Below are 71,435 nucleotides of genomic sequence, written 5' to 3'. Positions count from 1 at the left end.
GGTATCAAGGTGGGGGGAGGAGGATCACTCAAAATGACACAGGGGGGATCAGAGGCAGGAATCAAAATGGCACAGGAGAATCAGAGGGAGGATTACCATTTTAGTAACCCCTTTTGATCCTCCTGTGTCATTTTGATTGCCCCCTCTGATCCTCCTGTGTCATTTTAAGTGATTCCCCCTCCCCCCACCCCTGTGCCACTGAACACCTTCACCAGACATCCCCCCTACCCCTTTATCAGACATTTACCCCCTGGGGCCTGCCTGGGGACTGTCACTGGGCTTGCTGGGGCCTGGATTTGGGCTGGAGCAGGGTCTGCCACTGACTGAGAACCTTCAGTCATCATGAAGGCAGCCGCGAGCATCAGGTAGTGTCACCAGAGACAGACCAGCACTCACCACCTTCGCCACGTCCCATCCGCTCTAATCCTCCTGTTCTTCTACACGCATCTGTGTAAGTCTCCTCCTCTCTCCCGCCCCGCGCTCACCGCTCACTCCAACCTCCGCTCCGCCTCCACACAGCAGTGACGTCAGGACTCCGCGGAACGTCACTGGTTGCTAGACGCCAGTCAGGGCGGCCCTAGCGAGCAGTTTACGGTAAATTAATTTTCATTCTGAGACAGAGCCTGGGCCTTATTTTCGGGGGATGCCTTATATTTCACTCAGAAGGAAACCTGTAAGTAGGTCTTATTTTTGGAGGATGTATTATTTTCGGGGAAACACGGTAGTCTCAGAAGGGCTCGTGTTCCCTCCCAACACTGAGCTTGTGTGGAGCTGGCCAGTAGGAGGTCATCTACATACTGGAGTAGAACACACCCCAAGTCCTGTCCTGGGAACTTAGACAGATTAGATGCTAGTGCTCCACTGAAAAGAGTAGGGGAGTTCTTAAACCCTTGTGGCAGTCTGGTCCAGGTGAACTGCTCCTTGGCTCCTGTAGTTGGATTTTCCCATTCAAAAGCAAAGAGAGGCTGACTGGAAGGCACTAATCGGAGACAGAAAAAGGCATCTTTCATATCTAGGCATGTAAGCCATTCTGCTTCTAACAGAATGAGACCCAGGAGGGTGTATGGATTCGGCAGTACCAAATGCAGGTTTATAACAGCCTTATTAACAGCCTGTAGGTATTGTACTGGGAGGTAATCATTGGTCCCAGGCTTCTTGACAGGTAAGACAGGGGTGTTCCATGGAGACTGACACCGCTTAAGAAGTCCCCATTGAAGCAGTCGTTCTAGGCAGCCTTGAATACCTAGGCGTGCGTTCCTTGGAATTGGATACTGGCGAAGTTTTACAGGCTGTGCCCCAGGTTCTTAGCCAGGCTCTGGGGATTTCCTTCTGCCCAGACCAGTGGGAATTCCTTCTATAGTTTAGACTCTAATGGTGAGTCCTTTGACTGGGAGGTATAAAGTCTCCATTCTTCCTCCCTAGGCACCGCTAATGACAAGATCATTAGAGAGGTCTCCTCACCTAAGTGCAGTTGTGCTGAGTCATCCGGGGCAAAGGTGATTTCTACTCCCATTTTGGCTGAAAGGTCTCTGCCCATTAGAGGGACCGGGCAATCTGGAAAGTACAGGAGTTCATGAACCATCTGGTGGCCACCTAACTGACATAGGCGGGGGTGGCAGAATGGTCTGAGGGTGTGGTCCTGATAGCTCTAATATGGTGACTTCCCATCCTGAGAAGGGAGCTACTTTCTGAGTAACTACCGAGTGCTCTGCCCCTGTATCAACCATAAAGTTCACAGTCTGGCCCCGATTTTCATTTTGACCATGGGCTCATGGGGGCCCAGTTAGAAAGAGCCCGGTCTATCTAGTTGGAGTCAGCTGCTGCCAGTCCAATGTGATCTGCCTCAGGTGGCTCTGGTCGATAGCGGCTGGGTGGTTTGGATGGCCTTGCCTGCTTCTTCTGGCGGCTCAGACATTCATTCTCCCAGTGTCCTAATTCTTTGCAATAGGCACACTGGTCCCATTTAAGATCCATCCTTCCTTTTCCTGACTTGGCTCCTTGCTGACTCCCTTTCCTTTTCTGGGAGCTAGCTTCTATAACAGCCACAGAAATCAGATTCACTTTCCTTCTTAGTTTCTCCTCAGCCTTCTGTTTAGCCGCATTTTTCGTAGTGAAAGGCTGGTAATAAAAGACTGATCCCCCTCTGTGGGGTCCCATTTTCTTCAATTATATAAGGACCCACATTTCTCGGAGAGGCATCTGGAAAGCCAGGAGTGGTTTTGGTCACCGATCAGCTGAGCACAAACGTCGTCCAACTGGCTCTGGAGAGTCCTTTGATAGGGAGATGGAAGGAGGTGGTGTATATAACTTCCCTGGCTAGGCAAGGGGCACTGGATACCGCTTGAGGCATGTATGGAGGTGGTAGAACTGGCAGGGCTTCCTCAGGGGATTCCTGCAGAATAGGAGGCTTATTCTCCTTCTGAGGGGCCTGCCCTTTTTACTTATATACACAAAACTGGATCCAAAGTGGCTTAAGCTCTGCTATTTCTAGCCACTGGTCAATATAAGGGAACTGGTCGGGATGACCTGGGTCTCATGTGATAATTCTGTGAACATTTCTGATCATGGAGACATCCAATGTGCCCTTTGCTGGCCATCCTACTCCAAAAGATGGCCAGTCTATTTCACACGTCTTTTTTTTTTTTTTTTTTTAACTCCCAGGGGACCAGTTTTACCCCATGGTCCCTGTTGTGGGGTGACCCGCAAGAGACGACCACCAGAGACTGAGATCAAAATTTATGAGCCTTTATTAAGCTGGCCAGCAACTACAGTTGCAGCACTTCACCGCGGTAAAGGCCCAACTGCAATGCAGTCCACAGGTGTTACAGCAAATTTATACTCAGGAACCACAAGAGGGAGTTAGGATAGTTACAATGACAACCCAAAGGTTACAAAAGCCATTTCAGCCTTTTCCAAGAAACTCAGGGCACAGGTGCAACGCCTGGGCACGCTTGGCCGGAGCATGAACCACTGCCTCCCTTCAAACTCTAACTGACCCATTGTTCGGTGACCTGCTCCCTCTCCCTCTGTATCCTGCCCCCAGGCAACGGAGGAGCTGTGCAATGTTTGCAGCCCAGAACATTCCCTATTGGTCTTTACAGTGAATCAAATCGTTGATTCAGATTCCTCCCCTCCTTCCCCGGGGATTTGCTGGTAATGGGTGTGGAGGACCATGAGCTTTACAGCCTGTATTCTACTGTGGATGAAGTTTATTAAGCATTTGGCAAAGCACGGGCCAAACAGCAAAATGAGGAGCAGGAGGACCAGAGGTCCGGCTATGGCTGACAAGAGGGTAGTTAGCCATGGTGACCAAGTGAACAGGTTTTCATACCTCATACCAATTTCCTTCGGCCCTTCTCCTTTCTTCCCGATCTAAGAGGCGTTTCCTAAGCTGGCTTAGACTCTCCCTGATGACGCCGGAGTGGTTTGTGTAAAAACAACAGGTATCTCCCAGCGCTAAGCATAAGCCTCCTTGTTTTAGGAACAATAAATCTAATCCCCTCCGGTTCTGCTGGACTACCTCGGCTAGGGAGCTTAAGGAGTCTTCTAGCTGTCCTACCGATTTTTCAAGGGTGCTAAGGTCCTGATCGACCTGTTGTCCTAGCTCTTTGTAGTTCTGATGTCCTGTTATTAGAGCGGCAGTTCCAATGGCGGTAGATCCAGCCAGGCCTAGCCCCACTAGGAGGGGGACCAGGACAGGTGCCCTCTTATACCTTCTAGGTTCTAATCTTAAGTGTTCCCTGCCTCCTTCCCCAGAGTAATAGTATACTTGTGGTAGGATATGAGTAAGGATACATATGCCAGGATCTGTTGGTGAAAGCAAAGAAGCGGGGAAGGCACAAGGTACTATCCTATTGCTGCAAGCCCACCAAGTTCCTTCTGGTGCTACAAAATACCTATTTAATGACTCATCATACTCTTGAGGCAATTCTATTACCTAAGTTCATGAGGAAGAGTATGGGGAGGACCCTAAGGGGTAGTTCACTGGGGCTATGCATGTTCCAGCCCCCTGTAGGTCCTCCAGAGTGAGGCGGGATTGATGTCCCCATACACAGAGGCCTTCTGGCAGACTTTGGACAGAATAATTACGGATCTCAGATACATTCTGCCCAAAGGAAATATTTGCCCCGATACCCACATAATATGGGGGTTCGGGATTTAGGCACAGCCAGCAGTCTTTGGTTATGTTGGGGGAGGTCTTATTGAGGAAGCAGAACATGGCCTCCAGTGTTCTTAACAGGCCTCGATGGGACGTCTCTGGTACGAGCCTAGGTTCTCCTGGTGCCTCGGTTGGTCCTGTAGCTGGTTTTGGCGTCTCCGTGTTGTTCCATCTGGGGGTTCTCGTCACCACGTGGGCCGGTGTCACCTTAGGGGGTCTTGGAGGTTCGGGTTGGAGAATGGGACGTAAGGGACCTACAGGGTTTCGGGTCCGGGGTAGGGTCCGTCTCTGGACAGAAAAAAGTGCTCCAGGGTCTCGGCCAGAGACATATAGCCAGATACCCCAGGTCTTACCTCCCTCCCAATAGCCTGCCCTCCAGTTTAAGGGTTGGATTATAATCGGGTTACAGTTCCCAATTGTGCAATTAGCGGTGGGGGCCCCTGGCCTTACTACCCGGGTGAGCCGGAGTATCGGGTCAACTGTCTTCCATAGGGCTAATGTCTCACATCCCCACGAGGCACAAAAATAGTCCTCTTCACCTCCACACCCGGGGGGTCCTTCTCGAGGACATATATAATGTTGGGTTCTCCAAAGTCCCCTCTCAAGGTCTAGCGTCCCGCACCCATAGGTTTTTGTAGCAACATACCCGGTATTTCCTCTAGACATCCCCGTACCCCTTACTGTAGGGGGGCGATTCCATCCTTCTCCGAATATCTTACATAGGTCAGCCCCAATTTTGGGGACTCCAGAGGTGGTTACCCTACCGATGGTTTTTCCATCTAGGGTGTGGGTGACTTCCCACGTATAAACTGAAGCTTGGTGGGGGTTTCCATTTGCTTGGGTATTCCCTGCACAGGCAAGGAGGCATAAAAGAAGGGTACTTATGTGGGATCCCACGTTAGTCTGACTTTGAGGGGGTTCTCGGTGCACCTTACTGTCCATCTTTCAGCAGTCTCGTCAGCTTTCTTGACCTGAGTCCAATGGATCCAACGCTTCTTTCCCCCAACCTTAACGGCAGTTGGGGTGCTCAGGATGACCTGGAATGGCCCTTCCCACCGTGGCTCAAGAGTACCTGGGTCGTGCCTCTTCACCCGGACTAGGTCGCCAGGAGCACACACAGGTGGGCTATCCAGGTCCGGTGGGTGGGCTTCCTGGTGTGCTGCCCTGACAATTCGCCTTGCAGCCGCTGTACTGCTCTGGAGCGCCTGCAAAGACCTGAGGAGATTTCTATTAGATAACACAGCTAGCTCTTCCTCCCTCAGCCGCGGGAGAAGAGGTGGCGGACGGCCAAACATGATTTCAAAAGGAGTCAGCCCTTTTACATATGGGGTGCAGCGAGCCCTGAGTAGGGCAAAGGGGAGGAGACTTACCCAGTTCTCGCCAGTCTCTAATTTTAGTTTAGTTAGGGTTTCCTTAAGTGTCCGATTCATTCTCTCTACCTGTCCAGAACTCTGAGGTCTATAAACACAATGTAATTTCCATGTGACCTTAAGGGCCTTAACTAAAGATTGGGTTACCTTAGCAATGAACGCTGGGCCGTTGTCTGACCCCATGAATAAAGGTAGGCCAAACCGGGGGAGAATTTCAGAGAGGAGTTTCTTAACTACTACCTGTGCTGTTTCAGCCCTGGTCGGGTTTGCCTCTGGCCAACCGGAGAAAGTGTCCACAAATACTAGGAGATATCGGTATCCTCCCAATCCACTGGGCAATTCAGTAAAGTCGACTTCCCAGTGTTCACCAGGGCTTGAACCTCGAAACCGGGTTCCTGGCAGAGTGGTTATCGGAGGTCCTGGGTTCACTTGTGCGCAGATCTGGCATCTCTTGGCTATATCCCGGGCCATTTTATGCAACCCAGGGATATAGTATTCTCTTCCTAAAAGCTCAGCTAACTTAGTTCTTCCCAGATGTGTGCTCCTGTGCGTTTGGGAGGCGATAGTCCGTCCAAGGGCTTCTGGGACTAATGGTCTCCCATCTGGTAACTGTAGCCACCCATTGGTGGCTTCCTTCGCCTGTAACCTCCTGGCTGTATCCTCTTCCTCAGGGGTGTACCTGGGGTTGGGCTCCAGATTCTGAGTAGGTATGGCTGCCAGTACTTCTAGGGGCCCTACTAGTCTATTTGCAGTCTCTTTAGCCGTTTTGTCGGCAAATTGGTTCCCCTTTGTCACAGGGGAATTGTCCTTTTGATGCCCTTTGCAGTGGATGACTGCAACTTCTTTAGGGCCCCAAATGGCTGAAAGAAGGTTCAGTATCTCTGGAGCATTTTTAATATCCTTCCCCCCTGAGGTAAGGAGGCCCCTCTCCTGATATAAGGCTCCATGTACATGCACTGTGGCAAAGGCATATCTACTGTCCGTGTAGATATTGATTCTCTTGTCCTTTCCCCAGCGTAAGGCCTGGGTGAGGGCTATGAGTTCTGCCTTCTGTGCTGAAGTCCCATGTCCTAAGTATTGTGCCCATATGACTCTTTCTTGTGTAACTACAGCTGCCCCGGCATACCTGACACCGTCCTCCACAAAGCTGCTCCCGTCAGTGAACAGGGTCTCCTCAGGGTTGGAGATGGGCCGGTCTGTCAGGTCGGCCCTCAAGGAGGTTAGGGTAGTCAGGGTCTCTTCACAGTCGTGGAGGGGAGTTTCAGCTCCCTCATCGGGGAGGAGAGTGGCTGGGTTTAGGGCTGTAGTCTTCAAGAAGCTTACCCTCGGGGGGTCAAGCAGGAGCACCTGGTACTGGGTAATACGAGCATTTGATAACCAGCGCTCAGGTGGGCTGTGCAGTAGGGTTTCTACTGCGTGGGGTGCAACCACTTGTAAGTCTTGGCCAAAAGTCAGTTTAGAGGCTTCTTTAACCAGTATGGCCGTGGCTGCTATAGCCTTCAGACAGCCCGGCCATCCTGCGGCCACTGGGTCCAACCTCTTAGACAAGTAGGCAACTGGCCTCTTCCAGGGCCCCAGAGTTTGTGTTAGTACCCCTCTGGCAACCCCCTGAGATTCTGCCACATAAAGCTGGAAGGGCTTGGTGAGGTCAGGCAGTGCCAGGGCTGGAGCACTCGCAAGGGCCTGCTTTAACTTTTGGAATGCCTTTTCCTCTACATCCATCCAGGGGAGGCTTGGGTTTTTACCCCCTGTAGCTGAATATAGGGGCTTGGCTATTTCAGCAAAACCCAGGATCCAAAGTCTGCAGTACCCTACGGCTCCCAGGAATTCCCGTACCTGCCGCTTCGTCTTTGGGGTGGGTATTGAGAGGATGGCCTGAACTCTACTATTTGAGAGGGTCCGCTTACCTTCTTCGATGTTGTATCCTAGGTACGTTACCTTGGTTGAGCAGAGCTGGGCCTTCTTGGCCGATACACGGTACCCAAGTTGATCCAGCGTCACCAGCAGGTCCCAAGTTGCCTGTTGACATTTCTCCCGGTTCCCAGTAGCAAGTAGGAGGTCATCAACATACTGGAGTAGGGTGACGCCCGGGTGACTATGACGGTACTCCTTTAAGTCCTGGTTAAGAGCCTCATCAAACAAGGTAGGGGAGTTCTTGAATCCCTGGGGAAGCCTTGTCCAGGTTAACTGTCCTGATTCCCCAAAGCAAAGATTGGCTGGCTCTGCGGCGCCAATGGGAGGGAGAAAAAGGCATCCTTTAAGTCTAAGACCGTATAATATCGGTGCTCAGGCCGGAGCAGGCTCAGGAGGGTGTACGGGTTGGGCACCGTTGGGTGGATAGTCTCTACTCTTTTATTAACTTCTCGTAAGTCCTGGACTGGCCTAAAGTCCTCTGTCCCAGGCTTCTGGACGGGGAGTAAAGGGGTGTTCCATGCCGACTGGCAGGGAATCAGGATCCCGGCCTCCCTCAATCTTAGGATGTGCTTTGCTATCCCTATTTTCGCCTTCTGGCTCACAAGGTACTGCCGCACTCTAACTGGGGTGGCTGTACTGGTTAGTTGGATCACTATCGGGGGTCTGTGAACTGCTAATCCAGGTGGGTTCCCTTCTGCCCAGACCTCCGGTATTTCCTCTCGGAGCCTCCCGAGGTAAGGATCCTGCAGAGGAGCCTCCGAAGGTGCTTCATGCAGCCTGTATTCCTCTTCTAGGGGACAAGTGAGGAGGAGGGACATTTTTTCCTGGTCTGCGGGTGCCCGAAGAAGCACCTGAGGCTCCCCTCCTTCAAAGGAAATTGTGGCCTGGAGTTTGCTGAGCAGATCCCTCCCTAAGAGGGGATAGGGACATTCAGGCATAACGAGGAAGGAATGGGTAACAGTCTTTTTCCCGAGGTTAGCAATCCGGGCTTGTGTCCAGGGGTAAGACTTTACTCGTCCTGTGGTCCCCTGGATGGGAGTTCTGTCCTTAGAAACTGGCCCGGCCGGGTGTTGCAGGACAGAGAAGGTGGCTCCGGTGTCTATCAAAAAATTTACTGGCTTGCCCCCCACATTTAGCGTTACCCGGGGATCCTGGGGGCTCACGGAGCCCTGACACCTTCAGTCCACTTCTTCACTAACACCGGGACTGCCTTATTCCCTGGCCGCTCAGGACACTCCCGTTTCCAGTGTCCTTCTTTCTTACAGTAGGCACACTGGTTTTTCCCCAGCCGGGTCTTTTGGTTCTGTCCTCTCTTCTCCCATTCTTTTCTTCCTGTCCCTCTTTGCTGTCCCCTCACTTCATTCATGGCTAGAAGGACCTTTGCCATTCTGGTATTTAGGTTAGCAGTCTGATCTTCTCGGTTGTTAAAGACCTTCTGGGCAACCTCGACCAGTTCTGAAAGTGACTTCCCCTCAAAGCCTTCTAACTTCTGTAATTTTTTTCTAATATCTGGGGCCGACTGGGACACAAACGCTATATTGATAGCCCGCCGATTCTCTGGGGCATCAGTGTCTATTGGGGTGTACACCCGATATGCCTCACAGAGCCTCTCGAGGAAGGTGGTGGGGCTCTCGTTTGGTCCCTGGACTATTTCTGTTACCTTGGAAAGGTTGGTGGGCTTCCGAGCTGCCGCTCGGATGCCCCTCAGGAGAGTCTGGCGATACCTGTCGAGAGCCTCCCTTCCCCGATCAGTGTTGTGATCCCATTGTGGCCTTCCAGATGGAAAAACAGCCTCGATCCTCCCTGGGTCTGTGGTGGGTTGGCCATCTGGCTCAAGGACTAACTTCCTTCCCCTCTCACTCTCTCTCTTCTGAGGTGAAAAGGGTCTGAAGAAGCTGCTGACAGTCATCCCAGGTCGGCTGGTGGGTGAAAAAGACCGACTCTAGGAGTGAAATCAAACCTTGGGGATTCTGGGAGAACGACGGGTTTTGGTTCTTCCAGTTGTATAGGTCACTGGTTGAAAATGGGACATAGACCATAAAAGGCTGACCATCAGGTCCTAAATCAGGGGGACTCGCCTGGCGTAGAGGGAACATAGGAGCAGGGCCACCGAGACCCGTTTCTCTCTCTCTCTTCTGCTGGTCATGTCCGGTGGGCCATAAGGGGTCCCGGTCCGGGTGAGGGGCGGACTGAAAGGGTTGTTTGCGGACAGAGTCTGAGTGGGAGGCCAATTGTCCGCCCCCCCCAGGGGCCATGGACTTGGGTCCAGATCTTTTCTCTCTCCGGGTGGAAGCGCCTGCGGGAGCGCAGGGTAGAGGGGTGCCGCCGGGGTCGGGTTCCCAGGGGCTCCTCCTGTCTGTATAGGAGGCATTTGTGAGGGTATTGGGGCCTCTCGTGAGGCTGAGGGGCCCACCTCCGGGTGGGGCTCCGGAGGGGAAACATAAGGGGGAGGCCGGCGGTCAAGGATCCTGTCCTCCGGATCATTTGGTAGGACCTTAGGGTCTACCTTCTTGTCTCCTTTTGGGGGACAAGCCAGTAAAACGGTCTGTCTCTGTCCCAATTTCCCTTCTTGGCCCTGGCAATTTTTCAACCACCGGGGCTTTTCAGTGAGAATGTCAATCCAAATTTGAATATAAGGGATTTGGTCAGGGTGGCCTGGACGGCCATAAACAATATGATGAACCTTATAAGCCGTTCCTAAGTCACAGGTCCCGGTGGACGGCCACCCAACCCCAAATGTGGGCCATTCTAATTCACACAATTTCTGCAAATCAAAACCATTAACCGACGTCCCGTAGTCCTCTCCATGCCGTTTGAAGTCCTGAAAATTCTTAAGAAAACATTGTAAGGGGGTAGACGTAGACGACTGGCCCTGACCCATTTTGACAAAGACAAGGACAACAAAGACAAGACAAACCAGACATGTGCACCCTAAGGTCACACGTAACAAGGACCCCAGACGTTGTCGCGCCCGGGTGTCCGGACTCGGAGGCTCCGCTGCGTCTAGCCCTCCTGCAGTCCACCAGGGGAATGTTCCACAAACAGAAACCAGGTGCTTACCTCCCCACTGGAGGTCCGGGTGGCTCTCACTTTCGGATTGCGAATTTTGGAGGAGACACTCCGCCTCCCTGGAACCCGGGACGGAGACTGGAGTGTCCTCACCTGGGGCGTCCACCGGCAATGTGGCCGGAGTGTATCTCGCTGGGGCCTCCAAATGTTGTGGGGCGACCCGCAAGAGACGACCACCAGAGACTGAGATCAAAATTTATGAGCCTTTATTAAGCTGGTCAGCAACTACAGTTGCAGCACTTCACCGCGGTAAAGGCCGAACTGCAGTGCAGTCCACAGGTATTACAGCAAATTTATACACGGGAACCACAAGAGGGAGTTAGGATAGTTACAATGACAACCCAAAGGTTACAAAAGCCATTTCAGCTGTTTCCAAGAAACTCAGGGCACAGGTGCAATGCCTGGGCACGCTTGGCCGGAGCATGAACCACTGCCTCCCTTCAAACTCTAACTGACCCATTGTTCGGTGACCTGCTCCCTCTCCCTCTGTATCCTGCCCCCAGGCAACGGAGGAGCTGTGCAATGTTTGCAGCCCAGAACAGTCCCCAATAAACCCCTTTTTTAAATTTCTTAACATACATTCTAAGACAGTAGAGTTAGTGGAAGAGCTATTACTCATGTTGCAGGGAGGGACCAAGTTTCCTCCCTTTAAAAAAATATCGGAATAAAAGAACTAATCAAAATAAGGCTTATTTTTCTAACTTCATTTGTCCTTGGGTGTGGACAGCAAATGACACTAATCAGATTTCTGCTATCAGTCTTCCTGAGTATATTGACATAAGCTATTTAACCTCTGTTTAGGGATGCAAAGTGCAAATCATTTACTCCCAAGTGTCCTTGGTTTAGGGAAGACAGGATTTATGGGATTAAGACAGGATTTACAAGATGCCTTAAGACAGGATTTAAGACAGGATTAAATAATTAACATTCCTCAGATTAGCAATACATTCATATTTTTTAAGAGACAAACAGAAATTTCACTAGTTAAACAATTTAAACAAACAACAAAGAGACATATTTAAACAATAAAGACAAATAACATTCTCCACTAAAAACTGAATCACCACAGAAATGTGGGAGAGGTGTAGAAGGGTTTAAAAAAAAATAAAACAGAAACAAACAAACATAAAAACACTTTTACACCAGTGGGTGCCACATTTATACCACAGAATACCCTTCATTCACAAAATCAGTTTCAACTGCACAGAGATAGAGAACAAGTCCCTGAACAGAGGCAGTAGAAACTGCCTGGGAACACTTCTCTTCTACCTTTTTAAAAGGCAGGCCAGACTCAGACCCTTAGCCAGTCTGACTTTTGACTTCCCTCCCAGGAAGTCCCAGAGACTGTGATACCATCTAGAAGCCATTCTTCCAGATGATCTGAGCTATCCTGAGGTAAATAATTACCTAGGTAGGGGCTAGATACCTCTTCTGTTCCATAGGACAGGCCAGAACTCGGACCCGTTTCCCCAGGGAAAAACTTACAGTTTCAGACGTCTGATTTTTACTTCCCTCCTGGGAAGTCCCAGAAAGGTGTTTCCTGCCTCGTCTGCCAGAGTGCGGAGTCGCCACAGTCCCTCTGGGCCCCAAGAGTTCAGGAACCAGGCAAATGTGCCAGTGGCACATCTTCCTTGGGTCCCAGAGCCCGAAGCGAGTGCCCTGAAGTCCTCTTTCATCAGCAGGGGCCAAAGAGCCAGCTCAACTGACGTTTCTCAGACAACGCACCAAATGTTGTGGCAGAATGCACGGGAGAATGATTAGCCAGCCAAAAGAGACAAGAAAAGCTGCAAATACCTTTAAATCTACCCCAGAATTCCAAAATTTCAACCTAACACAGCAAAATCACAGAGCAAACCAAAGCCCCTAGTACACAAACATAGACAGAAATTTTTATCAGCTATCCCTCCGTGATAGAGAGCAAACATTTCTGAGAAAACTAACTTAACAGTGCTGCTTGAGACTTTTGCAGACCATCACGGGTTCAGCCTTCAGTAAATCAAACGTTTTAACCAGATGAGCAAACAGAAAATCAAAGTAGCTTTCGCTTTCACACAGACCAGTTAATCAGCAGATAATTATGCCAAGACAGACAAACATCCGTACTCACACTTTCTCAGTAGACTAGCCCAGACTGGAGCTGAGCAGATAATGCCCAACTCCCCAGATGGACATGGGGGCACTCCTGGCACCCATGCCCCAGAACACAATTCTCGACCGATGTCTCGGTGAGAACCTACCGGAGGAGTTAAGACTGCGTCCAGCCCCCCTTCTCAGTAGCAAATTGGCTAGTCCCACACAAAAACAAACAGAAGAGTCACCCTTTTTGATTTTTTAAATTTAACAAGAATGTATGTTTTAAGATTTTTAAATTCAATGGAAAGGGCAGAATTCTATCAAGTCCCTTTAAATTGCTGTCAGGCATTAAAGGAATTAGCCTGCAGTCAGTTTCTTTTTGGGCCAACAGTTCTTTGAGTCCCAATTTCAATGTCCAATAGTTTTGAGTCCCAATTTCAATGTCCAACAGTTCCTTATGTGTACATGTGAGCAATGATATTTCAGTTCTGGATGGTGGACAAATGGTGGCAATGCATGTCCGACCCTCTCTGGTTTGGTCTTGGGCAACCTGCAGCGACGCACAGCTGCTGACTGCTAGCATGGCAAGGCATCTTCACCATCTTCATTTCTGGACTATTTCGCCTCTGTTCTTGAGGGCCACTGCTTATTCTGTGGCTGGAGCAGTCCTGTCAATTCCCCTCTGGGATCCGTTGTTGCAGGAATCCACAGGGGCTTGGAGTTTTCTGGAAATATATAAACATATTCTCGACCAAAGGTTAATAAAGGAATCTTTTCTATAAATTAGATTTGGGATCCTTTTTATTTTTGCCCAAACAATTTTCCTTTGGCTTATTTTGATACCATGTGTGTTTTCATGGGTGTCTTGCTATTAACATTACAAATGAAAAATAATTTTCAAAGTAAAAATTTTCTAGATGTAATTTACTTATAGGATATTATTCTTACAGGATATTTTTCCACTATCCCCCCTTTTTTGATTTAAATATTAGGAGGCTTTTGGAAATTTTATAATGCAGTCTTGATAACTTTTACTTTTAATTTTTTGCATAGAAATGACTGCTTTGGATTCATTGCATGTTAAGCAATTTTACTATGAGATGAACCATCAATAAAAATTTTTAGTTAATACTTCAGGAACAGTTTTTTGTCCAGTACAATTTTTTATGAATATTCACTTATTTCAATTAGCCAATTTAAATAAAAAAAAGAAATAAGGTTTATTTTTTAACTTCACTTGTCCTAGGCTATGGACAATAAATGACATAAATTAAATTTCTGCAATTAGTCTTTGAGTAACTTTTACATGAATTTTGTCAGAGAGGCAAAAACACAAATCATTTACTTCATTTTATGAGGCCAAATATATTGACTTTTAATTACAGTTCTTAAGATGTTTGAAGGAAACCTCTCTTAATTTCCTTCCAGAATAGTTTTCAGGCTACAGAGAGTTTCATTTAAAAATCCTTGTCTTTCTTTACACCAAGCAACCTACAGGGCTGCTGCTTGAAGTTGGCTAGTACAGCTGAATAGCTAATTATATTACAAGTAACTTTACATTAAGGTTGACTACTATTTGCTGTCAGATTTAATACTTTATTTTTTTTGTTGTTTTTTTTTAATAAATCTTTATTGTTCAGATTATTACAGGTGTTCCTCTTCCCCCCCCCCCCATAGCTCCCCTCCACCTGATTCCCCACCCCACCCCATGCCCTTACCCCCCGCCACTGTCCTCATCCATAGGTGTAAGATTTTTGTCCAATCTCTTCCTGCACCCCTACACCCCCTTCCCCCTGAGAATTGTCAGTCCACTCCCTTTCTATGTCCCTGATTCTATTATATTCACAAGTCCATTCTGTTCTTCAGATTTTTTATTCACTTGATTTATTCACTTGTTGGTAGGTATGTATTTGATGTCATTTTGTTGTTCATAATTTTTATCTTTACCTTTTTCTTCTTCTTCCTCTTCTTAAAGAATACCCTTCACCATTTCATGTAATCCTGGTCTGGTGGTGATGAACTCCTTTAGCTTTTTCTTGTCTGTGAAGCTCTTTATCTGACCTTCAACTCTGAATGACAGCTTTGCTGGGTAGAGTAATCTTGGTTGTAGGTTCTTGCTGTTCATCACTTTGAATATTTCTTGCCACTCCGTCTGGCCTGCATACCATGTTTCCCCGAAAGTAAGACATCCTCCGAAAATAAGACCTACTTACAGGTTTCCTTCTGAGTGAAATATAAGGCATCCCCCGAAAATAAGGCCCCCATGCTCTGTCTCAGAATGAAAATTAATTTACCGTAAACTGGTCGCTAGGGCCGCCCTGACTGGCGTCTAGCAACCAGTGACGTTACGCGGAGTCCTGACGTCACTGCTGTGTGGAGGCGGAGCGGAGGTCGGAGTGAGTGCGGGGCAGGAGAGAGGAGGGGACTTTCGCAGATGCATGTAGAAGAACAGGAGGATTAGAGCGGACGGGACGTGGCGAAGGTGGTGAGTGCTGGTCTGTCTCTGGTGACACTACCTGATGCTCGCGGCCGCCTTCATGATGACTGAAGGTTCTCAGTCAGTGGCAGACCCTGCTCCAGCCCAGATCCAGGCCCCAGCAAGCCCAGTGACAGTCCCCAGGCAGGCCCCAGGGGGTAAATGTCTGATAAAGGGGTAGGGGGGATGTCTGGTGAAGGTGTTCAGTGGCACAGGGGTGGGGGGAGGGGGATCACTTAAAATGACACAGGAGGATCAGAGGGGGCAATCAAAATGACACAGGAGGATCAAAAGGGGTTACTAAAATGGTAATCCTCCCTCTGATTCTCCTGTGCCATTTTGATTCCTGCCTCTGATCCCCCCTGTGTCATTTTGAGTGATCCTCCTCCCCCCACCTTGATACCCCAATTCCTTTTTTTTTACCCCTAGAAATGAGCGCAAAGAGAAAAAGCTACTCCGTGGAGTACAAGAAAGGAATCGTGGAAGACTCTTGGGGCCAAAATCTTACTGCTTTCTGCAAAGAGAAGATGTTGAGTATCTGATTGGTCCGAAAATGGCGAGCAGAGTATGGTAACCTCATTGAACAAGTGGACAAGGGAAATGCTAAAAAGCGCAAGTGTGGATCAGGTCGGCAACCATTATTTTCCGAGCTGGAAGACCTGATCTGTGAATGGGTTGTTGACAGGAAAGCAAAGGCTTTGGTTGTGAATAGGGCTCAGATTCAAGAATTTGCCCTTGCAATGGCACCACAGTTTGACATAGCCCCCAAAGACTTCAAAGCATCACAACACTGGCTGGATAATTTCCTTCAGCAAAGTGAACTGTCTTTAAGAAGATCTACAACATTGTTTAGGTTGGAAGATACTCAAGTTATTAAGCGAGCACTTGCATTCAAGTCCTTTATTGATGATGCTGACTCCTCTAAATACAATCTTTCCAACATGATTGCTATGGATGAAACTGCAGTGTTTATGGGCCAATCATCTCAAACAACAATTGAACAGCGGGGTGCCTCCTTAGTGTACATTCCCTCCACTGCTTACAAAAGTGCACGTGTTTCCTGTATTTGGGCAATTCGTCTGGATGGCACTAAAATCCCACCTTTAATCATTTCTAAGGGCAAGAAGGAAAAAATTGAACGTGTTTTGGGCGTTTTTATTCCTGAAACTGAAAAAGCCTGGGCCACACAAGCAGTTATAAGGAAGTGGGTCGGTTTAATGCTGCCGCTTGTTATGCGAGGGAGCCAAAGAGGTCTGCTAGTCTGGGATGCAGCCAGCACTCACCGCGCTAAAGACATGAAGACATTTCTTCACGAAAGAAAAATAGATCAGATAATGATTCCCGCAGGAATGACGGCTTATCTCCAGACTCTTGATATTGCAATAAACAAGCCATTCAAAGACAATTTGCGCATGGAAATTAATGACTACATTGAAAATAGAATGGAGAGAAATCAGCGTGGAAACTCTGTGAAACCTAAACTGCAAGAAGTTGTGACTTTGGTGAAGAATTCATGGGAGAAAATCACTGACAGTTGCATTGCAAATGCACTGCGAGCAGGCTACCTTGACAAGAAGTACTCATTTAGACAGTGCTATTGCTAAACATGAGAGATTTGGTCCACTGATTCTGAAAGAAATGGAGTCACAAGAAATTCACCAGGAAATTCAGGAATTGGATTGTTATGATGATGTTCCAGAAGATGATGACATGATTGTCATTGAATAAATGAGTAAATTCTTGATACTGTAGGATTCACAGTTTGTCTGGTTTGTGTTGACAACTACCGTTCTACCGTACCGTATACAGGTAATAAATTTCCTTTATTTTCATTTAACAATAAATGTGTACCATATTCTTCTTCATGGAAAAATAAGACATCCCCTGAAAATAAGACCTAGCGTGTCTTTGGGGGCAAAAATTAATATAAGACACTGTCTTATTTTTGGGGAAACACCGTAGTTTCTGCCGAGAAATCAGCTGACAGTCATATGGGTACTCCCTTGTAGGTAACTAATTGGTTTTCTCTTGCTGCTTTGTGATTCTCTCTTTGTCTTTTGCCCTTGGCATTTTAATTATGATGTGTCTTGGTGTGATCCTCTTTTGATTCCTCTTGTATGGGGTTCTGTGAGCTTCCTGGACTTGTAAGTCTATTTCTTTCACCAGGTGGGGGAAGTTTTCTGTCATTATTTCTTCAAATAGGTTTTCAATATTTTGCTCTCTCTCTTCTTCTGGAACCCCAAAAATTCGGATGTTGGTACGCTTAAAGTTGTCCCAGAAGCTCCTTACACTATCTTCATATTTTTGGATTCTTTTTTCTTTTTTGTTTTTCTGGTTGGGTGTTTTTTGTTTCCTCAGATTTCAGATCTTTGGTTTGATTCTTGGGGTCCTTTGATCTACAGTTGAATTTCTGTATATTCTTTATTTCAGACAGTGTATGCTTAATTTCTGACTGGTCCTTTTCCATTTTTTTGGCATTCTCATTAAGGTCCTTGAAGGTCTCACTAAGCTCCTTGGAGGTCTCATCAAGTTTCGAAGTGGTTTTTAGAAGATTCTTGAGTAACCTTATAAATGTGGTTCTGAACTCTATGTCATCCAGTAGTTTGCTTTCCTCCATTTCTTTCATTCGTGACATGTTTCTTTGTCTCTGCATTTTGCTGCTTCCCTGTGTTGATGGAGTGGCTTTGTGTGGTAGGTGACCTATAGGGGCCAGTAGCTCAGCCTCCCCAATCACCTGAGGTGGACGCTCTTGGTACACCCCTTTGTCAGCTGAGTGCAAAGTCTTGGTGTAGTTAAGCCTTGATTGCTGTTGGTACACTGGGAGGAATTGACCTCCAGGCCAATTGGCTGTGAGGACCCGCTGTGTCTATAATGGAAGAACTGCTGCGCTGGAGACACGCTTATGGTGCAGGACTTGTTTCTGTGGGGCTTTGGTGCTCACTGAGTCTGCCTCTTGAATGTGTCACTTATGGATGTGAGGAGTTGAAATCTGGTGTCTCACACTGACCACTAGGTACACTGGCTTCTGGATCTCCAATGGGGTGCAGGTCAATTACTGTCTGAGGCCACCCAGCAGGAGCTACAGCAAGATCTACAGTTTTTCTCCTCTTTGCTTAGGGTTTGGAGGTTTTGGAGCTGTCTGACCTGGGCTGCAAATTTGCTATGTTAAGCTGCAATAGGGCAGGCCATTCATATGCTAAAGCCGCTGCTTAGAAGTTGGGTGGGTTTGTAGGTTGTGCAGGGCAGGGTCTCAGGCCATCACTAGGCTAGGGCGTGGCACACAGAAATGGCTGCCAGTAAGCCAGCTCTGCGTCTCTGACCGCATCCCCGTGTCCCACGCCTCAGTGCAGTAAACAATTATTCCTGCGTGCAGCCCTGCAAGCAAGCCACCCTCACTTTCCGATGGCAGACAGTCCAGCTTCTCCCCATAGGAGTTTGGGTCCCCCGCGTCTCCCCAGAAACTGGAGTTTGGAGTAATCGGGAGCTTGTCTCCCTTCGGGTTGAAAAAAGCTGTGCTCCCAGTCGCCCACCGCCAGCCCGATACGCGCGCCTCCGTACCTCAGCTTTTCAGCACTTGTGCACGTCTCAATGCTCTTTTCTCTTTCCTTCTAGTTGTAGAACTTCCACTCAGCCAGCTTTCCCGTGGTTCTGGGTGATAGACGTTTTGTCTTTTAGTTGTAGTTTTGAAATTGTTGTGCGAGGCAGCAGTTTAGGTGTTTACCTATGCCGCCATCTTGGATCCTCTTACTGATTTTCTTGAAGGCCTTAAAAGTTAACTTTGACCGAGGTTCATTAACATTTTAAAAACTACTCTTTATTATGGAAATGCCAATCTCACTGCTGGAACTAGCCTGTATCTTTTCCTGAGTCAAATTCGCCATTTTTCTTAGGAAAAAACAGTCTTGGGTTTTTCATTTCTGTAGCTTTTGCAGAGCAATTCCAGCCCAAAGCCTTGTCTAAATGTCCAAAAATTGGACAGTTGCGTGCATCTGTTTTAAGCTAGCTTCTCTCCCCACGAGCACAGAAATCCCAGACACATTTCTAATTTTTTTTTTCATGGTGAGAAGGAGATTTTAAATTAGCATGCTGGGAGAGTGGGCTTCCATATTGGATCTCCACATATCTCCTTTCCCCCACATCCTGCTTACTTTGGGGAAAAGAGTCAGTAACAGATATGGCTGAATTTCTTTTCATGCTTAATAGATAAAGACAGATCTTAAATTTTTTTTCCTTTTTTGCTTTCCAAAGTAATTACTAGCACCTAAGCTTATCTATGCTAAAATTTGGTTATCATAAGATATTCTTTGGTAATTTTTAAACAAAACTTTAAGTAATCTTTCTGCAGGAGAGCCGATAGCTCTGCCCTCTCCTGCCACCTTTGAATCTCTCCGCAACAGAGGCGGTTTCGGCAGTGGGGTTTCATTTCTTATCACAGATTTTAGATTCCAAATACAAACTAAGATTTTAATTTGAACAAGAAACCACATTAAAGATGACCACGGCACTCTTTTTTCACCCTGATTTAAAGAAGTACCTTTTGATTTTCCAATTTCTTTATAATTTTGCCTTTTGACCAAATTTTTTCCCATTATAATCTGACTTAAACACAAAGTATCACTCATGCACTCACGGATCTGCGGCGTTCTGAAGCTGATATGGGCTCTATGCACAGTGAACTTTACCACTCCACTCAGGTGAATCCTTCTTTCTCCAGAAGCTTTCCATTAATGTTGGTGCTGTAAGGGTCCAGGTCCAGCCCCACATTGGGCGCCATAATGCCAGGGTTCTTTTCCCAGCCTTACAAAGGGTTCAGCATTCTGGAGAAAGGGGCTGATGCGTAGATGATTAAAGAGTCCGGAGACAAAGATAATTTTGAAAGGCATTGGGGATCAGAGGATCTTCAGCTAAAGAAGCTAGAAGACTCCCCTTGTCTAGGACCCCGTGGTATTTATTAAACACAATTTGTCCTAAGGCAAGGTGGGGATATACACTTCAAAGGGTAAGGTTTCAAAGGGTATACAGAAGCATTGTCAGTTTGGGGAATAGCCTACAGCTTTTCAGGTGTTTGGCCAACAGGAGGCAATAAAATGCCCTGAGCTGTCTGGCAGCAGACAATCCTATTCAGGTTTGGGGGAAGTGCCGTTTAGCCATTTCCAACTGGTAAATTACATATGTGGCTCACCCTTGTTGAGCCGCCCAAACTTCCCCAACCTTTTGGTGAAACTCTTGTAATTATTACATGCTGGAATTGGTTCCTGGCAGAAGAGTGAACCCATAATTCCTTAACTGAATCTGAATTCACTCACCTCCAGAGTCCTGATTCCTGATTTACCTGACGAAGTCCTATGACTTCCGGGGAGGTCATCAAGCTCCCCTTTCCACTCACTTAGAGTGGGCCTGACTGAGTGGGGCCCCTATCTTACCGATTCTGTTGACAGGTCCAGAGGTGTCCGTCCACTATCTCCAGATGCCAGCCGGGTCCTGGGCTGAGGTCCAGGAGTGCCGGGAGCCCCCCCGCCCCCCATTCAAGTCTGCTAAAATCAGCAGCACGCACCTTCCGGAGGCCTGTCCTGCGCCCCGGAGCCCCAAACCCCATCCACTCACTGGAGGCAAGAGCCAAACGCGGTTAGCTTCCTGGTCAGGGAACCAAATGTTGCAGAAGACCAAAGAAATACCAAGCACGCTTCCTAGAGAAAGGGATGGACCCCTTTATTAACACTAGTGGACTCTGGGAATAATTTCCAAATCAGAGTGAAGAAACACGCAGAGGGCTTCACTTTTATAACCTTCTGGGGTCTTTGTCTTGCAGATATGGTTCCACTCCCTTTCATGGGTTTATAGGAAGGCCCCCAGGTGTTGGGGGTCCCCAGGCCATATCCAACGATCTGTTCTGGGGCCAGTGATAACGACCCTTCCCCCCCACCCCCCAGGGCAGTGCACTGTTCAGTTTTTATGGCCTGACACGCCTTGCAGGACCAGTTTCCTCTCCAATAGTAATGCATGTACCAAAGTTAAATCATGTCAGTAGTCAAAGAATAAAATTTGGATGGTTTCTCTTTGCTAAAATTAGAGAAAGACTTTTTGACTGCAACTATATCTGTAAAAGTTGGGATATTTGGTAGCATTCTATGTGCATATCTTTGTAACATCTTTAATGCCAGGATAATGAATGAGAGCCATGACTGCCAGGGGTCTTAATCCAGCATCTTGAAGGGTTCAGGAATCTGGAAAAGGGGCTGCTGTAAATTATTAAAGAGTCTAGAGACAAAACATAATTTTGGAAGGCATTTTGGGAAGCCAGAGAAGACTTAGCTAAAGGAACTAAGTTCTCCCTTGTCTCAGGACCCCTTGCTTTTTATTAACACAAATTGTCCTAAAGCAAGGTAGATATACATATCAAAGGCCAAGGTTTCTATACAGAATCCATTGTCAGATTGGGAGAACTGCCTATGGCTGTTCAAGTGTTTGGCCAGTAGGAGGCAATAACATGTAGATTGAAATGCCCTCAGCTGTCTGGCAGCAAGCAATCAATTTATGCATCCTTTTCAGGTTTGGGGAAATGCCCTCAGCCATTCCAAATGATTCAGCCCTGCTGACATGCTGGAATTAGCTTCCAGCACATGACCTATATTTTAATCTAAACTTTTTATGTGTATTGTTATTAATCTATCTAGGTTTTTTTTTATTTTAGAACCTATATTTGCAAAAATAAAATACCCTATGAATTTTTAAACAGGGTTTTAACGTAGTATCATCTATGGGTCTAAAAAGTATCTTATGTTCTGAATAAATAGAAGTGATTGGTTATCAGTAAAAAAAAATAAAAGAAAAATATATGATTCAATAGACAAGAAAATATAATAATTGTGTGTTGATGAGGGATTTTTGCTCTTTGTTTTTAATCAAATTAATTCTCTCAAAATGTCCCAGTTCATTTAGTCCAATTCAAAACAGGAATCTTGGAATTATAAATTTTATCCATGTTTAAGAATAATATAATCTCTGCTGAGTGACATTAAAGTGACATTCAAAATGGCCATTACACGTCAGCATTTAGGAGCTCTGACATGTGCAGCTGCTGTGTCTCAGCAGACTCTGTGGTAGCCGTTCTGAGGCTAATGGTGGCGACTGGGTCACAGGCCTGAGTGCTGGCTAAAAGAGAGGCTTTGAATGTGTGTCTGGCATTTCAGCTCCAACTGGGACAAGGAAACAGTCTTTGCCCTTCACCAAGACTTGCAGTGCAGAGAATCCTCCAAACACACAGGAATTCAGATGCTCAGTGGCTAAAACAAATGACCAATGTCAGCTGCAGGTAACAGAAAACCGTTACTTTCCTCACATAATAAGCAGCTCAGATGTAGGCAGTTCAAGGCTGGGGCAGCAATTCAACAATATCATCACTGGCATTCTGTCTGGGTAGCATGTTGGCTTATTGCCTAACGGGCCCAAGGTGGCACCCTCAGGTGCCAGCCAGCAGGTCTAGGTTCAAGACAGGAAGAGAGGGACAGAGTTGTGCGAACTGTGTCCTTTCCCGTTTGTCAGGAAGACAAAAGCTTTTCTAGAAACTCTCAATAGACACCCACCTATGCCTCACTGACCAGAATTGTGTCCTGAAGCCAACCATTGAAATGAGGAAAGCTGGAAAATTATTTAACTGCCCTGCCCCCCAAAGTGGAATTTTATAATAAACAAAAAAAGGGAAAAAGGCAATAGAGTGAGCAATGAGCACTGCTTCAACTGGCGCCAACGCTAGAAGGGTGATAGAATCACCCACCTTCGCCCCCAGTGTTTCTCTACTTTCATGTTGTCTTGGAGCGAACCTCCTCGCAGGGCAGGACCTCTCGGTCCCCAGCACAAGCGAGAGTGGGGTGGGCTTGCTGTTGGCAGTGACAGTCACAGGCTGTGGGCAGTTCTGCTACAGAACCCTGGCCCCATCCTCCTCAGCTTCTGTGATGTCACATTGGGACTTTTTTCCTTCCACCCTGAGCTGTGGCTTCTGAGGCCGCTGTGGCCATGGGGCGTCTGGAGCCAGCAGGGGAGGGGGAGCCTGGTGGCTCTGATCTCCCCTGGGGGCACGGGAGGTCCAGCCATGCCACTCAGGAACGATGTCATTCCCCTGGTGAAGGAGCCCCGTCCCCCACCGCAGGCCCCGCTTCCCTGGATTCGCCCGAGCCTGTTTGCTGCCTTCAATGTGGTGCTGCTGCTGGTTTTCAGTGGCCTCTTCTTTGCATTCCCGTGAGTCTACCGCACGGCTGGCAGGTTTCTTACACAAGAGAAAGGAAATGACAGCACAGAGGCAGGGGAAGTGCAGAAAAGGGGTCAGGGGAGGGAGGATATTCTGGGCAAAGGGAAACGAATGTGCAAAGGCACAGATGGAGGAGGTATTTGGTGTATGGGGGCTGCAGGTGGCTGGCAAACCTGGGGGATGTTTGGTAGAGCCTCTATGGATCTGTCAGAAGCCCGTATATTTGGAGCAGGCTGTAAGGTCTGTGGTCATGAGTGGTGAACTGGTCCCAGCAGTGAACTGGACTCAGCCCTGCTCCGGTCTCAGTTGCAGGTGGCTGGCCCAGAATGGGGAGTGGGCCTTTCCCATCATCACGGGTCCCCTCTTTGTCCTCACCTTCTTCAGTCTCATTTCACTCAACTTCTCAGACCCTGGCATCTTACATCAAGGTGAGACCTGGGCCCCCTGGAGAAGGAGGTAGCCTCGCAAGGGCTCCCGTTTATAAGGGAGGATTCCTAAAGTGTCCCGTCCATTCTCCCGCTATGGCCTCAGGGCCCCTTCACCCTAAGTCCTCATTTGCTTGGGCCCTGCTTCTGGCACTTCGTTTCCCAAGGTGAGGAAAGACAGAATTCTGGAGATTTTCCAGTTGCCTTGGTGGGGTGGGCTGGGCCAGGCGGGCAGAGAAGCCAGCTCTTCCTCCTTCCCGCTGAACAAAAGCCTTAAAGCATCAGTCACAATTCCAAAGGCCTGAGTTCTTGCAGAACTCCTCTGGCGAAAACCATCTTTCCCTTTGACTGCCAGCCTCTTCAAGTTTGCTCAACTTGCTCAGCGGAGACTAGGGTTTCCCCTGCCCACTTCCTCCCCACCGTTCCCGGAGCCCAGTAATACGGTGGAACTCCCCCACCAGCAACAGACTGATGGACGAGCCTCCTGGTGCTGCCCAATCCTCTTCCCGTGCCAGGCTCCAATGAACAGGGTCCCATGACAGTGCATGTGATCTGGGTGAACCACAAGGCCTTCCGCCTGCAGTGGTGTCAGCAGTGCTGCTTCCACCGCCCACCCCGGACCCACCACTGCCGCTTTTGCAACATCTGTGTGGAGGTGAGTGCCCCTCTCGCTTGCCCACCTGCCAGCCCCTTACCCCCATCCAGCACCTGGTGTGGACCAGGAGGCTCACTCATGCAAGGGCCAGTGGCAGCTATGAAACAACTTCAGGGACTGCTAAAGGCCGAAGGTGGCAGTAACTCCCAGCCACTCTTGGTCACTCAGGCAGTCCCTGCCTCGGTGCCTGCACTGGTCCCGAGAGGCCGGCCCTTGCCTGCACAGGTGCTGACATACAGGGCCGTCCACACCTATGCTGGCCTGGGCAGGCCAGGAGAGGAAAGGTAGCCCAGCCTACGCCCCCCGCTCCTGCCCTGGGCTTGCTGACAGTAGGTACCCAAAGCCCTCAGACTCACACTGGCTCAAACCCTGAGCTGAGTGCTTGTCTTTCTCACTTGCACAGCCCACAGAGGTTTACAAATGTGCTGTCTGCTGCGGTCCTTCCAACCCTAGGAGGGGAGGGCTGGGCCAGGCTCTTATCCTCATCCCCTGGGTGAGAAAACAGATGCCCTGAGGTACTCTATGCCCTGCCTGAAGTTGCCAGCATGTGTTCCACCAAAGACCAGGCAGGCTTTGCTTCTCAAGGCCTCCTGACAGGCCACGTGGTGAGCCACAGCGCCCTAACAGCGTCCTAACCACGGAAATGCCAGCGCTAAGGACTTTGTGGCTCACTTGGGAATAGGGGAGAAGGCAGTGCGTGGAACCAAGGGCAAGTGACGTAGGGAGGGAAGGGAAGGCTTTAGATTTAGGGTCAACGGAGACTGGGCCAGAGATGGGGACCTAGAGGCCGGCCCCTCCTCCGTGTCGCCCAGGATTTTGACCATCACTGCAAGTGGGTCAATAACTGCATCGGTCACCGCAACTTCCGCTTCTTTATGCTGCTCGTGCTGTCCCTGTGCCTCTACTCGGGCGCCGTGCTGGTCACCTGCCTGATCTTCTTGCTGCGTACGACCCAACAGACCCTTTACATAGACAAGGTCATCGCGTATCCGCCTGACTGCTGTGCCCGAGTAGGGAGCCATAGGGAGCGCTGTGACAGCCGAAGGGGGGCGGGAGGGGTTCTGGGGACCGAGCAATGATGGGGGCGGGGGGGGGGGCGTTTAGAGAAAGAAGCTGCTGGGAGCGACCAATCTGGGACTAGGTGAGGGTGGGCGGGCCAGGGAGATGGGCGGGGCTGAGGAACTGCATTGCGGTGAGAATCTGCAGGGTCACGGATAGCGGTAGCTAAAGGTGGCACAGGGGTTCGGGCAGGTTTTCGCGGCTGGAGCGCAGGGAGCGGATGGACAGGGTGGTTGTGGGCGGGACTGTTCGGGCGGAGGCGGGGGTGAGGGGCAGGGCCTGGGAGGACGGTCCCGCAGCTCTGCTCCTTAGCTGGTGTGCAGCATCGTGGTGGCTGTCCCCGCCGCCTGCTTCCTGGTGCCGCTCTGCCTGCTGCTGCTGATCCAGGCCATGTCCGTGAGCGCGGCCGAGCGCTCCTGCGAGGGCAAGGTATGCGGGGCCCAGCGGGGCGCCGCTATATCGGCCGTGGGGTGGTCACTTTGCCTCTCGGGCACCTCCGCACTTTCTTTCTCCACCGCCCTGGTCACTGATGGCCTGACTTCCCTCGAAGATGCCTCGTTAGCCCTTACAGACCCAGCCTGAGCTCAAATCTCACCTCGGTGGTCACTCTTCCTCCTGCGTACACTGCCTCTAGGGCCTACTGTGTGCTGGGCCACGTGTGCATTATTTGGGCGGGAGGCGCACAGGTGAGTAAGACTGTATCTTGCGCTTGTGTTGAAATCAGAATAACACCTGCCAGACACCTGTGAACACTCTGAGGGGCCTGTCCTAGAATGTGTAGCCCAGACTCAGAGACGACCGCAGTGTAGGGTAGGAGGCACCACTTAGTGGTTTTGATGGGCAGAAGGCAGAGGAGAGCATTGCTGGTGAGGGGCCAGCTAGCAAAAAGGCAGGGGAGCGTGACGGTGGCCGGAATGAGGATAGGATGGTGAAGAAATTGTCTTTTACTTTATTTTATTATGTTTTTATTGATTTCAGAAAGAGAAAGGAGAAGGAGAGAGAGAAACATCAATGATGAGAGAGAATCATGGATGGGCTGCCTCCTGCACGCCAACCCTAGCATGTGCCTTGACCCCGAATTGAACCCCAACCTCCTGGTGTATAGGTCCACGTTCAACTACTGGGCCACAAAGGCTGGGCAAGAAATAGTCAGTTGGAGCAGGAGAGGGCATAGAAGTCAAGTGGACTGCTTGGGGTTGGCCAGATTTGAAAGGCTCAGAATGTCAGGTGGAGAATTTGGTCTTGGTGCAGTGGAATCCTGTGAGCCATGATAGGATTCTCTTTTTAAACATACAAACACCTACAGTCCTCTAACCACCCCCCCATAACCAAGATTTAGAACATTTTTATCACCCCTCCCACCACCACCAAATTCCCTCATGGCCTTTTTCATTCCGTTTTTCTCTTTGCCAACCTGGCAACCACTGATCTGTTTTCTATCCCTATAGTTTTTTCTTTTCCAGAGTCCCATATAAATGGAAACAAAGCCTTTTGAGTCTGGCTTTTTTCACTTAGCATAATGCATTTGAGAGTCATCTATGTTGTTATTCATATCAGTAGTTTTTTCCTTTTTGTTGCTATGTATTATTCCATCAGATGGATGCACCACAGCTTGTTTATTCATTCACCAGTGCCAAATTGTCTTCCAAATGGCTGTTCCATTCTGCATTCCCAAAGCAGTGCATGAGAATTTCAGTTGTTCTGCATCCTCACTAACATTTGGCATTGTCGGATTTGTGTGTGTGTGTGTTTTCATTTTAGCTAGTCTAATAAATGGGTAGAAGTATCTCATTGTAGTTTTAATTTGTATTTTTATAATGACTAATGATGTTGGGCATCTTCTCATGTTCTTATTTGCCATATGAATGTGTTTAATTAAAAGTCTGTTACAATCTTTTGTCCATTAAAATATTAGATTGTTTTTGAACTATTGAGTTTTAAGAGTTCTTTACATACTTTGGATTTAGATATTTTCTCCCAGTCTGTGGCTTGTCATCTCATTTTCTTTTTTATTTTTATTTTCTTAATAGTATTTAAATTTTGATGAAGTACATGATCGGTTGTTGTTTTTTTTTATGGATTGTGCTTTTTGATGTTGTAATTAAGAAATATTTGCTTAACCCCAAATCACAAAATTTTTAAAAATGTTTTCTTTTAGAAGTTTTATTTCCTGTTTTTGTGCTTTTATAACTTTTTTCACTGTAAAATAAGTATATATTTTCAAGAAATTAAAAATTGAATCAAGGTGGCGTTCTAGAACTCAAAATATCACAGTTTAACAGCAGATTACCTGGTGAAATTCTACAATAATTACTGTTGATTTTTTCATTGCAATTCCATCAGGTTAGTTACATCTTTACTCTGTTGATATTCCTATTCAAGTTTGTGCTATTTTCTGTATTGTGTTCTTCAACATCTTTCAATAATTTTATACATAACAGGTTTGCGTATCTTTTGTTAAATATTTTTCTAGCTACTTTATAATGCTTTTTACAAAGTTTTACTTTCTATTAGCTAGATGCAATTGTTAATCTTAAATGAGATTAAATTTTTACTTTTGTATCTAACAACCTTACAGATTTTCTTTTTTCCCTTTTTAAATTAAATTTATTTGGGTGACATTGGTTAATATGATCATATAGGTTTTAGGTGTGGGTTTCCATGTTACAAGATCTGTTGAACCTACAGGTCAATTTGGACTGTACTGTGCGCCCACCACCCAAAGTTAAATATCCCATCATCATATATTAGGATCCCTTTCACTTCCCACCCCCTTCTCTCTGGCAATCATCACACTGCTGTTTATATTCATGAGTTTCAGTTTTATATCCCATACATGAGTGAAATCATATGGTTCTTAGCTTTTTCTGACTGACTTATTTCACATCTACATAATAAAAGAGTAACATGCTAATTGACTGTACCTTCGAGACGCCCACCAGCCAATCAGGAGTGAGTATGCAAATTAACCCAACAAAAATGATGGGTTAATTTGCATACGCAGGCACCGAGCGGCTGGGCGCAGGGCAGGACACTTGTGTCATTGCCATGGCGACGACGCAGGCATTCCGCACCACCCCAGCTGCTCCAGCCTCTGGGCAGCGTGGGAAGGCAGAAAGGTGGCTCTGGGCTGGAGCAGAAAGGCGGCTCTCAGCTGGAGTGGAAAGGCGGCTCCTGGCCTGAGCGAAGGCAGTGCTGGCAACCAGGGGAAGGAAGGCCCATTCTTGCACGAATCTTTGTGCATCAGGCCTCTAGTAGTATAATATTCTCAAAATTTATCCATGTTGTTGTAAGTGGCAGTATTTCATCCTTTCTTATGGCTGGGTAATATTCCACTGTGTACATGTAAAACATCTTCTTTATCCAGTCCTCTATCATAGGACACTTTGGTTGTTTCCATGTCTTGGTTGCCATGAATAATACTGTAATGAACATAGGGGTGCTTATATATTTGCGAATACATGATTTCTAGTTTTTCGGGTATATGCCCAGGAGAGGGATTGCTGGGTCGAATGATAGCTCTATTCTTAATTTTTTGAGGAATCACCAGGTTGCTTCACATAGTGGTTGTACCAGTCTACATTCCCACCAGCAGTGAATGAGGGTTCCCTTTTCTCCACAATCTCTCCAACTCTTGCTATTGCTTGTCTTGTTGATAATGGCCACTCTAACAGGTGTGAGGTGGTAGCTCATTGTAGTTTTGATTTGCATTTCCTTAATTGCAAGTAAGGTTGACACCTTTTGGCTGTTGGTATGTCTTCTTGGGAGAGGTGTATTTTCAGGGCTTCTGCCCACTTTTTGATTGGGTTGTTTGGTGTTGAGTTTAATGAGTTCTTTATATATTTTAGAAATTAAACCTTTGTCAGAACTACTGTTTGCAAATATCATCTCCCATCTGGTTGGCTGCCTCTTTGTTTTGTTGTCAGTTTCTTTTTCTGTGCAGAAGCTTTTAGTTTGATATAGTTCCATTCATTTATTTTTGCCTTTACTTCCCTTGCCTTTGGGGTCAAGCTCATAAAATGTTTTCTACGACCAAGGTGCATAAGTTTGGTACCTATATTTTCTTCTATGTAACTTATTGTTTTGGATCTTATACTCAAGTCTTTGATCCATTTTGAATTAATTTTTATACGTGGGACAAACTGTAATTCAGTTTCATTCTTTTGCATGTGGCTTTTCAGTTTCTCCAGCACATTTATTGAAGAGATTGTATTTACTCCATTGTGTGTTTCTGGCTCCTTTGTCAAAAATTATCTGTCCATATACATGTGGTTTTATAGCTGGGCTCTCTATTCTGTCCCACCGATCTGTGTGTCCGTTCCTCTGCCAAATACCATGATGTTTTGATGATCACTGCTCTGTAGTATAATTTGAAGTCAGGTAGCATGATACCTCCAGCTTTGTTTTTTGTTTTTGTTTTATCCTCAGGATTTATTTGGCTATCTTTTGTGTGTGTGTGTGTGTGTGTGTGTGTGTGTGTGTGTGTGTGTTTCCATACAAATCTGATGATTTCTCATTCTATTTCTTTAAAAAATGACATTGGGATTTTGATGGGGATTGCTCTTAATCTCCTAATTGCATGCTTCATTTCCAGGAATTCTGATTTTTTCTTTTTAAAAGTTTCAACCTCTTTGGTAAAGTACTTGTTTTGTTTTCTGAGTGCATGGAATTGCCTGTCTATATTTTCTTGCATCTTGTTGAGTATTTTCAGAACTACAATCTTGAAATCTGTTATTTATATCACATATTTCTATGTGTACCAGCTTGGTTTCTGGGGATTTTTCATTTTCTTTCTGATCATCTTTGCTCTTCTCCTTTGTCTATGTATTTATATCTGTCTATATTAATGATCTTACATAGCAGCTTCCTCTGAAGAGGTCTTTCTACTATTTTCCAGCAGATGGTGCTGAATTGCAAGATTTTTTTGCCTCTGTGATTTCTCAGACTTGACCTCCCTGGCTTCCCTAAAACAGTACAGCTGCACTTCTTGGGGGTGGGGTTTCTTTTACCTTCGCTATAATGGCAACCCCTGACCTCCATGGGGTCCCACTCCAAGCACCCCACCTGGGATCAATCACAGAGGGAAACAGTGGTTCTGCTGCAATAACTCTTGGTTTACAGACAGTATGCTCCTTGGGCTACTGGAGGTGAGTTTCGGGAGTCCAAGTGGTGGCAGGGCTCTGTGGTTCCATTTCTTGTCTGAAACACCACCGCCCAGCCCAATAGTGGAGAGCCACATGGTAGAACCCTGTGCTCTGTCAGATGTCTACTGGCTCAGTCACTGTTAGTTCCACTTGCCCTGTTGGACAGCTTCTCCTCCCACAACTCTCTGTTCCTCCTGGCTGAAGGAAGTGCCTGCTACCACTGGCTTCCTCCATTCTCCAGGCCATGCCATGAGCTCCTGGCTACAGGGCTGCACCTGTGGGCTATGTACACTTTCCTCCCTTCTTGTCTTCCCATTTATGTCTTCCTGGTTGCCCACCTTTAGATGTTTCAATGTGCAGGTCTCTCAGGCATGCTTTTGTATTGAGTAGGGAATTCTTTGTTGAATTACAGTTGATTAACTTGTTGAAATTTCAGGGGTAAAGGCCAAGGGGATCTCTCATGCCACCATTCCTCTGATCTGCTTTTGTAACTTAATTTTTTTCATTTCCATTTGTTTACTATTACAGTCATGCATCACTCAACTATAAGAAATGCATCATAGGCAATGTTGTTGTTGTACAAACATCATAGAGTGTACTTACACAAACCTAGGTGGTATAGCCCACTACACGCCTAGGATATATGGTATATATAGCTTATCACTCCTAGGCTTCAAGCCTATACAGCATGTTACTGCACTGAATAGTGTAGGTACTTGTAATGTGTTGCTCTATAATGTTACAATGGCTATACCCTCACTAGGTGGTAGGAATTTTTCAGCTCCATTATAATCTAAGTGGGACCACCATTGTATATGCAGTCTGCCATTGACCAATGTAGTTAGGTGGTGCATGGCCATATGGTCATTATGTGGTGCAGGACAGTGGATTTTTGTATGTTGGTCTTGAATCTTATAATTTTGCTAGACTCTCTTATTAGTTCTAATAGCTTTTTTTGTTGTTGATTCTACATAGAATACCATGTTATCTGTAAATAAGGACAGTTTTATTTCTTCCTTTCCAACATTATGGCTTTATTTCTTTCTCTGCACTGCCTTGAACTTCCAGGACAGTGTGGAGGAGGAGTGGTAAAAATGAACATTCTTGCCATGGGATTCCTTCTGAACAATGACTTCTAAAGACTGTTTTAGGAAGAGTGTAGTGTGCCACTTTAAAGAGGGAGGAGCTAGAGTTATTGAGACAGTTGAAAAGACAGAGGAACCCTTTTTGCCCACCACTTCCCATCCTTCCAATCACCACTCAATCATTCCACTCCACCCACATTTGGTTCCCAGCCCACCTGTGACTCTTCTGCTCAGCCCTTCCTCATTAACCCCATGTGGTCTACCTGTTTTCTCTCTCAAGCTTCAGTCCATCATTTCAGCCTCTTTTTGGGCAGCATTATCCCATCCTACATCCTGTGGCTCACCCTTTTTCCACTGCTCAGAATGCTCCCCCACCCCCCAATCCTGGATCTTCAGCCTAAGAAACCTAAATGTAGTTTGCACTCTGTGATTCACCATGCAGGGCTCTTTCCCATTACCTGCAGGCCCCATTTCAGGTACCTCCATCCTACCTCCATCCTGTGACACACCTTGCTTGGTGCTTAATAGCAAGGGCTCTGGAGCCAGAGTACATAAACTCAAACCACAGCTCTCTAACATACCAGCAGGGAGATCTTGGGTATATTACTTAGCCACCTGGTGCCTCATGGGTTAATATGCATAAGACACAGAACTGTGGCTGGTACAGGTAAGTTCTGTATACATTGTTATCATTGTTACCACTCCTTCCCATCATCATTTACACATATTCATGTCTCTCTCATCTTAAAAAGCAAAGCAAAACCCTCCCTTAACATCACAGGCATTCACTACAGCTGCTGTACTCTCCCCTCCAGCTCAGCCATATTTCCTGAAAGAGTTGTCGGTGCTCATTAGTGCCATTTTTCACTGTCCTTGGTCCAGCCTCTTTCCTCAACGTCACACTGATGCTGCACTCTCCAAGTGGCCAGAGCTGGCAGACAGCCCTCAGACTAAATCTTTCCCGACCGCACACAGCAGCACCTGAAACTGAACACACTTGCATTGGCCCTTCCCCAGCCTCTCTGGCCCAGCTGCCGCTCTGCCTGCGCCTTGCAGTCTTGGCCTGTGCCTGCTCTTCCACCAGCACAGTGCCTGAAACATTGTTGAGGCCCCAAAATATTTATGAGTAAATGAGTGAACCTATAAGCAAAGGAATCAACAATGCTTTGGAAGAGAAGGAGAGAGAGAGAGGGAAAGGCCTGATGCCCCCCTGGGGACGGGGAGAGAGCCCAGGCAGCAAGGAGTTGGGCGAGGAGACGCCTACTTGGTGTGGTCCTGTGGACTGTAAGGGCATTTGAAACATGGGATTGGGGCAGGAGACCCGGGGCGGGAGACCCAGTTCTGGAGCCAGTGAGAGAGGACAGTTTGGAAACTTCAGAGCTGTTGCATTCCATTCACGTCTCACAGGGTCCTATGTGGGGAGAGAGAGGAAGGTGGTCTGCTTTATTAATCAGTTCTTATGAATTTATTAAATAATTACCATTCCTTTAAGCATTGAACCATAGACATTTTCCTACAGTTCATATACATCTAATAAATCAACATTTATCTACACTAATAAAAGAGTAAGATGCAAATTGACCATACCTTCATGACACCCACCAGCCAATCAGGAGTGAGTATGCAAATTAACCCAACAAAGATGGTGGGTTAATTTGCATACACAGGCACCGAGCAGCTGGGGGCGGGATGCTTGCATCTTCACCATGGCAATGACACAGGCTTCCGCACCACCCCAGCCACTCCAGGCCTCTGGGCAGTGTGGGAAGGTGGAAAGGTGGCTCCGGGCCAGAGCGAAGGTGGTGCCGGCAGCCAGGGGAAGGGAGGCCCATTCTTGCACGAATCTTTGTGCATCGGGCCTCTAGTTTCTCTATAATTCTGATTGTAAACTTGATCAAGCTCTTTGAGCCATGTAATTAAAACTGTGGATAGCATGCCAATCTCCCTCCAATGCTTTAAGCATCTTTAAGTAGGCAGAACTCAAAGTATCTCAGTGGTTAGTGTTGCTCTTTGGAGCCGTCTTGACTTTTCCTACCACAGGTGTCAGCTGCCCTGCATGCAATCCTGGTTCCTTTGGGTGGAGAAGACTGTTGAAGATCAATGTCTTAGTAACAGGGACAAGGGGTGTAGGGGAGCTGGTGGTGGGCAGAGCTTTGGTTATGACAAACATTTTGTAGTTAAGGCTCTTGAAGTCTGAGTGAGACTTGGCTTATGCTAGGGAGTAAGATGGGGCTCAGGAAGGCCCAAGCCTCATGGATGGAGGGAGGGACAAAGGAGGAAAAGAACCTGGTCAAGAGTGCGCAGGGGCAAACTTGACCTTTCCTGCATTGGGTGCTCAGGCTTCCCAGGGCCGTGTGATTTTGGTTAGGGAAATAGGATAGGGCTCCATACAACCGCCCATCCAGACAGTGAAATGCAGTGAAGGCACACGTTTAGACAAAAACGAGAGGTGAGAAAGTAGAGAAGTGGGGGAGCAGGATGTGTGTATATGGAACTGTCTTTGGAGTAGTTTGTCAGCAAACGGAAGATTTGAACGTCTACCTGGAAGGACATAGTAGGAGAATATGTGTGACCAAAGGAGACAGAGGTGGGGGAGATGCTGCCAAAGGGGGTACAAGGTGATGGGAAGGATCCCTGAGAAGGCAGGAGCGGTGGGTGCAGTGCCAGGGTCGCCTGGAGAGAGCAACTCAGAATTGGGTAGGGGAGGCCTCAGCTCAGTCTTGGGCCTCTCTGCCCTCTGCGTTTGCAGCAGCCCTGGGCAGGGCTGGGCTGGGCTGGGCTGGGCTGGGCTGGGCTGACAGGCTCAGGGAGGGAGGGCCAGTGGGAGTGGTCTGCCCAGTCCTGCTGGCTCTGAGTTCCTCTTCTCATCTACACCCCTCTCCAGTGCCGATACCTGTGGGGATACAACCCCTTTGACCAGGGCTGCGCCAGCAACTGGTATTTAGCAATTTGTGCACCGCTGGGACCCAAGTAAGTTGGCAAACCAGAGGTCCAAGCGGTGGCCCATGGGGCCGGTGGGGTGGGGGGAAGCTCGGTCATCTCTCCTGGCCTCTTAGCATAGCTCCCAGACCCTCACACTCACTGTTCTCTGAGGTTTCCTTCAGGGCATTGTGGGAACCTCGGGAGCCTCCCTACTTCCTTGCATTCTTGTCCTAAGAAATGGAGTGGAGGGATACTGCAGGCCGGATGAGACCAGCCCCAGCTCCCTGCAGGGCCAAGCCCTGGGCTATGTGTTCCCTAAGCTGAGGAGGCCCGGGGACCAGGCCAGGGGGGCCACTACCCCTTGCATCTGGCTTATTGCTCCCCAGGTACATGGCCAAAGCTGTCTGGCTGCAGAGAGTGGTGGAGCCGGACTGGGTGCTCATGCAGAACCTGCATTGCCCAATGTGCCCCTCTGCACTCAACCCCTCAGTCGTCCCTGGGCCTGCATCTGGCCACCAGCCCCAACTTCTGGCTCTCCACAGACCAGGAAATGCTCCCCCAGGGAGTGGGGAGGCTGCAGCCCTCCAGGAGGTGAGTAGTGTGTGTGTGCTGGGAGAGGGGTGCCTTTGGATTGTACAGGTGCTGGGGGGAAGCCGCCCCCCCCCCTGCCATGTTGGGCTGGCTCTGAAGCTAGAGCACTCAAAGCTCAAGGGAGGGTTTATAGACCTGAGGAGTGCGAGAGGTGGAGCCACAGTCCTCCAGGTAACACCAGGGCTTCCTGGAGACACAAAGCCCACCCCACGCACTTGCTGGTTCGTCTTGGGCAGTCACTTACCCTTTCTGAGCCCCAGTTTCCTCAGCTGTAATGAGGACTAATGTAGGGGGTCCGTTTCCTTTATTTAAAGTCATTGTTTTCCTCTGAAGTCCAATATATGAAACATATGGAGGGAAGTCCTAGGAATGATTTGGGGGTGCCGGGACATTCTAGGATGCCAGCTCACTCCCTTTGCTCTGCCTGGGGGGTGGGGGATGGCAGCTGGACTGTTTCTTGCTCCCCAGCAGGTGGGCCCTGAGCTGTGGGGCAGGGGCTTGGGAAAAGACCCCACACGCCCACTCCGTTTAGCTCCACGCAGGCCCAGTGCTGCCCCTGCCGCGGGAGGCCCCCAGATGAGGCTTGCCCCTTCTCACCCAGCGATGCCAGGAGTCCCTGCACCCGAACCTCACCTCCTGAGCCCCGCCCTTGGTGGGAATTCCAAGACGGCCTCCTCCCCCAAAGTCCATTAAACACCTTCTTCTACATTGCTCTGTACGATGTGCGTCTGCTGTGTGTGTGACCTGGACGTGAGGACCCTGGAGGACGGAAGACGGGAAGGTCTCAGACACTAGTTGGCTCTGTGACCTTGGCAAGACACTCGGATTTTCTCATTCTTAATATGGGCGACCATAAAACCACAGTAGCTGTCCTGGCCACCTCCCTTCGAGGGCTGTCAGGGACGTCAGCCTCGGGCAAGATCCGGCCCAGCCCTGCCACACCGCTGTCTGGCTGCAGGGGGCGCCCGTTGCCTGGGAATGCGTCAAGCCTGGCCTGGTCCAACCCCAGGCATTGGAGCCACCTGGGTGGGTTGGGACTGGCCCTCCGGATGCCTCATCCCTGGAGGTGGAGAGTGGGGGTCTTCTCCTCCATAGTCCAGCCCTGCTTCTTTCCTGCTAGTCCCACCTTGGTCCCTCCCTGATGGTTAGTCAGGTCCTGTTCCCGGGGAGGGCCCCGGGCCCTGTGAGTCTGCGGCCCCTTGAGGGTGTGGTGTATGCGGGAGTCCACAGGCAACTGCGGCTCCCCTTGGACATAATGGCACCTTCCTGAAAGGTGGTCAGGGCTGGAGTGAGTGAGGTGGTTCGTGCAAAACAGGTGGCACACAGTAGGCACACAATGAACGCAGCAGTATGATTGTCGTTATTTTCTCCACCACACGGCTAACAACACCCAGAGTTTCTCCAGAGAACACCTTCTCAGAATTACCTGGGCCCCCAGGCCACTGACCCAGAATTATGGGGTGGAGGGGAGGGCGAGAATTTGAATCGGAATTTTTAGCAAGTGCCCATGTGATCCTGCCATCCCGAATTCTGGAACTGCTGCCTTAGGAGGAGACGATGGGGAGCAACCACACTGCTTCCCTCGGAGCCAGGTGAAATCTGGATGTGGTGAGGGTGAGGTGCTGCAATGAGCACCATGGGGGCCTGGGGAGGTGGTTGTGCCTGGGTGAGCCTGCACATGCTTGTGTGTTGGGGGCAGGAGCTCATGCTCCAGGTGACCTACAGTGCAGGACGCGCTCCGGAGCTCATATGCGGAGCTCCGGAGAGACGGCCTTTCCCTCCTCCTCCCAACTCCACCGGCTGCAGCAACCAGGGCCCTTCCCTGTCCAGCCCCAGCCTCACCAGCCACTCTGGCTCTGGCTCTGCAGGCTCCTGGCCAGCCTTGTGCAACCCCAGCGACTCCAGCTATTTCTCATCCCCTTTGCCCTGGTCCCAGTGTCTCCCCAAACCCCAAGCCCCCTTGGGGTTCATGCTTTTTCTCAGCTCTCATCTCTGCTTAAGTCAGCATTGCCCTTGGGTTCTGGGGAGGGGTGCAGAGTACTGCTCCCCGGCAAACAAAGGGGCAGCCCAGTTTGGGCCTTGCTGTAAATAGCTTAGGTGGCCACAGTTAAAATTCCTGGAGCCCGCATTTACAAGTAACGCTGAAGCAGCCTCAGGTAGCCTGGGAAGCCCGCTGCCTATGGTCACATGACAAAGGAAGGAAGGTATGAGGCCTTTTCGGCCCCTGAGCCTAAGTGTGTATGTGAAACACGGAACTGTGTGAGTCTCTTGTCTGTGTTCAGCTCAGCCCAGGCCGGTGAAATGGGGCACCCACAGAGCTCTCAGGCCCAATCCCGAATGAGAGTCCTTGGGGTGGCCTGGGCCTGGTTCAGAGTGGAAGAGATCCAGGAACCTGGGCCAAGGCCTGGATGGGGAGGTATTCATGGAACTGGCTGGTTCGGGAGTGGCATCTACCTGGAGCCCAGCTGTGCAGGGGGCTGAGAAGGCCAGCCCCAGGGTCTGGGCAGGCCTAGTCCTGCCCTGCCCACCCCCTCACTGTCCTGACTGGTGCAGAACTGGGTGGCTGGTCATCAGGACTTCACTTACCAGTGTTAAAAACAAGAATTCAACTGAGTAAACTTGAAGATCTAATTGGCTTTTTTATTTTTAATTTTTTTATTTTTACTTTAAAGATTTTTAAAATTGATTTTTAGAGAAAGAGGAGGAAGGGAGAGGAGAGGGAGAGACAAAGGGAAGGAGGGGAAGAGAAAAAGAGAGATATCAAATATGAGGACATTGATTAGCTGCCTCCTGTAAGCCCCCTGCCAAGGATAGAGCCCGAAACCCAGGCATGTGCTCTGACCAGGAATCGAACCAGCAACTATTCTGTGCCCAGGATGATGCCCAGCCAACTGAGCCACACTGGCCAGGGCCTAATTGGCTTGATCACATGATTCATGAATTGCACAGTATCCCATCTAGCATCTAGAAGGGTGCTCTGAGGGGTGGTATAAAAAGGAAGGTTTTTATAGGAAGAAGAGTGGGGCAAGGGAGCTATGAGCAAAAGAAAAGAAAGATTATTTTGGGGCCTGAATGTCTTTTTGGGGGGAAGAGAACAGGAGGGTTTTGTCATTCAGATTGCCTTTTCTTTCTATGGGGGATGGAGAGGGCCTACCTGACAGATTGTATTATTGATGCTTGACAAGAAAATTCCAGACTGAGTAAGATTACTTTTCTGGGAGAGGTTGAACTGCAGTTAGATCAGGTATTAAATCTACGTTTGGCACGAGTGATGCCGTTTTGAGCCTGTGGTTTTCCCTTCAATACCAGGTCCCTGCCTCCAGCTACATAGGGGGTTCTCCCCGGCTCAGGCAAGGCCTTCCAAGTCCTAAGCCAGGGTGAATCATCTCCTTGACAGCCGGAGCACAGATGAACTTTCCTCAGATTCTCAAAGGCCTTGACCCCTCCTGCTGTGGGATGAGGATCCTGGGTCTCTGTATTCCCCATCAGCCTCAGATTTCTAGGATTTCGGCTCCTCTAGGGGTAAGTGGGACCTAACCCACCTCTCTTTTGGATCCCCCACCCCCTTTCTGTTATGCATGGGGGCCCCTCAGATAGTCGTTCCTGCCGGGCGGGAGGCCTCAGTTGAGCAGTACCCACCTTCCTTTTCTCCTCCCTCCCCCTTTCTGTTGAACTTGCCCTGGATTCTCAGACGCACCTCTTGAAGTCCCACTGATAAAAGGAGGGGTGTTGTCAGGGTCCATTGCTGGAATCTACGCTCCACACATCATGAAGCCATGCTATCCCTGCCTTCCCTTGGGCTGCAGCCAGGGAGTGACCCCTACCCTACCCTGGATGGGTAACCCAGCAGCAGCCACCCCCTCATCACCTCTAGAGCTTTCCTCATGGACCTTCTAGAACAGGGGTGGGCAAACTTTTTGACTCAAGGGCCACAATGGGTTCTTAAACTGGACCGGAGGGCCGGAACAAAAGCATGGATGGAGTGTTTGTGTGAACTAATATAAATTCAAAGTAAACATCATTACATAAAAGGGTACGGTCTTTTTTATTATTATTATTATTTCAATAGTTTTATTCATTTCAAACATTTTAACAAGAAGAATGTAAACACTAATTATTATAATTTGAAACTTCAAAAAATGGAGGAATCATAGCACAATAACATACCTTATATTGAAGATGGCAAAGGCAAAATAAAATTGCCTAACAAAGGAAAGGTACAAAAGCCTTTCAAATTAAACTTAAATATAATAAAATAATTTAAAACTAAAACAAATAGAAAAGAACAAAATGTGTAAACAGTAAATGCGGTTAGTGGCCACAGTAGCGTTACTGATATCGCATCCGTATCAGCAAAAAAATGCAGCCGCAGCATGGCTAGTGTGACATGTCCTCTGTGTGTCTTTTTTCCTGCTGCGCGCGTCCGCAGTGGGAAAAAAAACTGCAGTGGATACAAGCCCTAAAAGCTGAAAGTCTTTGCTGTTTTATTAACAAGTCATTGTGATGTACAGAATGTGGGAACAGGAAAAAATTGTGTTTGAGTAGAGCTCTTAATCTTACCTCAGAAAGGCTCTGATACTGTGCTCTCCAGGGGCGTGTCTCCCTACATCACCACGATAACGTGTCTACGCATTCCCAGGGTGATGTCGGGGGACGCGTCCGTCCGCGGGCATTACAAGGAGCCTCTGGAAGACTGAGAGGTTGTTCCTTCTACTGAATGGGCGGATATAAATCCGCCCACTCAGAAGAAGGAGTTGCGGCCGTGTTTCCCGACGTTGCCATGTTAACACTGCTGCTGGTGAAGGAGCGGAGGGGAGAGCAAGAGAACCCTCTGCTCTTTCGGCTCCGCGGGCCGGATAGAACAGCCGAACGGGCCGGATCCGGCCCGCGGGCCGTAGTTTGCCCACGGCTGTTCTAGAAGGTCAGGGCATGTGGGGTGGGAAGAGCACTGAGCTGGGAGTCAGGTATCACTCAGCTCTGCTACCGACTAGTGCTGTAGGAGCACGTCTCTTCCTCCCAGTTGGCCCAGGTTCGTTGTCTATACACACGGTGACCATGGCTACCTCCCAGGTGGTCACCGGGACTCGGGGGTCCCTCCACGCCCCATGTGACAGATGGGGACTAGACGGGGAAGGGACTGCTTAGGATGATACGGTCTCCGAGGCAGGGCACTCTCCGTTTTCCAGGCTCCCTCCCATTCCTGCCCAGGGGACCATTGCAGAGGAGGAAGGACTACGGCAGTGACCACAGGGCCCTGCCTTCAAGCCCCCATGCCTCAGAGCCAGGCCCTGCATTTCAGCACAAGGCTTGGGAAGCTGATAAGAAGTCCGGGCTTAACTCTGTCTCCAGCCCTGTGCTGGGAGCGATAATGACGCCCCGCTGCCTCCCGCTCAGCCCTGCCCTGCTCGGCCCTACCCGCCTCACCCAAGGGGCCCTGCAGCTGGCTGAGGGTGGGGCAGGCCAGGGGCTGATGGGGCAGAGGAGGCTGCAGCAGTGTCCTGACATCGGGGGCCAGAATCCTAATACCTCGCAGGGCACAGGCCCCTGCCTGGCTGACCCTCCTGGGCACCTGGGCACAGCGCCTGGCACCCCGGATGATGCTCCATCAGCACCGTGTCCTCCTCTTTAGTCCCTGCATGCAGAGCGTGGCTGGAAGGACGTGGCCTGGGCTGGAGGTTTGCCAGGGCCCCATACTGGGTAACGGAACTTTTATTGAGCACCTTCCGTGCCAGGTTCTGTGCTAAGTGGTTCATAAGATCTCCTTCAACCCTCTGACGTTGTTATTCTCGTTTTAGAGATGAGAAAGCTAGCGCTGAGCAAACACCACTTCCCCAAGGTCGCCCTGCTGCTGTGTGGCAGAGCCCAGGCCATGCTGGCCTTTCCCATCGCTCTGTGCTCCACGGCAGCTCTGCTCCATGTCCATTCAGAGCTCTGCCTGGTTTCCCCGCTGGAGATGAAGACCTATCCCATAGCACCATTGCGAACATTCGTTATGCAGAGCATGCAAAGAGATTGGCACGTGCACTGGCCCATGGCAGGTGCATAATCGACGGCACAGCACGATCCAGGGGCTTCAGGATGCCGGGCACATGGCAACAGCAGCCTGCTCCTGCCCAGTTGGGTGTGAGTTTCCTAGTGGCCGGGCAGCAAAGGTGAAGGATGCTGCTTCATAGAGGAGTTTGTGGTGGCATTTTACAGAAAAACGAGCAGCATTGCTGACTCTGGGCCAAAGGGGAATGGAGGCCGGGACTAAGTCTTCCAGGGAGCAGCAAGATGACCACTCATGGGCTCTGCCCTCCCACAGGGAGTTATTGTTAAGACAGCACCTTGTTGCCCTAGCCGGTTTGGCTCAGTGGATAGAGTGTCGGCCTGCAGACTGAAGGGTCCCGAGTTAATTCCTGTCAAGGGCATGTACCTCAGTTGCAGGCTCTTGGCCCTGGTCAGGGGCTGCAGGAAGCAACCAATCGACATGTCTCTCTCACATCAGTGTCTCTCTGTCTCTCCCTCTCCCTTCCATTCTCTCTAAAAACCAATAAAAAAAATATCCTTGGATGAGGATTAAAAAAAAAAAAAAAGAAAAAAGAAAGCACCTTGTTTCTGGGTTTTTTTTTTGGGGGGGGGGGGGGTGGAGTGGCAGAGTGCCCTGGGCTGAAGGAAATCCAAGCTATGGTGTTCTGAGCCCTGTGTCTGGGCCACACTGAGCACCTCTGCCCACAGCTCCTGCCCAGTCTGCCTGCTCCCCGCTGTCTCTCCGGACCTGTCTGCCTCACCTCTTCTCACCTTCGCATTCTGTCCTTTCTCTCCCTGTTCCTCCTCCTCCTCTTGTCACTGCCTTTCATGATCTTCCTACTCTCTCTGCCTCTACCCGCACCCATCTTTCCTGGACTACAGCTTCCAGGAACACAACGTTAACCGTCTGACTTTCAAGTATTAACTTTTACCTGTGGTTCCTGGAAGCCCCTGGGCCTGGGAATGGAAACCCACAGAACTCCGGGCCAGGCCTGCACAGGGCGCCTTTGTCTCTGACCTGGGCTTCCTCCTCCCAGCCAGGCACACGCTTACCAGGCCGCTTTCTGGCCGGCCTGTTTTGCTGCTGAAATTGGGGATTCCCAAACTGGAAAGCGCCTACTGACTATCTAGCTCATTTCTCAGTGAGAAGAAAACCGGGGGAAGGTTCCACAGGGCTTTCCCCAGATCACATGTCTCACGAGAGGCCAGGCGGGGTCGGGCCCCAGGTCTCCTGCTCAGCCTCCCGTCACCCCAGGTGAGAAGCCAGATGGGTCAGAGGCCTGGATTGACTCCTCCCTCCCTTGGAGGCCTAGTAACTTGGCTCTGGTGACTAAAATCACAACAGCCAGGACAATAATAGCATCAGTTTGAATGCTAACCGTGGGCTAAGTGCTTTGCTTGTATTATCCATGTGATCCTCAAAACAGCTTGGGAAGAAGATGCTGCTGTTCCTTTTTAAAAATTTATATATATGTATTTTATTTCAGAGAGGAAGAGAGAGATAGAAGCATCAATAATGAGAGAGAATCATCAAACAGCTGCCTCCTGCATGCCCCACACTGGGGATTGAGCCTGCAACCTGGGCATGTGGCCCTGACTGGGAATCAAACCGTGACCTCCTGGTTCATGGGTTGACACTCAACCACTGAGCCACGCTGGCTGGGCGCTTCTGTTCCTTTTGTGGACGTGACCCTGGCCATGTCTCCCTATCTGCAAGCAGAGTTTTCTGAAGGATCCTCGCAGCTACTCCTGCCCTGACTGCCAGGGGTTCCACGACTCAGTGACCAACGGAGGACAGTCCCTGGTCTGAGGACAAGCCCTAAGGTGGACGGGGCCCTGTGCAGGACTTCTTCCATGGCCCACGAGGGTCCTTTACCTGAACCTCATCTGGCCCCTAATAGTGGGGGTGGGAACATTAGGTCACCAAGCCAAAGCACTGACCCCTGGGCAGGACCCTTGGCCATCTGGGCTGGGAGAGGCCCCTGCCCAGCAGTTCCTAGATACCTGTTCCCCAGGCACTGGCAGAAGCGGGAGGCATGCTCCCGCCCGCCCTTTCCTGGCCGGGCAGTGGAACGCTGTGGAGAGAGCGCAGACTGGGCGTCAGGAGAGCTGGGCTGGAAAGCAGGCTCTGTGGTTCCTGGCCACGGCCCTGGGAAAGCGCCTAGCCCCTCAGAGCCGCGGTCACCACATCTGCAACGGGAAACGAAAGCCATGCTGCCCCTCTCAGCGCGGCAGGTCGCATGGCGCTCTGTGGAAGACTCTGTACGTGGGCTTCCTTGCGCAGGCCGCACCGGGCAGGTGTGGGCGGCTGTCAAGGGAGCAGTGGAGGGCCAGACTCAGGCTTGGGAGCCCGGCAGGAGTAACTCCCTTTCCGTTTCGTCTCCGTCTCCCTTCTCTGGGCCTCCTTTTGCAGACTGTGGATGTGAGTCATTTGGAAGTGGCCAAGGATGGACCATCTTATTTTAAACCCCAGACAGACTACGCCTGGGTCACCTTCCTTGGGTGACTTCTCAGCTCCCTCTCTCTCCTACCAAGTATCTGTCCCCGGGAAGGAGGTGGCCGAACTCAGGGCAGTAATGTGGGCGCCTCTGCTCCCAGCTGGCACCGCCGTCTGTTAGCCACCCCAGGCGCCTGGCCTCAGGGTGCCCTGGCGTGGAAGCCTCTGAAAGGCCTCCAGGTCTGGCTGTGCCCAGCTCACTCTGAACCCTCGGCAGGGACTTGGGCTGCACGCATCTTGGCCAAGAGTTTCTGTCGGCCTTGGACACAGTCCAGACCAAAAAGTAAAGGAGGTTTGTTCTTGAAGCAGAGACCAGAAGTAGGCACACAGAAGGCTCTTTGCTTTGGAGTTGCAGCTTTAAAAGGTTTGCTTTCTTTAAATATCCTGCTGCAGGAAAGAAGCCCAAACCCAGACATTCCTGAAACACGAGTTCCAGGTGGCTTTAAAGGAGCAATTTGTTTGGTTTCCGTCCCACCCTGTTTCTGCCCAGTGAGTCTCTGGCACTTGTCCCTGGGGTCTGTGGAGGGTCCACACCCATCCAGCCTCACAGGAGGTTTCCTCACCACCAGAGTCAGCCCCAGGGTCTCTGGTCACAGCTGGGCCCCAGTCCCAGGAGAGGGTCTGTGCACTTCCAATTAGGGAGTGAGGCCCCTTTTCCTCCATCCTTAGCTGCGTTGACACTGCTGACCACACCCCCTTTCTTGAAAATTCTCTTTACCCTTGACCTCAGGAATCAGACGCTCTCCTTGCTCTCCTGACCTCCAATGCTCTGTCTATGCTTTTCCCTCTCACCTCCTACCAGGAAGTCTTCCAGGCCCCCTCCTCAGGGCAGGCCCCTCCTCTGGGCAGGCCCCCTCCTCAGGGCAGGCCCCTCCTCAGGGCAGGCCCCTCCTCTGGGCAGGCCCCCTCTTGGAGAACTCACTCATCTCCTGGCCCTCAGAGGTGCTGGGCCCGGCCAAGACTCCATCTTCAGGCCCTCAGGCCCTGCCAGTGCCCCATGGATTTTCTTCTTTCCATTTCAGCTTTCCTGAGATATAATTGACAAATAAAATTTTTATATACTTAAAGTGTAAGCCTGGCCAGTGTGTCTCAGTAGTTGAGTGTTGACCCATGAATCAGGAGGTCATGGTTTGATTCCCAGTCAGGGCACATGCCGGGTTGCAGGCTCAATCCCCAGTGTGGGGTGTGCAAGAGGCAGCTGATCAATGATTCTCTCTCATCATTGATGTTCCTATCTCTCCCTCTCCCTTCCTCTCTGAAATCAATTAAAATATTTTTTTAAATATAAAGTGTGCAATGTGATAATTTTTTTAAAATGTTGGTAACATTTTTTTAAATATAAATATATATATTGTATTGAATTCATACATGAAGGGAGAGAGAGATAGAAACATCAATGATGAGAGAGAATCATTGATTGGCTTGATTGGCTGCCTCCTACTGGGGTTCGAGCCCACAACCTGGGCATGTGCCCTTGACCAGAATCGAACCTGGGACCTTTCAGTCCGCAGGTCGACGTTCTATCCATTGAGCCAAACTGGCCAGGGCACAATGTGATAATTTGATATACATATACACTGAAAGGATTCCCACCATCAAGTTGGCCTGAATTGTCCGTGATTAAATTATTAACTTAGAGCCCCATCAGAGGCTCGGGGTCTTTCCAAGTCACAGCACTTGAGTGGGGGTTGGGGGTAGGGGAGAAGAGGGGAGAAAAAGAAGAGAAAAGGCAGATGCAGAACCAGCAATAAGCGGAGCACTTGTTAGCCTGAAGGAACAGCTGAGCCGGTGTCAGGGCCTGGATCCAGGGGAGAGGGTGTCTGGGCGTATCACACTGTCCCAAGCCCAGTTCAAAGGCTGTCCCAGAGCTAACCATGACCAAGAAAGGAGCAGGATTAGCGGGCTCCTGAGCAGCCTTGCTTGCCCTCCTTGCCCCCTGGGTAGCAGCTGTGGGGGCCATGGTAGAACTGTGGGGGTCGGGAGGGAGGGCACTGGTAAAGGGGCATCTAGAGGGGGGATCCAATCAAGGGCTTATTGTTGTCATCCAGGGAGGAGCTGACAAAGTCTGAGGCCTGAAGTGGGAGAGTGGGATAAGCATTCATTCATTAACTCATCCACTCACTCACTCAACAAAGACTAAATGACCATAATGTATCCAGGAGGTACTGAAATTAATTTTTTAAAAAGAGTATGTTCTGCTAAAACCGGTTTGGCTCAGTGGATAGAGCGTCGGCCTGCGGACTGAAGGGTCCCGGGTTCAATTCCGGTCAAGGGCACGTAACTTGGTTGCGGGCACATCCCCAGTAGGAGGTGTGCAAGAGGCAGCTGATCGATGTTTCTCTCTCATCGATGCTTCTAACTCTCTATCCCTCTTCCTTCCTCTCTGTAAAAAATCAATAAAATATATTTTAAAAAATAAAAAAATAAAAATAAAAAGAGTATGTTCTGTCCTAACCAGTTTGGCTCAGTGGATAGAGCATTGGCCTGCGGACTGAAGGGTCCCAGGTTCAATTTCTGTCAAGGGCATGTACCTTGGTTGCGGGCATATCCCCAGAAGGGGGTGTACAAGAGGCAGCTGATAGATGTTTCTCTCTCATTGATGTTTCTAACTCTCTATCCCTCTCCCTTCCTCTCTGTAAAAAATCAATTATATATATATATACATATATATATATATATATATATATATATTTTTTTTTTTTTTTTTAAAGAATATGTTCTGCCCCAGCCAGTTTTGCTCAGTGGAAAGAACATTGGCCCGAAGATTGAGGGTCCTGGGTTCGATTCCGGTTAAGGGAACATACCTCAGTTGCAGACTCGATCCCTCACCTGGGCTCCTGCAGGAGGCAACCAATCGATGTGTCTCTCTCACCTGGATGTTTCTTTCTGTCTCTCCCCCTCCTTTCCACTCTCTCTAAAAAAATCAATGGAAAAATATCCTCAGGTGAGGATTAACAAAACAAACAAAAATAAAAAAGAATATAACAATTAAGTGTTAGTTTAAAATTATACATATGTATTTTTAAAAGACTGAAAACAGCCCAACCAGTGTGGCTCAGTGGTTGAGTGTCACCTATAAACCAGGAGGTCATAGTTTGATTCCAGGTCAGGACACATGCCTGGGTTGCGGGCTCTATCTCCAGTGTGGGACATGCAGGAGGCAACTGATCAATGATTCTCTCTCATCATTGATGTCTCTCTCTCTCTCTCTCTCTCTCTCTCTCTCTCTCTCTCTCTCCCCCCCTTCCACCCTGAAATCAATAAAAAATATTTTAAAAATAAAAATCCTATATAATAAAAGTATAATATGCAAATCGACTGAACGGCCGAACAGCAGAATGACCATCTGGATGACCATCCGGGACCACACTATGACACCCATTGGTGCCAGGCCAGCCAAGGCGGGTGCAATGCGATTGGTCCAGGGCCTGGCCATCGCCCCATGATCTCCCGCAGAGGGAGGCCCAGGCCACCAACCGGTGGGCTGCGGCGGACGGGCGGGGCCTCCCTCTGCGAGGGAAGCCCGATCCCTGGTGCTGGAGGGAAGCCAGTGCCAAGCCGGTGCCGGTAGCAGAGGGAAGGAAGGCCTACTCTTGCACGAATTTCGTGCATCGGGCCTCTAGTAAGTAAATAAAAGACTGGAAACAAATTCGTCAAATGCTCATGGTCATGAGCAAGTGTTTCCTAATTAGGGGGCTTCCAGGTATAAGGACGCCCGATTTCAGACCCAGCTCTTCTGCACCTGGTTGTGTGACTGACTACAAAGCCCTTCCCATCCCGGCGCCTTTCCCTCATCTGTGAAATGAGGGTGTGGAGCCAGAGGATCTGTCCCTCTTTCCAGCTCTGATGTGACCTGAGACCATTCAGGCCAAGGTTTAAGGCCGTTTCAATAGCCTGGCTGAGGCTGCTCTGCTTTGCTTTGGGCGCTGTGCCCACCCCACTGCACGGCCCTCTCCTGGAGGGCTCCACGATGGGCGGGAGAGGCCACCCACAGCCTGACCAGCTGTCTGGCACCTCTGATCTTGAATTAGAATCATGCCTCTCCTCTCTTTACACCCGCTTAGCACCAGGCAATACTGCAGCCTGGTGACCACGAACAGAGGGGGCTGTGGCCAGAGCTGCTGCCTCAGCCTCAGCCGGGGAGTGAGGGGGCTAGCCAGGCGGGGAGGTAGCAGGTGTTGATTACCTGTCCCCCCTGGTACCAGACGCGATGTGAGTTGTTCTGTAGGTGTCAGTGCATTCATCCTCCACCCAGCCCAGGGTGGGAAATTGGATTATCACCTCCCGGAGGAGGAGGGGAGGCTCAGAGAGGGATAACCATGGCCAGTCGCACAGCTGGGAAGTGGGCTCCAGGATTGGAACCGGATGTCTTATCAGGAGTCGACAGCAGCCAGAGCCCTAGGCTGCTCCTCCGAGGACTTGGGAGGGTTTCCAGCGGCTGTAGACCCTCTTGCCCCAACTGCCAGGATGTTGCACGTGGTGGCGGGGGTTTAAACCCATTTCTGATTCTACCTGTGGAAACACATTTCTCTCCCTGGAAGATCCTCCTGGCAGAACTGCTCTCCCCTTCTTGTTCTCAGGCCTCTGGTCACCCTGCACCCTGACTTCCCAGTGCCTCTGTCATCTCTCTGTGGAGGCTGTGCTCCTCGGGGGACAGCAGCTCTCGAACAGGAGAAAACGTAGTCCCTGCCATCCTGCTGGCCCCTCATCCTGTGCTGGTTCCAGGCACCTGCTCCTTCTTTTCACAGCTTCCCTATCTGTAACTGTCCTTTTCCCAGCCTGCTCCCCACTGCCCCACCGCCCCGCCCCCCATACCTTTTTTCTTCCTTTAAATTTTAAAATAGGAGGGCAGGGGAAATTATGTTCATTCTTCTACCTGGCCGCAGAGTTTCAGACATGCATTCAAGGCAAAAAGTAATTTCTTGTCAAATGCTATTGCTTTTCTGTTTTGACTACTGGATTATAATATTTTGCTAATGTTCTGGAATAGTGTGGGTTAATTTGCCCTCCTTGAACAAGGCTGAATACCTAAATACCATAATAACACTTTCAGTGTGAACATGCCTTTGACAACTTGGAATGTAACTTGGTTGCAGGTTGGGGGCTGTGAGGTACCAAGCGGAGAGCGTGAAGGGCCTTCTATGCTGAAGGTGCGGAGCCCAGTTAAGGATTGTTATATGCAGGCCCCATTGCACCAACTTAATGGACTTGTTTTTGAAGAGATAAAGCTCCAGTCCCCAAACACTTAAATCCTGGTGAGGACAGGCCACTCGGAGCTCATGGAGTCAGGCCCCGCCTGGCCACATAGCGCCAGAGGCCTGAGCTATGCTGAAGAGCAACATTCTGCCCTCACTCCTTCTCCGGGTCTCAGCCTCCCCAGCACTCGGTTCTCAAGTACCAGCTGGTGGGAGGTGTGCACGAGGACAATGGCCTGAAGGTGACACCCAGGATGAGCTGACTCTCACTTCACAGTCAGGCCTAGGGCTCCCTGTCCCCTGAGTCCCGGTCTCCTCTCTGGGGATGGGTCTGAGGTGGGCAGTAGGGAGGGCCCTGCTCCTGGCTCTCCAAGTGGCTAGTGACTCCCCCAGGCAGAGGTTTCCCCACGGCTCACAGCCACTGCCCATCTGCCTAGGACGGGCGTGGGCCCAGGCTGCCCATTCGTTACTGCAGGGTCTCCCAAAGCATGCTGCAACAGGCTGCAGGACTTCGTATTTTAATAATTAAACATTCACTGTAGTGAGCTTTAGAAAAGGATATAGCCAGCTCAAAGGAGGCCGGACCTGACCAAGAACTGAAGGATCTGGAGCCAGGAGTTTTTCAAATGGACCAATTCAAAGGAACGAAAGGGGCTGCATATATGAATCTATTTATTATATGAGCTCTGTGGTTTGTTTTTTTTTAAAATATATTTTATTGATTTTTTTACAGAGAGGAAGGGAGAGGGATAGAGAGTTAGAAATATCAACGAGAGAAGCATCGATCCGCTGCATCCTGCACCCTCCCCACTGGGGATGTGCCCGTAACCAAGGTACATGCCCGTGATCGGAATCGAACCTGGGACCCTTGAGTCCGCAGGCCGACACTCTATCTACTGAGCCAAACCAGTTAGGGCAAGCTCTGTGTTCTTTAGCAACATATGTTTTGTATAAAGTTAGATGATTAAAAGTTGATTTAGTGACAAAAACCAAATAAAAAATACAGCAGGTGATGTGCAGGCCTGATTAAAACTGTGATGGGAAATAGAATGACTGAAGTTTGGGAAATGATGTTTTTCCATTTAATGCTCACAACAGTCCTGAGAGTAGGTGTTATTGTCTTCTTTTATGGAGGCAGGAACAGGCCCAGAGAAAAAAGGCCAGTTGCCCAAGGTCACTCAGTGAGGGGGTGAAGGAGCCAATCAAGGGCCAGGACCAACCTTTGGTGGGGTGCAGGGGCCCGGAGAGAGGGCTCTTCCCAAGACCAGGGGCCCGTGCGGCCTGCTGACAGTTCAGTTCACCTCTCCCTTCGTGAGCTGTTTCAGGCAGGGGCTTGTCTTTGGACCAGAAACAGTTGACTTAGACGGGCTGACCTCAAGTCTGTGGCAGAACAGATAGCAAGGCTGATTGGGGATTAGGGAGGGGTGATGAGAAGGAGAACCAGGCAGAGACAAAAGACAGGCAGCAGCCTGCCAGGCTGGCCACCACAGGGTCCAGAACCTGTGAGAGGAACTAAATAACTCAACGTGGGGGGTGAGTGGGTGGGGGGTGAGGGAGTGGGGGAGTGGGCATCCTTCTAATCATTGGTCTGACCTAGAATTGTCCTTTAACAGGCTTCTAACACCCAATCTGAGACTAGGTGAGAAGGATTTGAGTCAAAGGAAAGCTATGCATTCCACAAATACATCCACACCCACCCGCCAAACACAACAGACACTGCTCTAGCCACAACCCTCCTCCTCCTCTCCCCCCCCCCCCCCCACACACACACCTTGGGGTCAGAGGACTTCCCAGCTTGAGTGGCCATCTCAGATCTTTTGCCCTGGTGCCTCTCTAAAAACCCCTAGGGTGTACTCTCACCTTTGGGATGATTTGTTGTTAACCTGACCCTCTGCCTTTGTTGTATTGTAAAGTTCAATAGCTTTGCCCTGGTCTGTGTTGCTCAGGTTAGACTATCGGCCAGTGCACCAAAGGGTCACAGGTTCTATTTCTGGTCAAGGGCATGTACCTGGGTTGCAGGTTTGATCCTAGGCCCTGGTTGGGGTGCGTGCAGAAGGTAACCAATCCATGTGTCTCTCTCACATCGAAGTTTCCTCTTCTCTCTCCCCCCCTCCCCCTGCCTCTTTCCCTTCCACTCACTCTAAAAATCAATGGAGCCCTAATTGGTTTGGCTCAGTGGATAGAGTGTCAGCCTGTGGTCTGAAGGGTCCCAGGTTCAATTCCGGTCAAGGGCATGTACCTTGGTTGCAGGCACATCCCCAGCAGAGGGTGTGCAGGAAGCAGCTGATTGGTGTTTCTCTCTTACCGATGTTTCTTACTCTCTATCTCTCTCCCTTCCTCTCTGTAAAAAATCAATAAAATATATTTTTTAAAAATAAAAATCAATGGAAAAAATATTTTCGAGTGAAGATTACCAAGAACAAAAACAAGTTTAGTCCCACCAGTGTGGTTCAGTGGTTGAGTGTCGGCCTATGAACCAGGTGGTCATGGTTCAAGTCTGGTGAGGGCACATGCCCAGGTTGCAGGCTCTATCCCCAGTAGGGGGTGTGCAGGAGGCAGCCAATCAATGATTCTCTCTCATCATTGATGTTTTTATTTCTCTCTGAAATCAATGAAAAAATATATATTTTAAAAAACACAAAAAACAAGTTTAATAGCATAAGTTCATGCCTGCAGTTGCCAGAGACATAAATGCTGGTTGAAATAAAACTAACAAACAAGTAATGAACGTACATGATGAGCTAGCCCCATGCAAGGTGTGGATTTGTTAGGTGAAAAGGAAAGGAGGAGGCAGGCAGAGATGAATGAGTTTGGCTTTGGCCTCAAGGAACTGGGAGCTCCCTAAGGGAAGGAGAGGGGGCTTGCTTGAGAAAGCTTAAATGACCAGTCGTCAGATGATTTCAGTAAGACTTGATCAACCTTGGATGGTGGTCACAATGACGTGTGTTACCATTCCCAGAGGCTGCAGCCTAACACCAGATGTTGGGCACCATTTAACGCTGGTGGTCTTGATCCGGCATCTAGAAGGGTTCAGCAATCTGGAGAAGGGGCTGTGCATAAATTAAATAAGAGTCCAGAGATTAAACATAATTTTGAAAGGCATTTGGAGGGGGGGGGCAGAGGAACTTGGCTGAAGAAACCAAGTTCTCCTTGTCTCAGGACCCCTTGCTTTTTTTTTTTTTTTTTTAAATATATTTTATTGATATTTCACAGAGAGGAAGGGAGAGGGATAGAGAGCCAGAAACATCGATGAGAGAGAAACATCGATCAGCTGCCTCCTGCACACCTCCCACTGAGGATGTGCCTGCAACCAAGGTACATGCCCTTGACCGGAATCGAACCCGGGTCCTTTCAGTCCGCAGGCTGACGCTCTATCCACTGAGCCAAACCGGTTTCGGCAGGACCCCTTGCTTTTTATTAACACAATTTGTCCTAAGGCAAGGTGGAGATATACACTTCAAAGGCCAGGGTTAGTCTACAGAGTCCATTGTCAGATTGGGGAACTACCTCAGGCTGTTCAGGTAATAACACGTAGATTAAGATGCCCTGAGCTGTCTGGCAGCAAGCAATCATCCTTTTCAGGTTTGGGGAAATGCCTTTAGCCATCCCAGATGATTCAGCCCTTGCTGACAAGCTGGAATTGGCTTCCGGCAGCAGCCCACCTTCCCAACTGAGAAAAATTTGGTCTTACCTGTGTTGTGTCCGGCTTACTGCACAAGTTACAAAGCACATTCCTCCATGAGCCAGATGGGGTAGGAGGAGTATCGAGCCCCAACAGACAGATGAGGAAGCGATTAGTGACTTAGTTCAGTGGACTAAAGGAGTTAGTCCTAAAGGGAGGCCAATTCCAGCTTGTTGGTTTTTAAATATATCTTTTTATTGATTTTAGAGAGGAAAGGAGATAGAGAGAGAGATAGAAACATCAGCGATGAGAATCATTGATTGGCTGCCTCCTGCATGCCCTCTATTGGGGATTGAGCCCACAACCCGCACATGTGCCCTGACCACGAATCAAACTGAACCACAAGGCCAAACCCAAGCCAAAGTTTGACCTGGACATGGAGGGCACAGGGAGGGCATGGGTGGTGACTTCTGGATCTGAAGGAAAGGAACAAATCAGGGAAGGGAAGTGGGAGGTATTGTCCCTGACCGAGAAGCAGCTGCAGAAGGAGCCATCTGGGGTAATTCACACCAGAGAGTAGGGAAGGGGGGTAGGAGGTGCAGGAGGAGCTGCAGAGGTGAAGGGAGGCACAAATGGTGGCTATAGTTGGCCGAAGATAAAGATTTCAGGTACTAGGTAAGGAAAACCTCAAAACTTTCCATTCCAGAACTGCCTTTCTGTTTCAGAGATTACTCAACTTTATAATACATATGTATTTATTTCAGAGAGGAAGGGAGAGAGAGAGAGAGAGAAACACCAATGATGAGAGCAAATCATTGATCGACTGCCTCCTGCACACCCTGCACTGGGGATCGAGTATACAACACGGGCATGTGCCCTGATCGGGAATCAAACTGTGACCTCCTGGTTCATAGGTCGACGCTCAACCATTGAGCCACGCTGGCTGGGCTCAACTTTCTTTAATTTTAATCCTCACCCAAGGACATGTTTTTATTAATTTGAGAGAGAGTGAGAGAGAGAGAGAGACACATCGATGTGAGATAGATACATCTATTGGTTCTGAAAGTGCCCCAACCAGGGATCGAACTCAATGTATTTGCCCTGACTGGGAATCAAACCTGCCACCCTTTGGTGTCGAGGACAATGCTCCAACCAACTGAGCCACACCAGCAAGGGCAACTTGCTTTATTTTTTATCAAGATAAAGCTTTTGTTAATCCAATCTTATTCTTTTTACTAGCTTGAAGCTAAGACGTGGAGGGGACAGCAGCTACTACTCACGCGGTCTAGACTATGCTGTGGGAACACGGCTGAGAACCACCTGTATGGGCTCACTGAGTCTCAGTCGCCTTCAGAGGCTTCCACAATCATCTCCCCATTATACTTGGAAAAACTGAGGCACCAGATGGCCAAGCACCTTGCTCAAGGCCACTCAGCAAACAAAGGGCAGAGCTGAGATTCAACCCAGGCCGGCGCCCGGGGCCAGCTGGTGGCTTCAGTTACTGTGGCCCCTCCGTGCTGGGCACCCACCACACGCCCAGCCTTTTGGCTTCACTGTTGACACAGAGAAAGGAAAATCCTCTGTAATCCCACAACCCAGACTAACCACTATTGACATGTTGGCGAATGTCCTTCCAGTCTTTCTTCTGTCTATCAACATGCACATGGAATAAAAATTACCACCACGCCGAAACCGGTTTGGCTCAGTGGATAGAGCATCGGCCTGAGGACTGAAGGGTCCCGGGTTCGATTCCGGTCAAGGGCATGTACCTTGGTTGCGGGCACATCCCCAGTGGGAGGTGTGCAAGAGGCAGCTGATTGATGTTTCTCTCTCATCGATGTTTCTAGCTCTCTGTCCCTCTCCCTTCCTCTCTGTAAAAAATCAATAAAATATATTTTTTAAAAAATACCACCACACTGTTTCGTGATTCTTAACAGCTGTATGGATGCATAATTGACTAAACTGGACATACTGAAGGTGCACAATTTGCGAAGTTTTGACACGGGTGTACCTGTGAAACTGCCACCACAATCAAGATACTGCACGCATCTGTCACCCCCAAAAGTTTTCTTGAGCCCCATTCATATCGCCCTTTCCTCCACTCCCCTCACAGTACTGACATCATCGTGAAACTCAGGGACTTCTGGCCAGGGTCACGGCTTGGTTGCAGACACCTGGGCAGGTGCGGGGAGAGGGTGAATGCTTGAGCTCAGGCTCTCAGTCAAGGCATGCTTCGAGGAGTGTGACCAATCTCACCTTCTGCAGGCCAAAGGCTGCGTTTGACTTTGTCAACTTCCTCCGGCAGCTTGGTCTGCTCTCTAGCACCCGCTGCCCACCTCCCTGGGCTCATAGCCCGCTTCCTCTCGCCTAGCCCTCCCTCACACAGACCTATCTCCTTGGATCGGAGTCTCCCAGCTCTCTAAAGTTAACCGTGCTTCCTTCTCGGGCTCTGTAGCGTCATCCAAGAAGGTTGCTGTGGTCCCTAGTCACGGATGTTACCGGTGTGGCCCTAGCTATTGTTGTCTAATCTTGTCTCTATGACTCAGGACATCTGCAGCCTCGTTTGCTAATAATGTAAGGTGGCAGATGGAGTGAGCAGTGTGGGCGGAGGGAAGACCAACCGCAGCTGTTTTACTGGAAACTTGCTTTCTTGCAAAGACCACACTTGTCCTCCAGCCTCAGAGCTGGGTGGTGCTTGTGTTTCTGCCTGGCCTATTGGCAGTCTGACATGCCACCGATTTATTAGCAAATCAGGGGCTGACGCAGCCTTCTCTCCTCATCTGCCATCAAATCAGCATCATAGACGCTGTACTTGTAATTGTTTTACAGTTGTCATAGGCCTTGCACACACATTTCCTCTTCTGATCTTCACAATAACCCTATGAGAAAAGCAGGTACCCCTTCCCATTGCCGATGCTTGCTACACAGCAGTCTCAAAAATCAATTCCAGGCCCATTAATGATGTGACAGGCAGAATATAAACCATTAAGAAGGGAGTGTAGGAGTATATCTCTGTGACCTTGAGGTCCAAAGAATTTTTTGAAAGCACTGACTGTTAGGAAAAGAATGAACAAATCCTACCACGTGAAAATAAAGAGCTGATAACTATCAATGTAGGTAAAGCAATTGTAACAAGTGTATCCCTCTGGTGGTGGATGTTGAGGGGGGGGTGGCTGTGCATGTGTGGGGGCAGGGGGTGTTGGGGAGCTCTCTGTACTTTCTGCTCTGTAATTTTTCCGTGGATCTGAAACTGCCCACACATATAAAGACTATTTAAAAGGAAAAAAAAAAATGAAAACCTTCTATTCCTCAAAGGAAGCTATAGATAAATAAAACAAAAAGCTATAAATAAATAAAACAAAAAGATGCAAAATAGGAAGAGAAGATACTTGTAAAACATAACCAATACAAAGAACTCTTACAAATAAGTAAGAAAAAAGATAAGGAAAATGCAACTCTTTTGCAAAAGAGAAAACATGCATTGTCAGTAAACATATAAAAAGATGCTTAGCTGCTTTAGGAATCAGGAAAATGCACATTGAAGACACTAGGAAATACCGTTTAATACCTGCCAGACTGGCAAAGGGGATAGCAACTAGAATTGTCTTACCCAGGCAAGATTTGCATTTGCCCTGTACCAGAGTGGCAGTTCCCCGTGGGGCACACTGTGCAGGAAGTTCCAGGCAGCTCCCTTTGCAATGTCCAAAAGATGTGTCAGCAAGCCATATAACTTTTCAAGGTAAAATGGATAAATGGTGGTATCCTATATAATAAAAGCGCAGTATGCAAATTGTCCTCTCCACCGGGAGTTCTTCTGGGAGTTCGACCAGGGGGGCGGGACCACCGGGGGAAGGGAGGGAGGCCCTGGCCTGCAGCCGGCAGCCACTAGGGGCCCTACCAGTGCATGATTTTTGTGCACTGGGCCTCTAGTATCTTATAATGGAACATGGCAAAGAAAATGTTCAACCTCGGCTTCATTCATTCATTCACAAGTGAATTTTAAGACTATAGTGTGGAATGATGTATTCCTTTCCTGGGGCTGCCAAAACAAAGTACCAAAGGCTGGGTGGCTTAAACAACAGAAATACTGTATATCCTCTCAGGATTCCAGCAATAGCTGCAATGTTCTCACCACTCTGGAGGCTAGAAGTCCAAGATCCAAGCGCTGGCAAGGCCACGCTCCCTCTGAAAGCCCTAGGGAAGGATCTGTTCCAGGTCTCTTAGCTTCTGGTCATTCCTTGGCAGCATGATAGCAGTGTTCACATGTCATTCTCCCTGTGTGCGTGCCTCTGTGTACAAATTCCCCTCTTTTATAAGGACACCAGTCATATGGGTTAGGGCTCACACTAATGACCTCATCTTAACCTGATTAGCTCTGGGAAGACCCTTTCTCCAAAAAAGGTCACATCCGGTAGTACTGGGGGTTAGGACTCACAACACAATTTTTTTTTTGGGGGGGGGGGACACAATTCAATCCATAACAAATTTTAAAAGTGGCAAGATACATATAATGAGACAACATTTATATAAAATTTAGGGATACATAAATACTTAAAAGTTTTATGAGCCAGGCCAGTGTGACTCAGTGGTTGAGTGTCAATCTATGAACCAGGAGGTCACAGTTTGATTCCCATTCAGGGCACATGCCTGGGTTGTGGGCTCAATCCTTAATAGGGGGCATGCAGGAGGCAGTTGATCAATGATTCTCTCTTATCATTGATGTTTTTATCTTTCTCTCCCTCTCCCTTGCTCTCTGAAATATATATAAACATTTTAAAAAGTTTAATGAAAAGGAAGGGAATGATAAATGCTAAATTGGAATAGTGGTTACTCTTGGGTGGAGGAAAAAGGGATGTGATGGGGACTCCAAATGCTTTGGTATTCTCTATTTCTTAAGCTGACTGGCAAGTGCACAGGTTTGTTTAATATCCTATATAATAAAGAACTAATATGCTAATTAGACTGAACAGCTGAAGGACCTTCCAGACATCCTTCTGGATGACCTTCCAGGCGAAGCAGGGGCTGCGAGGGCTGGCCAAGGCAGCTGGGCTGAAAGGGCCGAGCCCCTTGCACAAATTTCATGCATCGGGCCTCTAGTTCTTTATAACATTTAATATATGTTATTTTTATTTGAGATGTAATTTATAATGAATGTAATTAAGAAAAATAATCAGGAGAACAGACTTGGAGGCAAGTATAGATGACACTTGGTGGAGGGGAAGGAGTGAAAGGGCTGGAGGAGGATGAGGTTTCGCATTGTACATGTGAACAACTAAGTTCAGAGAGGTGATGTGGGTCACCCAGGCTCACACAGCCGGCCTGGCTCAGCCAGGCGTGCCACCCGGGTCCTGGACCCCTAGCACAATGTCCTTTCCTCCCACAGCGCTGCCTCTTGCTTATGGTCATCATCAGGATAGTTGGACACAGGCCCTCAGGTTAGTCCCCATACTCCTACCAGAACCCCACGATTCTTGGAGTCTTGGAGCTAGAAGGGACCACACTGCAACCTCGTGACACACCCTCGTGACTGAACTCACTTGTCCTCTTATTGTGGTGTGAAACCAGTTTCCAGTCATGTGCACGACCATGTATCTCTTTTATTACATGTGCTGAAGTGTGTTCGGGTCCTTGTGAGCAATGAGTGGTGTGGTGAGAACATGGCCGCTATTGGTCAACCTGGGCTGGAATCCTGACTGCATTTGCTATCAGTTTGACCCTTAGTCAAGTTTGTTTTGTTTTGTTTTGTTTTACCTTTTCTGAACCTCGTCTGCAAAAGGGGGCTAATGCCTACCTCACAGGTGGTATGAGGACTCCGGAAAATAAGGTGGGTGCCCAGCACAGGATCTGGCACTCAGCAGATGCTCAGTGACGGTAAGACCCCCTCCCCCACTCCATGTCTTGCACAGAGCAAGTCTGGGTCTTCTCTGCCTCTCTCTGGCCAAGTACAGACCACCTACCCACATGCCTGCCCATGGAAGGGCCGCCTGTGCTGCAAATCTAAGATGTGGTTTCAGGAATTTACTGCAGGAGAGGTGTCTGAGCTGCTGTCCTGTCGAGTTTTACTGGTGCCTCCTGAGTGCCAGGATGTGGCCACAAGGCAGTTGTCACTCAGGCTGTCAAAGATGGCCCCAGCTGACCCCGCAGCTGTTCTGGAACCTGGCACTCGGTCCAGTGAGCCGGAGAATGTCCTCTCTGCGGTGACCCCTCCCTGGGGTGATGGACCAAGCTCAGTTTTAGCTCAGTCCATCCATCAAGAAAAAGGAATATTATTCCTCCTGCGTGCCTCATTTTCCTACTCTGTAAAATGACAGGGTTGAATGAGGCCATCGCTCAGCCCTTTCCAGCAACAGAGATTCTGGACTCTTTGTAAGAGGTCATTTGAACCTGCAGTTAGCCCATAGAAACACAAGGCCCCTGTTTTACTTTGTTTAATGTCCAGAGCATTTAGTTCCCCAGCACCTGCAGGAGTTGATCTCACAAAAGTCAAAGGAGAGCCCTAACCAGTTTGGCTCAGTGGATAGAGCATCGGCCTGTGGACTCAAGGGTCCCAGGTTCAATTCTGGTCAAGGGCATGTACCTTGGTTGCGGGCACATCCCCAGTAGGGAGTGTACAGGAGGCAGCTGATCCATGTTTCTCTCTCATCGATGTTTCTAACTCTCTATCCCTCTCCCTTCCTCTCTGTAAGGAAATCAATAAAATATATATTTTTTTTAAAAGAAGAAGTCAAAGGAGAGAAAGTCTGGGTCCTTAGGAGCAGCAGAAGGGACAGAGAGCTGAGCACTGGGCCAGCAGTGGCCCCAGTCAGTGTGTGCCATTGGCCTCTAAATAGTCTTTGACTCAGGAACTTCGCTTCTGGGAAATTATTCTAAGAAAATGATCAGAAATATGGGTAATAGTGAATACATAGGATGTGTATCGCAGTATTGCTTAAAATATTGAGAAACTTTAAACCACCTAAATGTTCAGAAATCGAAGACCAGCTGAATATATTTTATTAGGTCCCTATGATTGAACACAAGAAAGCTATTTAAAAAAAAATCATGATATAGGAGATTTTTTATTTTTTTTTAATTTAACAAATCTTTATTGTACAGATTATTACAATTGTTTCTCCTTTTTCCCCCCATAGCTCCCTTCCATCTGGTTCCCACCCCACCCTCTGCCCTTACCTTCCCCCCACTGTCCTCATCCATAGGTGTACGATTTTTGTCCAGTCTCTTCCCGCACCCCCACACCCTTTTCCCCCTGAGAATTATTAGTCCACTCTCTTTCTATGCCCCTGATTCTATTATATTCACCAGTTTATTCTGTTCCTCAGATTTTTAATTCACTTGATTTTTAGGTTCACTTGTTGATAGATATGTATTTGTTGTTCATAATTTTTCTCTTTACTTTTTTCTTCTTCCTCTTCTTAAAGAATACCTTTCAGCATTTCATCTAATACTGGTTTGGCGGTGATGAACTCCTTTAGCTTTTTCTTATCTGTGAAGCTCTTTATCTGACCTTCCATTCTGAATGATAACTTTGCTGGGTAGAGTAATTTGGTTGTAGGTTCTTGTTATTCATCACTTTGAATATTTCTTGCCACTCCCGTCTGGCCTGCATAGTTTCTGTTGAGAAATCAGCTGACAATCATATAGGTGCTCCCTTGTAGGTAACTAACTGTTTTTCTCTTGCTGCTTTTAATATTCTCTCTTTGTCTTTTGCCCTTGGCATTTTAATTATGATGTGTCTTGGTGTGGTCCTCTTTGGATTCCTTTTGTTTGGGGTTCTGTGGGCTTCCTGGACTTGTAAGTCTATTTCTTTCACCAGGTGGGGGAAGTTTTCAGTCATTATTTCTTCAAATAGGTTTTCAGTATCTTGCTCTCTCTCTCTTCTTCTGGCACCCCCATAATTCTGATGTTGGTACGCTTGAAGTTGTCCCAGAAGCTTCTTACACTATCTTCAACTTTTGGGATTCCTTTTTCTTTTTGCTTTTTCGGTTGGGTGTTTTTGCTTCTTTGTATTTCAAATCTTTGACTTGATTCTTACGTTCCTCTAGTCTGCTGTTGGGTCTCTGTATAATATTTTTTATTTCAGTCAGTGTATGTTTAATTTCTAGTTGGTCCTTTTTCATATCCTCGAGGGTCTCGCTAAATTTATCGGCCTTTTCTAGGATATTATTGAAAAGCCTTATAACCGTGGTTTTGAACTCTATATCCAGTCGTTTGTTTTCCTCCATTTCTTTCGTTTGTGATCTGTTTCTTTGTCTCCGCATTTTCATTGCTTCCCTGAGTTTGTAGGGTAGCTTTGTGTGCTAGGTTTCCTATATGGCCCAGTGGGTCAGCCTCCCATTACCTGAGGTGGACAGTCTTGGTGCACCCCTTTGTGGACTGTGTGTACAGCCTTGTTGTAGTTAAGTCTTGATTGTTGTTGGTATCACTGGGAGGAATTGACCTCCAGGCCAGTTGGCTGTGAGGATCAGCTGTGTCTACATTGGCAGAAGTTTGGTGCTGGAGACAGCCTTATAGGATTAGATTTGCAATATTGCAAAAGCCTCTGTGCTCAGCTTGGATGGGGCGGAGTCTCAGGGCGGAGCAGACAGTCTTGGCTTCCCATCAGCCCTGCCCTTGCGCGCACGCCTTCAGACCTTTGCCTTCTGCGGCTCCCCTGAGTTTCCGCCTGACAGTCCAGATTCCCCCCGTAAGAGCGTGGGTCCCCAGGGGCTTTCCCGGAACTGGGGTTCAGTGCAGTCGGAACTAGGGTTCAGTGCAGTCAGGAGCTTCTGACTCCCTTCTGCTAGGGAATGCCTGCGGCAACCTCCGCATTCAGTCTTCTCTGTGAGCACTCACGCACACACGCACACACGCCTCCAGACCCCTGCCCGCAGCGGCTCCCCCAAGTCTCCGAGTTTCTGTGTGCCTTTCTCTCTACCTGACAGTCCAGACTCCCCCTGTATAAGCCTGAGTCCACAGGGTGTCACCTGGAACTGGGGTTCAGTACAGTCGGAACTGGGGTTCAGTGCAGTCTGGGGCTTCCTTCCCCCTCCCGCCAGAGAAAGTCAGCCAGGCACTCAACCACCCTTCCTCTCTGCGCTCGTGTCTCCGTACCTCAGCCCTTTGCTGCTCCTCTGATTCTCCGTGAGCTTTTCTCTTTCCTTCTAGTTGTAGAATTTCCACTCAGCCAGCTTTCCTGTGGTTCTGGATGATGTCCATTCTGTCTTTTAGTTGTAATTTTGAAATTGTTGTGCGAGGCAGCAGTTTAGGTGCTTACCTATGCTGCCATCTTGGTTTCCCTCTCGATATAGGAGACTTTTTAAATGCTCATAATACAGTTAAGTGAAAAAGTAATGTATATAACTGTATCTATTGAATGATATAAATTATAGATGGATAGATATAAACACCTATATGTTCAAAATAGAGAGAAAGCATATCATGTTATTGTCTCTGGGTAGTAGAGTTAAGGATAATTTTTATTTCTTTATGAATTTTTACATATAATTTATAGATATATTACATCTTTAACTCTTTAGATTTTTCTATAAGTTTAAGGTTTTTAAAAATTATTTTTATTCATTTCAGAGAGGAAGGGAGAGGGAGAGTTAGAAACATCAGTGATGGGAGAGACTCATCCGTCGGCTGCCTCCTGCACGCACCACTCTGGCCAGTTTTAAGATTTCCTTTTTTTTTGTGGGTCAGCCTTTATTGATGAGCAGGCAGGTGGGGTGGGGGTTGCCATGTGAGTCAGGACGCTGTGGAGGAACAAGCCTCAGCCAGCTGGGAAGGGGGTCCCCTCAGTCACCATGGGCACAGATGGGAATGATGGGAACAGGGCTGATATAGCAACTCCTGCTCCATGAGGGTCACCCAGACAAACACACACACACACACACACACACACACACACACACACACGTCCCCCATCCCCCTGCAGGGGGCTGGCAGAGGCAGTGAGGGGAAACCCTGAGGGCGGCCATGAAGTCAGGCTGCACCAGGTCACACAGGCCTGCGGGGATGTGACAGGACATGCTTCAGGCAGGCAGGCTGCCAGGCATCATGATCGGTGACCTTCTGAAAGGGCAGGGAAGCAGCGGAAAGCAGCCTGAGGAGGTGAGCTGTGGAAGCAGGAGTCTCAGGGAAAAGCCAGTCTGCCCTCCACAGCCTCCCCGCCCGCCCCCCTCCCCCCAGCATGATGGACTAGAGGCTAAATTAAAATGCCCAGGGGACATGGAGGGCGTGGGTTGGGGGTACAAGGAGGGAACAGGGAAGGGATGGGCAGGGGATAGTAGGGGCTCCCACAGAACCTCACAACGCCCTCTCCCCTGGGATGCTCTTAAAAATAAAAAAAAAACAAAATTCCTACGGAAAGGCCCTAGCCGGCTTGGCTCAGTGGATAGAGTGTCGGCCTGCGGACTGAAGGGTCCCAGGTTCAATTCTGGTCAAGGGCACATGCCTGGGTTGCAGGCTCCATCTCCAGTGGGGGGCGTGCAGGAGGCAGCCGATCAATGATTCTCTCTCATCATTTTTTTAAAAAAAAAAATATTTTTATTGATTTTTTTACAGAGAGGAAGGAAGAGGTATAGAGTTAGAAACATCAATCAGCTGCCTCCTGCACACCCCCTACTGGGGATGTGCCCGCAACCAAGGTACATGCCCTTGACCGGAATCGAACCTGGGACCTTCAGTCCACAGGCTGACGCTCTATCCATTGAGCCAAACCAGTTAGGGCTCATCATTGATGTTTCTATCTCTCTGTCCTTCTTCCTTCCTCTCTGAGATCAATAAATACATTTTTTAAAAAATTCCTAAGGAATGGAATTCTATGTAGCGAAAACCCTAATTTAGTTTCTTTTAAAAATGAGAGAAAGTGTGATTTGAATCCACAGTGTGGTCTGCTTCGCTGGGTAGTTTCCTTGAAGAGGAGAGGACTTGGAATGGCGCAACCCCAGGAACGCAGGCTCCTCTGGACAGAAGCAGGCCTGTGCAGACTCCCTCCCTCCGCCTCGCTCCGGACGTTCATGCCTTTGTCGTTCACGTAGTGCCCGCTGCTCTTCGGGGGAGCAGAGCCCGTGTCCTCGTCATCCACCAGCTCTGCGGCCTCTACATGAAGGTGACCAGCAGGCTCCTCAGCCAAGTTACCCAGGACGGGCCAGAGGGCAGCCAGGCGGTTGCGCACACGCAGCCTGATGACGGCTGGCCGGTGCCCTGTGCATTGGCCCCATTGCAGGCATACTTGCCTGGGTCCGCCTCCAGGCCTAGGCTCCGGGTGTGCAGCTACCTCTTGGCCTCCGAGGGCAGCACTGACTTGTTCTGGGAGTGGTTGCCACACCCAGGGTTGCCTGGGGGGAAAGACAGACTCTGCAGGCCAGCACAGCTGTCTCCCCCTCGGTGGCATGCCCTGACTTCCTCACAGCCATAATCTTGGGGGGCCGTTCACACCCACGCTGGTGGTTCTGCCGCAGTTCCGAGAGGAAGTGCAGGAGTCCCTGGTACTGCGTTGTCAGGTGGGACTGCCAGTCCTGCAGCACCCTGTCCGCCTTCATCCAGCGGGGTCCTAGGGTCTCTGTGCCACTGTCATTCAAGGTGTAGCTGAGGCATATTTTGGCACCAACATCAACTATGGAAGTCGAGATACTGTTCACCCGCAACCAAGCAGGGTGAGCTCCAGAACCAGGAGTCCTGCCCGGCCACGTCCCTGCCGTCCCTGTCACCAGTCACCAGCCGCCCGTGGCGCTGTAAGAACCCGGAGGGAGCCCTCGTGCACTGCTGGTGGAAATGCAAACTGGTGCAACCTCTGTGGAAAACAGTATGGAATTTCCTCAAAAAATTAAACAAAATCTCTAAGGAATGGAGTTCTACATGGAGAAAACCCTAGTTTAGTTTCTTTAAAAATGAGAGAAAACGTAATTTGAATCCACAGTGTGGAACTCCCATTTGACCCAGTGATCCCACTTCTAGGAATATTTCCTAAGAAATCAGAAACACCAGTCAGAAAGAATATAGGCACCCTATGTTCATAGCAGTGCAATTTACAATAGCTAAGATTTGGAAACAGCTTAAGTGCCCATCAGCAGATGAGTGGATAAAAAACAACAACCCTGTGGTACATTTACACAATGGGATACTACACAGCTGTAAAAAAGAAGGAACTCTTACCATTTGCTATGGCATGAATGGACCTGGAGAGTATTATGCTGAGCAAAATAAGCCAGAGAAAGATAAGTATCAAATGATCTCACTCATATGTGGAATCTAATGAACAACATAAACTGATGAACAAAAATAGATCCAAAGACATAGATGCATGGAACAGACCGTCAACCTCAGAGGAAAAGCAGGAGAGGGTGTGTGGGTGGGAAGAGATCAATCAATGAACTTGTCTGTATATATGCATAACCCATGGACACAGACAATAGGGTGGTGAGGGCCTGGGGTGGAGGGCCGGGAGCAGGCTAGAAGAGATCAATGGGGGGAAAAAGAGGACATATGTAATACTTTTAACTATATATATCCTATCTAATAAAGAGGTAATATGCAAATTGACCATCACTCCAACATACAAGATGGCCGCCCCCATGTGGTCAAAGATGGAAGCCCCCATGTGGACACAAGATGGCCGCCACAAGATGGCCTACAGGGGAGGGCAGCTGGGAGGGACCAGACCTGAAAGGGAGAGCAGTTGGGAGCGATCAGATTTGCAGGGGAGGGCAGTTAGGGGTGACCAGGCCTGCAGGGGATGACAGTTAGTGGCAACCAGGCTGGCAGGGGAGGGCAGTTAGGGGTGACCAGGCCTGCAGGGGAGGGAAGTTAGGGGCAATCGGGCTGGCAGGGGAGCAGTTAGGCATCGATCAGGCTGGCAGGGGAGTGCTTAGGGGGTGATCAGGCTGGCAGGCAGGCAGGCAGGCAGGTGGGAGGTTGGGAGCTGGCAGTCCTGGATTGTGAGAGGGATGTCTGAATGCTGGTGGGATTGGGCCTAAACGGGCAGTCAGACATCCCTCAAGGGGTCCCTTATTGGGGAGGGTACAGGCTGGGCTGAGGGACACCCCCCTCATGCACTAATTTCATGCACCGGGCCTCTAGTGTGTATGTATGTGTGTGTACATTTCCCAGGCCTCTAGTGTGTGTGTGTGTGTGTGTGTGTGTGTGTGTGTGTGTGTGTGTGTTTAAAGCCCTAGCTGGTTGTGTCAGTGGATAGAGAGTTGGCCTGTGGACTGAAGTGTCTGGGTTTAATTCCGGTCAAGGGCACATACCTTGATTACAGGCACCTAGCCCTAGTCGGGGGCATGCGGGAGGCAACAAATCAATGTATCTCTCTCACATCAGTGTTTCTTTCTGTCTTTCTCTCTCCCTTCCACTCTCTCTAAAAATCAATGGGAAAAATATCCTCAGTTGAGGATTGAAAAAAAAAAAGAACCTGGAAGGTGGGCCAGGTGCATGTGAAGTTTAAGATTTTTGATAAATATTTATTTTACCTGCAGTAAAACAACAAAAATGTAATTAAATTTTTTATTTATTAACAGTGTTAAAATTTTTAATAATAATAAAATACTCAGGACAAAATTTACCATCTTCACCACTTTTAAATGTACAGTTCAATAGTGTTAAGTACATTCACACTGTTGTGCAAGCAGTCTCCAGAACTCTTTTCATCTTGCAAAAGTGAAACTGTCCTCATTAAACAACTCTGCATTCCCACCCAGGCAACCACCATTCTACTCTTTGTCTCTATGAATTTGACTGTTACAGGTACCTCATATGTATAAGTGGACTCATACAGTATTTGTCTTTTTGTAACTGATTTCTTTTACTTAACACTGAAGGCCTGGTGTACGAATTCGTGCACAGGTGGGGTCCCTTGGGGTGGCCTGTGGAAATCAGGCCCCAGCTTGCGCCCACAGCCCACAGCCCTGCAGCCCCCACCCTGGCACCCCGCCTTGGCCTGGTGCCACCCCCGCATCTGCTCCACCATCCTGCCGCAGTCCTGCTCTCGTCCTAGCGCATTGGGGTGGGCAGGGCCTCCACTGCCACCCACTGCCAGCATCTCATCACCATCGCCTGCCATGTTCAGCGCCACCCCCTGGTGGTCAGCACATGTCATAGCAAGCGGTCAAATTCCCAGTCTCCTGGTCAAACGACTGCCCAAGGGGACAATTTACATATTAGGCTTTTATTATATGGTTCGATTCATCCATGTTGTAGCATGGTTCATAATTTCATTCCTTTTTAAGGCTGAATAATATTCCATTATCTGTATATACAAAATGTTATCTATTCATCTATAGATAGACACTTGGGTTGGTAACTTTGTGGCTATTGTGAATAATGCTACTATGAACAAATATCTCTTCCAGACCTTATTTTCAATTCTTTTGGATCTATATTCAGAAGTGGAATTGCTAGATCACACGATGATTTTATTTTTAATTTTTTTGAGGAAACTCCATACTGTTTTTCATAGTGGCTGTACCATTTTACATCCCACCAACAGTACACAAAGGTTCCAATTTCTCTACATCCCAGCTGATGTTATTTCTTTTATAGTAGTCAAAAACTGTCATTTTAAAAAGAGGACGGAGCAGCTGAAAGTTTGCCTATACCCTCTGAGTGCCAGCTGATTCCTGGGCTCCTTGCATAGAGGTCATACTGAGCCTCATTACAAAGCCCCAGCCTCCCTGGAGCTTGTGGTCCAGCCAGAAGACCTGCCCTGGCTGTGATCCATCACTCTGGACCCCACTGGAAGGGCCTGGCCACGCACCCTAAGCTCATTTCAAAGGAGAGCCATTTGGGAAGGCCTCGTGCCAGAGCTTGAGCTGCGGAGAGTTTGTAAACCACCCTGTAACCATGGGCTCTAAAGGGGTGCATTCAGGCCTGGCCTGGCAAGCACAGCAGAGTTAGCCATGGCACACTAACAGCTTCTTCGCTTCTGCATCACTGCCAGGAGAATCCCAGGCCTAGACTTCCGTCTTCCTGGTCTGGTCTCTGGGCTGAAGCAGGAGGCGTGGGGCTGGGAGCTAATCCCAAAGGCTGTGCATAAAATGGTGGTCCCTGTTCAAACTGGGGCACTCACCAGCATCTGTTCTTGGGCCCCGAGGAAGGTCACATAGGTTGTAAGTGGGCAGCAGAGCAGTAGGTGGGACGCAGCAAACTTAACCCTGTGCATCTCCAGACAGTCCTGCAAGATGGCCTCCTTCACGGTGGGTGTCCAGGGATGCTCCACATCACAGGACTTTCTGCATTTGCTTTGCAATAGCTGGAGGCAGAGGGATGACCTAGCCAACCTCTGGAGGGCCTGACCAGCCCAAGAGTGTCGCTTGACCTCTATGCTGGTGCCTATCATAAATATTTATGTGTACAATTCATCCTATTTTGCTTTCTGTCCATGGCATCTGTCTCTGGGATCAGCAGGTCTCTAGGACTTCCCTTTTGGAATTAGTAATGTCAGTAGCTCCCATCTCTTCTCCTGGCCTTTGAACCTTCTGCTGGCGGTTAGTGGTGAGGCAGAAGACACAGTGAGGGATAGGACATTGTCAACGTCTGAGACTCTCTCTCTCTCTCTCTCTCTCTCTCTCTCTCTCTCTCTCTCTCTCTCGTGCGCGCTGGGGAAACCAACTCCCTTCCTGGCTTGTGGAAACCCATAGTCACCCCTGGTGACTTTCCTCAGGCAGAAGTGGGGAGCCATGACTCATGGTCACTATGTTACCGATTGGAGTTACAGGCTGGGACCTCAGCTCTTCTCATCCACGCAGAAAAGATTTTAAGGTCAAGAGAAATGAAACTAAAGCAAACTGGGATTTATTGAAAATATATTCCAGTGAGGAGTGAGCCAGTGGAGAGAGACAATGGCCCAAACTCCTGGGTTATATAGTTTAAAAGAGGGATTTTTCTGGGTGGAGACTTTCATTTTCATTCAAGGATGATTGACAGAAAAGGGTTATGTAACTATATTTCTTCTGTGCATGCCTTACCCATAATGCATACCAAAAAACCCACAGGGGTTGGGGGGTCAAAATCACAACACAATTTTTATTATAATTAGTCCAGGACCCTTGTAAGGTGGCATTGAGGTCATGTCATTTTCCTCTGAGCTTGCTCCAAGAACCAGCTGGTTCCAAACCTACCCGCTGGCAGTCTGCTGGCTGCTGGGCCACCCATAGAGAGGCATTCTGAAGGCAATGTTGGTACGACCCCTGTTCAGGACCCCAGAGCAGGCCCCACCCCAGCCACCCATGTCTAATTTCCTACCAAACAACTAGCCTGGAGGAGGCTTGCTGGCCATCTCCCACAGGGTCTGCCCTGTGCCTGAATCTCCCGGAGGCGGCAGCTGCCCTCTCTGTAGGACCTGAAGGCCAGCAGGAGGGTCATGGAATGGCAGCACTCAGAGCCGACTACATGGGCATGCTACCTGTGCGGTCACAGGCCCTGTGCTCAGAGGGCCCCACACTTAGTTGAAGGCTCTGTGGTCAGTGAAATTCTGAATATTTTAACGAGGGGTCTCACAAGTTATGTAGCTGGTCCTGATGGTGCCTCTTCTATGGCAGCCCTGCAGCTCTGCTCCCTAGAGAAGGAAAACAGACCTTGCCACACCGAGGTAGCTTTGCCACCTCTGGAGGCCCCCCACTTTGAATTATCCAGGTCTCTCGCTACACCCCGCCTGGTTTGAACGTTGTTTCCTACACGTGCCATTCTAAAACTAGATTGCAAACCCCTAGAGGGCAAGGACCAGGCCTCCAAGTGGCAGAGTGCCTGGCGCTTGGTAGATACTCTGTAAATGTTGGTTGAAGTAACCACTGAGGATGTCAAACCACATCAGGTTTTTAGTGGCAAAAGAAAACAAAGCAAGTGATTCCCAAATGGAAAGAGTTAGATTTTACCAGGGAAGGGCTTGGGCAATAATGTGATGTTGGTTTATGCAAAGCCAGAGCTGGTTCATGGCTAAATGTCCACATTGCTTCGTCTCTGGAAAGGCACGGATATTATTGAACACGGTGTAAGCACTGTGCTGTGAGCTCTAATCCATCATCTCCTATGTAATCCCACAGCCTCTGGAGGAGGTACTTGTTTAGGGACCCAGAGAGCTTGGTACCTTGCCCAAGGCTGCACACTGACAAGTAGAAGAATAGTGATTGGAATGCAGGTCTGATTTTGTGGTAGGCAGTTAGACAGACATGAGCAGAGCCAGGGCCATGGGCCAGGTACAGAAGGTCACCAGGGTGGAAAGTCCTGGGTGCCTAGCAAAGGACAATCAATTTTAGGGTGAGACCTTGGCCCCAGGATGACCTTTCCTGCCCTAGCATATCGCTGGTCATGTAGTTTGGACCCCCTGACCTTTCCTTCCTAGAGATAACACCTAGGCCGTCGTTGTATTTCAGCTCCAGGCCCATACAACAATTTCAAAGGCCTCCTTACTGCTGTTCTGATCCTAGAGGAGAGCTGGAGATAATAGTTTAGGACCAAAAAACTGAGGAGTATGTGGATCGGAGCCTGTAAATTCTTGACTTGGATGTATTTCTGCAAAGTGTGAAGCTCTCCTTTCTTGTCTGCAGTGTGGGGAAAACAATAGCTCCTACTTCATGGGTTGCTACGAAGATGGAGGCAATCAGTGATGATCGAGACTTGCCACAAGGAGCTAGATGTTGGGGTTTTGGACTGCCATTCCCAAAGCGGGGCCTCACTGTTATCTGGAGACTCTCTCAATTCAACTTTGGAATATTAATTTAGTCTTTACCAAAAATGTTTGGCACTCTGTCTTGCTCCTCTGGTTCTTGGTTGCCTTCCCAATATCCATTGTCCCTTCTTCCTTACTCACGGAACCCTGTACTCTGCTTTCCCAGTCTACCTTGCCACCAGGGGAGACCATGTGACCAGTGCTGGCTGAGGTCAGGCTATCTGGCACAGTTCCCTTCTCTTTCTTCCTACTTTGAAAAGATTCCTGATATTTGAAACTGCAGCAACTATATTTCCACAGAGAAAGGCCAAGAGAACCTCAGAGATGCCAATCCTGACACTGCTAACACCAGCCCCAGCCCACTTTCAGATTTTCTCTGTGAGACAAAGAAACCTCTGTTGCTCAGGTGCCTGCAAGTCAGGTTTTCTGTTGCTTGTGTCCATATTTTCACTTTCTTCAGCTTTCACTCTCGTGGGTGGGAGGGGTGCCTTTGGGGGACTCTTGGTGCTGGAGGGCTTCTCTCCTTATTCAGACTTTTGTCAGATCTTAAAAAAAAAGTTTTTATTGATTTTTAGATAGAGAGGAAGGGAGAGGGAGAGAGAGATAGAACATCAATGAGAGAGACACATCGACTGGATGCCCCCCTACTGTGAGCCCGCAACCTGATGAGAATTGAACCTGGGACCTTTTGATCCGTGGATGACGCTCCATCCACTGAGCCACACCACCCAGACTTGTAAGCTCTTGGGTCCATATCATTCTCTGACCCCACATAATGTGCCCAATTTTTCAATTCCCTTCTCTATTCTGATCTCAATTTCCCATTTTCTTTGGTTAATCTTCTCCTCCCCCTCAAAACCACCTTCCTGTCACACACACTGAGTCAGGTCCCCTCCCCACATCATGTGGCACATAAATCACACACACATGCACATACCACACAGCTCTCTCCTGGCCTCTTTATCTTTTATTTTTGTCTTCTTGATCAATGGAGAGCTACAGATCTGAAATCCAGAATCTGCTTCTGCCTGGATTCCAGCGACTCTTGCCGGATGGAGTGTTCTTAATCCACATATAATTTTAGAGACAAGAGAGGTTGCCCCGGGGACCAGACACCCTCACCAGAACACAGGGAGCCTGCCCTTCCTTCCTCCCCAGCTATACCCAGCTGGCCTGCCTGAGGGCAGCTGCCAAGGAGGGTATAAGAACACAGCCTCTTCTGGGTTCTTAGTGGCAATGTCTGACCTTGGACGCCAGGACTTCCAGGCTGCCCTGAGG

The 71,435-nt window shown here is 48.9% G+C and overlaps 1 protein-coding gene across 1 annotated transcript; it reads left to right on the top strand.

The window, feature by feature from the left end:
- Window positions 1–23,150: 23,150 nt before the first annotated feature.
- ZDHHC19 (zDHHC palmitoyltransferase 19) lies at window positions 23,151–54,198 on the top strand (the record flags this gene model as incomplete). Its single annotated transcript, XM_080654691.1, has 8 exons — window positions 23,151–23,296; window positions 23,613–23,734; window positions 24,247–24,386; window positions 25,199–25,371; window positions 25,769–25,874; window positions 34,559–34,644; window positions 34,983–35,187; window positions 53,750–54,198. The coding sequence occupies 8 exons, from the start codon at window positions 23,151–23,153 to the stop codon at window positions 53,963–53,965; spliced, it is 1,194 nt and encodes a 397-aa protein (XP_080510817.1). The 3' UTR covers window positions 53,966–54,198.
- Between the last annotated feature and the right edge of the window lie 17,237 nt (window positions 54,199–71,435).

Source organism: Plecotus auritus, assembly GCF_963455305.1.
Source record: "Plecotus auritus genome assembly, chromosome: 2".
Taxonomy (NCBI): domain Eukaryota; kingdom Metazoa; phylum Chordata; class Mammalia; order Chiroptera; family Vespertilionidae; genus Plecotus; species Plecotus auritus.
This window is presented reverse-complemented; position numbering and strand designations above follow the sequence as displayed.